This window comes from Callospermophilus lateralis, chromosome 17 (genome assembly GCF_048772815.1).
Source record: "Callospermophilus lateralis isolate mCalLat2 chromosome 17, mCalLat2.hap1, whole genome shotgun sequence".
Classification (NCBI taxonomy): Eukaryota; Metazoa; Chordata; class Mammalia; order Rodentia; family Sciuridae; genus Callospermophilus; species Callospermophilus lateralis.
In genome coordinates, this window is record NC_135321.1 from 58184352 (window position 1) to 58256158 (window position 71807).

The following is a 71807-nucleotide window of genomic DNA, read 5'->3' on the forward strand; positions in this document are numbered from 1 at the left end:
CATTGAGTCCAGTCAGTCTTAAAGTGGAAAAAAAGCAAACACTTAATGGATCCATTGATCTGTTGTATTCCTCAGAGAGAGGTTGAAGCTGAGCTTGACCAACATTCCTACTTTAGTGACAAAAGATATTGAACAAGCCTCCTCCAGTAAGTCTGACACTTGTGGCTTCAGACTAGCGGGTGCTCTACTGAATTTTAGATGGGTGACAGACATTAATTATTTTTGAAAGAGAGAGTTATTTCTAAAAGGAGTATAGAACTCCAGAAATGAAGGAGACAGTTTGTTGCTCCATTTCAGTCACCCTCCATAGAAGCCCCAATTTGGGCACAGAAAGAAGAATCTTGATTTTCTACCCCTGTTAGCAGGTGAAACTGGGTTTTTTCTGCTTCCGCTGGCAGGTTAAGTCTCTGTGAAGTGCAGTTTTCTGCAGCTAAGAATTTGTGCTCCTCTCAAAGGTGTGTTATACACTTCTATGTAAATGCAGAACCCAGTGGCTCGCCATCAATTCCTTTTCCTGGCATCTTTCTTGCAAATTCAAAGAATGAACTCTGCAGACCAGGAAGAGTGAGTGTAACAGTAGGATTTATTGAAGAACATGTATCGAACTCCTGCAGTGCAAGAGGGGACCTGATAGCTGGCTTTCTCTGACCAAGTGTGCTAGTCTAGGGGTTTATATTGCCCTTGCATCACTGTGATGTGTCCAAGCTTATGCTGGTAAGGCTCTGGAAAAAGACAAATGCTATTGGTCCCAATTTATGCTAACTGGCATTTGGAAAAGCACTAACACTATGAGTTAGCCCCAATCTCACTCTGTATTTCTTCACTTTCATTTACTGTATGCTTTGGGAAAAAAGAATTTGAGTCATTGAATTGTGCATGCTTAGTGGTGTGTCAGGAACTTCAGGGCCTGTGTACAGTGTGCTTCTGCAGTGGCCATCACCCATGTGTGTAGGTGGGGATCTTGCAGGGTGATGGATCAGCTTGCCCCAGCTCACCTCAGTTCTTGAATGATGCTCCAACGTAGGTGGTCCATCACTCCCCTGTTTTCTAAAATTGTTATCAGTGATCTGTAGGATGCCTGTCTGGCTTGCCATCTGGGGAGTAATGACAACAGGCAGAATGTATCTTGACTGTGTTGTTAGCTGAAGTTTCAAAGGGGGCCATGACTTCTTTCCCTGGAAACCAAGCCTTGTCCACCTATGCAGGAAGCCCTTTGTGATGCTGAATATTTGTTCAGCCTGGATATCTAGCGTCTTCCAAAGGATCAGAAATAAGCTATCTAAGTAAAATGCCATCCCCATTGCCAATTCTAGAAAATTCTACGATGGTTTAAAAGACGGAAGGCTCCAAACATCTCTCTTACATGAGACAGAAGAGAAAGGGCCAACACTTTCCAAGAGGCATTTAAAGAAAACTTTTGGGGCTTGGGTTGTGTCACAGTGATAAAATACTTGCCTAGCATGTGTGAGGTCCAGAGTTCAATAACCTGTACCACCAAAAATACAAAAAGGAAAGAAAAACATTGGTTTCCCTGTCTTTGACATTCATGGCTGACCCAATTATGTCACTGTGACCTAGAATTATATTTGGTCAAAGTATATTTGAGATCACTCCATCCTTCAATCTCTTTCAATGATACCACCATTTTGAATCTCGTTATCCTTTTTCGGTCTGCTGTATGAGGAGCCTCTTCCTACCCATACCTCAGGGAAGTCCCATGGTTTCCTGGAAGGATACTGTGTGTGCTTGAGCCCACCTTGTTTTTCTTTTTAAGTAAATGAGCTTCCTTCCCAATCTCCTTATGCAAAAAGTGCCTGTAACACTTACCCTTGTGGTGCAGCATAACTCCTACTGAGGCCTCAAGTACATTGTTATATTCAACCTATGCATGCCTTTTATCTCAAGTAGAGCAGGTAGAGCTGATTTTACTAAGAACTGGTTACAGGAAAGGCTGCTGGCACTGAAAGCAGACCTGGAAGGTCACCCTGAGGACAGTTATGAAAGAGAATGACAGAGAGCAATGGAGAGCTGCTAAGAGCTACTGGGTCTGGTTGTTGAAAGAGTTCCAGGGAACTCTCAGTAGCTACTCGCTCCTCCTGTCAGGAACACAATGGCAGAGCTGCTCTCACTGGACACTGAGGGTCACTGTCATTCACTCTTAGGGCTGTGAATGCTAAGATCTGGGATATGTTGGCCCTGGAAACTCAGAACGGATAATATTAAGGGAGGTGCACTTTTCCTATTTGTGGATGCTCTCAAGATGGATGTTTGAATCCTCAGCCAATTGGTAACAGAGATGGTTATGGGACACAGTTCATGAAGGGATGTACAGAGAAGGCCCCTTAAAGTAACTGAGGCTATGTAAACAACATAATGACTGGGTTTCTGTTAAGCTTTTGTTCTGTTTTTCTTCCAGCATCAGTGGAAGGTGCAGCCTAAATATGGAGGCAAGGGCTTGGCCCTGCATCTGTGCACCCTGAGGAATGGAATCTGCAGATACCTCCTCCTTTCAGTCCTCACCCCACAGAGTAGCACAGACACCACAGCAGAAGGCAGCAGCCATGAGAACATTTCTCTACTAAATGCTTTTTCTTCACTCTTGACAGTCAACTCCCGCCATGTATAGCTTTGCCCCAGGTATGCACCTCTCTCCTTCTCCCTTCCCAGTTCCCACCTTTGGCCTTCCTCCTACATTCCCAGGGCCCTCTCCTTGCCCTCCCTTTCCTGAGGACTAGCAGGATCAGTTCTGAATGACAAGGATCTTTGCCCCTTGTGTTGCAGGATGTAGTGAAGGTGAGATCTCACCAAGACCCTGCCTGAGAGGTTGGCTCACCCGATACCTATCCTACCTACTGTCTTCAATGCCTCTTCTTCTTTCTCTGGGGTCTGATGACTGACATTCCTCTCAGATGCTGGGCAATAGGAATCAGCCCCAGAGCCATATGTTTCTTTCCAGAGACCTGGAGATGAGACCCAGAGTAGGGTGTCTTTCCTGCATGCATTGGGTGTCAATCTGTAGTTCACTTCATAGATTGGCATCAGGAGGGGGATAGAGATGAGGACTCTTCTTTTGGGCAGAGGAGCCTGTAGTGCTCAGCCTCCAGGGATGAAGGGGCCTTTGTGAAGTCCTGGGTCTGGGACAGTTGCAGCACAGCAGAAGGTGCTGGGAAGCCAGGAGGATGTTCGGGGTATGGAGGGTCATGGTTGTCCTCACTAAACACATCTGCTTTCTCATGTGGCTCCTGTAGGAGAAGTTCTGCTGGGACTCACTTCCCTTCACTGGCCCAGGCTTAGAGAAGAGATTCTGTGGTCCAGGGTAGAGTTGAGGACTGGATGGGACCCATTGAGGAAGACTCACAACAGTGCAGGAAGATACCAGTGTGCTTTCATTATAGGACCTAGGGTTATGTGACACCTGGTGGGCCAGATCTCGATATAGGACTCATGTTCAGTGCTATCACTATGTCCCTCTATACCTTGGCTGGCAGTTGATTTCGAAGCACTATAGTCGGGGTACAACATAACTTTCAGGCACCTACACTGATCATTTCTACTTTGAGGGCAATAGTTGCATTTTCACCAGCTACAGAACAGAAATGGCCCATGCTCAGTCTGTATTGGGTATCAGGGTAGACAGAGGGACGTGGGGGATGTGTAAAAATGAACGGGAGGTATCACCTGTCTTGGTGTCAGACTGAAGTTCTGATGGCCATTCTGCTGGGTGAGTCCTTCCCCCTGGTCCAGCTCTTTGGTTAAGGTCAAGATATCCATGTGTAGTCCTATGAAAAGCAACACTTCCAAGAAATGGGGGTGTGGAAATTGAAGCCTGCGCCTGGAGAAGAAGAAATTGTGTGTGGCCTTGGTAGGAAGGGTCCCCAAGCCCAAGACACCTCTGGGACTTGTAGGAAGCATGGATGGTGTCTTCTGGTTCACACCATGGAGTTGCTAAGTCAAGACCATGAGCTACCCCACCCACCAGACAAACAGTGCTGAGAATGTAAAGAATAAAACATAATTCCATGAGTCCAGGCTGACATTCCCAAAGTCTTGTAGACACCTGGTTTCCCAGCCCAGCCCACCTTGGTGAAAAAGTCCTCTTGGAGCACAGCTCATCAGTCTAGGGCAGGAGATTTAGATCTTGATACAAATTGTCCCCTTTTAGATGTCACTCCATTTCATTGTCTTCCAGGTTTCCCATGGACTTGTCTATGGCCAAATGTGGGCCTATCCACATGGTGAAGTTGGGAAACCCCACCAGATGTTCATGATGTCCATCTATACAGTTATGACTTCAAGTGTGATCTAGTCAGGAATTTTGGTCTCTGGATACCTGCAGTATTAGACTTCTGGTGGGTGAGCCTCAGGGCCAGTCTTTCTGGAGGTTCACACTAGGACAGAGGGTAAGAGGCTGATGCGTACATGGTTGTTCTAGCTGTGCTCCATCCATTCAGTGAAAGAAAGTGTTTAAGGGATCTACTCTGGTCCAGGATGGCCCTGCACATTCTGACATCAGGAACCATTAGAGGAGACTCTGCACCAGTGGGACAATGTATGTCATGTGGGAGGACATTTTGAGATACCCATATTCGATATACTTGGGCCACATGGACTCATGTCCTAGGCAGACGGTGTGTTGACTCTTTACATAGGCAGGGGGAGAGAAGATAGCACCTTGGAATAGGCTATATCCACTTCAAATCCAAGGGCATCTGGAATCCCAAATGCTCAGGGGCTGTTCCACTGGCAAGAGAAGTGCCCTATTCTGAAAAAATGTTCACATGTGTGCTATCACACCCCATTATCACCACTTTTTTAATCATAAATTTTTATGGGAATGTGTTTAGCTCTCTCTTGCTGCACAATCTCAAAGACTGGAGAATGTGGAAGATTGAGCCTCTATGGGATTGGATGTGTCTGACACTGGAATCTATCATCAACTGAAGCTTTGGGTCCTCTATCTCTTCAGCCTCAAAATCCACAAACCTGACAGGTATGCAAGACATAGGATTATTTTAAAAAAAGATTTCTTTTTGGAAAACTCAAGCTGTAGCTTCATAGCAATGAGGAGCTGGTAGCAGGCATGGGGAGTAGTGCTCAGACCATGGGATGGGCTGGTCCCAGGAGGGATTATTTCCCAATGCAGAAACCATTCTGAGTGCTCCTGACATCACTTAGCACCTGAAGAGAACCATGTGGTCCTTAGTGAACCAGGAACATTCCTTTAAGATCCTCCCACACTTATTCCAGGCTTCTCATGTCCCTGCCCTGAACCACGCAGAAAAGTCAAGCATCAGCATCTGGTCAAAGATATGATTTATGGAAGACAACTCTCTCTCTATTAATGGTGGGGTTAGGACTATATACCAAGAACCCAAGACTCAGGAAAGGTCATGTGAAAGTCCAAGCTGTGCTGAATGTAGTGGAACACCTGGGTTCCCACCCCAACCCACCTTCCAAAGAGGGCTGTATTTCATTTGTTTGAATAGTGAGAATTACATGAATTATGATGCCAGAGGTGTGTGCTTGGGGCATCTGAGACACTGGCATTCCATGATCATGTCTTTCGAACTCTAAATCTTTCTGAAACATCAGGGTGTTATTGTGGCATTGTTCATGAGCAGGGGTGATCCATATGCTAGAAGATGGTTTATTTTCCAGGTGGTTGGCCAACCCCAAGGTAGTGAAACTTGTACCCTGTGAACAGACCTCACTGATGGTGGACACCCCCTGAGCTTGCCTGGTTACTGCCCTCCACCCTAACCCTGAACATCCAGGCAGTGGTGGAACTAAGAACATTGAGGCCAGAGCTTCTGGAACTATTAGAGAGTGTCTAGCACTCCAGGTAGAGGGAAGTAATGCTTGGAGATGTAAGCAATCAGTGGTTTTCTCTGTGGTGGCAGATGCCCTTCCTGGCTGGGTGATAAGCTCCAACAGAGCCAGCTGTTCAACGCACGTTCCCTAGCACTTAGGCCTAGCCCCAGAGATCTGACACACTTTTCTGCCCTTTCAAAAATCATCTGATCAAAGGTATGCATTGACATTCCTGAAGAGCCCTCCACAATCCCTCCTCCAGATTCATGGTAGGCTCCAGTCCAGATAGGGGCCAAAGCACTGGCCTGGGTTCATCAGGATCAGTCACAATCCAAAACCCACACTTCACTGCAAGTTGACCTGACCCAAAACAGGCCTTGCCTTTGCCTCTTCTGTTCAGTCACTTTGACCACCCCATGTGGGCTCCCTGCATCCAGGACATGCTCTATATACTAGAGAGAACATCAAGTACTATACTGGAATCTGATTTCTCTTGAGTTCTTGATGTTTTTGTGTATTGTGACCTGAAAGTTTTGGCCTGCAGAATGCATGAGTGAATGCCCTAACCTCCATGAGATGGTGGCTTCAGTGGCTCTTAAGATTTTAATGATGTCATCAGGGTAGATTTCCTATGATAGTACTAGTGCCCTTCTAGAAAAAGGAAGGGATGCTAAAGCTCTCTTAGCCCTAGGAGGTCACAGGCAAGGTAGCCATTTTCTCAAGCCTGGAGGGGAAAACTCACTGGACATTAAATCTCACACCATCTTTCTGGGGTTTCCCAAATTCAGAACTGTGAGAGATGAATGCCTGTGGTTTCAACTTCCCATTCTCTAGCAGTACATATGGCAGCCTTATTTGAGTGAGACAGAGTACAGAGTGCCCTGGGAGCAGGGTTAAAGCCTGAGACAATGATGTACATGTCCACGGAGGATTCAAATGGAATGAGTACTCACTCATGTATTCTGCACCACCTCAATATCCTAAACAGAAATTCCTCGGAACAATGTGTTTGGGTGTCCAGAGAGATCTATACAGGTGCCTCCCCCCGTATCTCCGACACTAGCTGTGGTGTTGTCTGCCATGAACAATCAGATCAATGCAAGAAGGTGAAAATACTGAGTGAGGGACAATCATATGGAGTCAGAGAACCAATTCTAAATCCTGGCTCACATTACTTCCAGGAACCTCCTGTGACCTTACATCCCCTGAGTGATGGTGATGCTCATTGAGCACCAAGGTTGCTGCACTCACAGGATTGTGATGGGCACCTGAGATAAGGCCCATTTCCTCCCCTGGTGTGATGAACTGGGCTGGGAATGTAGGTCTCTCAGCTTATCCCTCCACCCTCAGGATGTTCCCTCTAGTTTTCCTACATCCCAGCCTCCTTTCTCCATGCCACACTTTTCCATCCATCCCCACTCTCCAGCATCACTCAGTAGAGGAGAACGAAGCTGTCTTCAGAAACACTATTTCCAGGCTTACTTCTAGAAACCTGATTAATGTCAGAGGGGCCTGAAGGCTCAAAAGCAGGTCTCTATCCAACTGAGACAGGGGGGCTCAAAGTTGTCAATAGGTACTTGATAAAAATTTGTGACCCTGATTCTGATGGCATGAAACCTGGGCCCTATGAAGAACCATGGAGTTTGATTGCACATGACAGACCACAAACGACTTCACTTCCAATCACTTTTGTGCATGTCTGAAGTCACCCCATTTCTTCATCTCACAAATGGCACTAAAATTTGGGCTCCTTGCTATTTAAGTATTCTCCTTGGTAAACTTCCACATTTTGTTGATTGGCAAACCATGTGATGTGTAGCCTTCTTTTTTCCTCATTGATTTGTAGGAGAACTGGATTACATTATATTTGGGCCAGTCACACTCAGTATTGGTCAGGCTGGGGTCAGGGTGGGGCCAATACTACATATGGGAGGGTCAGAGCACTGCATGAGTGGGGGGTGGGTCTGTCTTGGGATGAAGTCAGGACTTGCAGCCTGCTGGGTCCCTAGTGAGTTGCGGTCAGAACTGTAGGGGGGAGAGGTATAAAGGTCGGCCTTGTCTTCTCATCAGGAAGCCTACACAGGAAGACCACAGCCATATTGGGGATCAGTTGAATAATATTATCCATCATCATTCTTGAGTGGAGAAAGAAGATGTCTAGAAAAAAATTGTTTCCAGGCTTATTTCTAGAATTTATTTAATTGCACAGGGGCTTGAAGGCTCAAAAGCAGCTCTCCATCTAAATGAGACAGAAGGGCCCAATGTTCTCAATAAATTGATAAAAAATTGTGCCCCTGTCTGTGGTGGCCTTGGCTGCCACAAATGCCTCACAGTCACTCAGAGTGTTTTGCTTCCATAGCAGGTCCTCCCCAGATGACTCCAATCTGCAGTGCTCAACAGGACTCAACCCTTTGGGACCCTTCAATGGTCCTTAGTGTGGAGTGCAAGGAGCCCCTGCCCTAACCATGCCTAAGCAGACATACTATGGGTATCTTGGAAGGACACTGTGCATGCCTGAGTTCACCTTTTAAATCAAAAGCAGTGGAGAACTGCAAGCACTGCTAGGTGCAGTTGTCAGATGATCTCCAGGGAACTGATGGAAGTGGCTGGCTACTGATCCCATGAAGGCAACATGGCAGTTTCGATCATTAGGAGCTGAGGGTCCCTGACATTCAATCTCAGAACTAGTACCACTAAGATCTGAGAGCCACCAGTTCCTCCTCAGACCTCAGAACTGTGAATACCAAGGGAGATGTGCTTTGCCTCATTGTTATTTCTCTTCATAGCAGGCCCTCAGATGATTGGTAAGGGAGATGTTTAACAGCCAAAGATCATGGAGGGATACACAGAGAAGATCCCCTAAACCAAGAGAGGCATTTCCCATGGGGTGATGAGTTGGGTTTTGGAATCTTGTCTGTTTTCTCCCAGGATTAGGGGGAGGACTCATCTAAATCTGGAAACAAGACCCAATAAATGGACACCTGTGCACCCTGGGTCCTAGCAACCCCAGTTATCACCTCTCAGTTCTCACTGCATGGAGGTGCACAGAAAACATGGCAGAAGGCAGAAGCTGGAGATTTTTTTTTTCCTACCAAAGTGCCTTTATTCCCAGTTACAGTCAAACAAGGTACAGCTTCCCACCCAGGATTGAACATTGTGACCCTCCCCTCTCAGTACCTCCCCCTACCCTCTTTCTACATTTACTATACCCTCCCACTCCCTTCATTTTTCTGAGAACCCACAGGAACTGTCCTATGTGATGAAGAACCTTTGGACCTTCCAAAACAGAATGAAGCAAGGTGAGATCTTGCCTGAGGGGCAGACACCCCAGAGGCCACTGGTCAACAGGACTGTCCTCAGGGCCTCTTCTTCTTTAGGTTGCCTGATGATGTGCACTTCCTCTTCAGAGGCTGTGAGGTTTTAGCCAGCTCCAGATCCACATCTTGCCCTCCAGTGACCTGGAGGGGAGGCCCAGTGCAGGGTGTGTTTTTCATGAAGCATGTGCCTCCAGTGAGAGCACTCTTCATGGCCATGGCACCTGGAGGAGGGTGGGAGCTGAGGAGACCTCTCTGGGGAGGTGGGGCCTGGATTGCTTGATCTCCTGAGCACAGGGTTTCTATTGGAGGGGCCTGGCTCTGGGACAGTTCCCAGGGCAGCAGGCGGTGCTGGGAGATAAGGAGGAAATCCAGGCTTTGGAGGTCCTCGTCCACACTGCAGCTATTGGCTGTCTTAAGTGGCTGCCCAGAAGAAGTGGCTTTTCTGGGACCCACTACACTTTTGTTCCCCAGGTTTGAGGAGGAGGATCTGCGGTTTGGGGGAGGATGGTTGGAGTGAATGGTCCCCAATGAAGAAGACCCGTGACAGCCTTGGAGGATAGCAGTGTCCTTTGAACCCAGCAACTCTGGCTCGATGGTCCTGCTCCTCTTCATGACCTGGGAAGCCACCTCTGTGGACCATTCCTCCATGCTGGCCCCTTGATCAGTGTGATGTTTCCGCTTCTCTGCACCTTGTTTTGCAGCTGCCTCGGAAGCTCTTGTGTCCTGTTGGGACATATCATGACCTTGAGGCACCTGCAAAAGTGCTTCTTCACAAGCTGAAGGAGGATATGGGCACTGGCCAACTCTTCTTCATGCATGAAATGGGCCACAGGGATCAGGACAATCATATTTCAGTGGGAAGTGGATCTGTTACTCATCTTGGTCTCATAAAAACACACTGAGTGTCTGCTGGCCACACTCCTGGGCTTCCTTTCTGCTTGATATCCTGAACCCTTTCATGGCTCTCATGTCTCTTTCCTTTTTTTTTTTTTTTCCCATCCTACATCCTGTATCCTGGAACAGACTCACTCAGGGAGCCATCACAGACAGCATAATGATAACATCCTGTGGGCCACATGAGTAAGGTAATGTGCCTTCCTCATCTACCTGCTATCCCTTGCTCCCCTCTCCACCTGTGGTAACTCCCTTTCCTGTATACTTGTGTCCCTTTGTCTCATAGTCTGCCATGTATTGCTCTGTGCCTTGGTGTCTGTTCTGAAACCCTGGTAACCCTCGTGTCTCTATCTCCTTGTTCTACCTGGTGCCCTTTTCTTCTTGTCTACCTCTTGTTTCTTCCCAACCCCTGTTATTCCTGGTGTCCCTGCACTTCTTTATCAGGTGTCCTTGCCTCTCTTCTGTATCACCTACCCCTGGTCTACTGGGAGACCTTCCTTCTGCTTTCTACCTGGTCAGTAGTGAGTCCTTCCTGCTGCTCCAGTTCTTTTGTTAGGGCCAAGATATTTACATATGGTTTGGAGGAAAGCATTTCTTGCAGGAAGCGAGGATGAATTATATTCTCTGCCTGGGATGAGAAGGAAGAGAGTGTGAGTGACCTTGGGAGGAAATGGCCCCAAGTCAGGAGGACTTCTAGGAGAAAGAGGAAGCAATAATAATCCCATGCTCATTTGCACCATGGGGTTGTTATATCCCAAGTACCGGCTACACCCATGTATGAGTGCACACGTGTGCATGCACATTCTCTCTCTCTCTCTCTGTCTCTTTCTCTTTTTCTCCCTCTCTCTCTCTCTCTCTCTCTCTCTCTCTCTCTCTCTCTCTCTCACACACACACACACACACACACACACATGCACAATAAATCTGAGATTCTAAGCCAGGAAACTCAATTCCATGAGTGCCAAAACCTTGTATACACCAAGATTGTAGGCCCAGCTCACCTTGTTGACAAAGTTCTCATCAACATAGCTCATGAGACTTGGATCTGGGTATAAATCATCCTTTTGCTCTAGTTCTTCCTCTCCCAAGTTTGCAGCAAGCTCTTCTGTAGACAAGTAGGAGGGCTCCCACGTGGCAAAGTTCGTAGGCCCGAATAGCTCATCCATGATGTCCATGTACTCTTGGATGGCTTCAGGTGGGATCTCCTCGGGCGCCTTGTTCTCAGGCCCTTTGGTCTTGGCCACCTTGTTCCTGCATGCCTTGGACTTGCGTGCCTTTGTCTCAGGCACCTTGGTCTCTGGTGCCTTGGTTTTGGCCGCTAATGAGCGGGCAGACCATACCTTAGTGTTGGTCTTTCTGGAGGTGCACACTAGGACAGGGAGGACCAGAGTGGTGTGTGAGTGAGGATTCCATGTTCATCCCAAACACTTGGTAGTAGGCAGGGTTCAGGGGTTCAGGGGACCTAACCTGGTATGCCATGCATGAGGACAACCTGACCCAGGAACCGAGGGATATAATAGTGCACCAGATGCAACATCTAGGAGAGTCAAGTGGGAGGACATTTGTAGTGACTGGTATTGCATGCACTCTACCCTACCGGGACCCAAGTCCCAGGCAGATCTTGTGTTGTTTCTTTGGATAGACAAGGAGAGAAAGGAGATCTGTACTTGGCCCAGTCAATACACAGTTCATAGCTGGGTGGCAGGGACCTCAGGTGTTAGGGGCTTTTTTTTCTTGTAAGAGGGAATCTCCAATACTGAAGGAAAAGTTCTTATTTGGGACAACAACTTGCCTTGGCCTTTTTCACTGTTTGGACACTATCATGGACTACTGTGTGAATGTGGGTACCCTACCTGGCTGTTGGACAGCCTCAGGGACTGGAGGCCTTCGGATTTCCAGCCTCGGAGTTGCAGGAGGAGGTCGGCACTGGAAGACCCCTGACAACTGCATCCTTGGATCCTCCATCTCCTCTGCAGCCTCAAACTCCATGAACCTTGATGGGATTTGGGTAAGGCAGGCACAGGCTGAGCTGAGAATCAGGTTAGCCATACCAGGCAGGTGCTGGTGTGGGATTCTAGGCGATGGAGTATTCTAAGCTACCAGTCAGGAGCTAGTGGCAGGAATGTGGAGTTGCGTCCTGGAGTAGGTCCGGCCAGTGACAGGAGGGAGCTGCTACAGAGGAAGAACTACAGTTCTCGGGAAACACTACATCAACTAGCACCTTAAGGGAATCAGATCTGAGGGACCCAGGCAGGGCCCCTAGCTGATCCTTGTTCTGGCTCTCTCCTGTTTCTGCCAGGAGGAACGACATCATCAGTTTAGTTGTAGAAACTGGTCAGGGATGTGATTTATATCAGGGAACACCAGAGGTCCTGACCCAATTCAGGGGTACCGAGGCTGGGACCTTGGGCCCTGAAAGGATCACCTGGGAGACCAAATTACAGGCAGGGTCATGTGGAAGTGAAAGCTAAGCTGAGAACATTGGGTTTCTTCCAAGGAGGGTGGGTTCTTCCCTTCCCTTGTTAGAAAGGCTGGGATTACATAGAGCAAAGGCAGTAAGGACCAGAGACATGTCCTGGGGCCACCTGAGGTGGTGGCTGGCCCTGACAATGCACTCCCCACCACCACCCTCTTCTGGAACATCAGGTTGAAGTAGTGGCCACTTTGATGAGTTATAATGGACCTCACCCTAGAAAGAGGTACCAGTTCCCAGGCAGGTGGCCCGAGTGAATCTAGTGCAACTTTTCCCCTCTGCAGAGCCAGCAAAGCAGCAGCAGACCCTCTGGCTGGGCTGGTACCTCCTCCCCATCCTGACCCTGAACCTCAAGGCAGAGTTGGAATCAAGAGTATGGAGCCTGGAGTTTCTGGGATTGTTGCCGAGAGAATGCCCAGGCCTCAAGGTAGAAGGAGCCACTATTTGGAGAGCTAGATGCCTCGGAGCCAAAACATAGGTAGGTGACAGTCTGTACCAGACCTTGCTGTGCAAACCATGATCCCCCATCAGTAGGCTCTGGGCCTTGAAAACTGGCTCACTTTTCTGCAGTCTCATAGAAGACCATCCGATCAAAGTTGCTGGTGCGCTGCCATTCCTGCAAACCCTTCCTCAGGCCCTCTTCCATGGCCATGGTGGGCTCTCGTCGGGACAGAGACCGAAGCACTGGGCTGGAATTCATCAGGATCAGTGTCCACAAGGTCACCCTCCTTTATCAGTAGACCAACAACCTAATTTCCTACCTTTGTTTTATTTGCCCCATGATGTTCAACTCAAAGTATTGACATTGGGACTCCAGGATACTTATACAAAAGTTTAACACCAAGGGCTGCATTGACCAGCATGATTGTGATTGGATTCCTCAAATATGATTGAGGTGTACTATGTGATGAATGTTTTTATCCCCCAACATTCACCTGTTGAAGCCCTAACCCCCAATGGAATGGTATCTGGACACTGCATTTAGTGCTTAGAAGGTTAGATGAGATCCTGAGGGTGGCGCCTCATGAGGGCATTAGTGTTCTTCTGGGAGAAGGAGGAGACACTGTGAGGACACAGGTGAGCCAGCTGTCTTTTCAAGCAAGGAGAAGAGAGAGCAATCATGGGATTTTAGGTCAGTTACCCTTTACCTGGGAATCCTGACTAACGAACTGTGAGAAAGGAATGCCTTTTTGTTTTTTCACAAATTTTCCATAGCATCATGGTGGCCCAGCTGACTGAAGACAGGGCACAGAATGGCCCGGGAGCAGTTACAAACTGGGGCAAAGTTGAACATGCCCATGCAGTATCCAAAGACAGCTTCCCCTCGAGTGTGACATCACCAGAGGGTCCTGATCAGGAGTTCATGACAATGTGTATGGGTAGCCATAGATTTCTGTGTTGGAGCCAGCACCACTAAACCCACTTGTGGTTGGGATGTCCCTGGTGCTGAGAACAATCAGGTCTATGGTGGAAGGTGAAATGACTGGGGGAGGCATGGAGTCAGACAGCCAACTTCGATTCCTGGCCCACATTACCCCCAGGAACCTCCTCTGACCTTGAGTCCTCCATGTGATGGTGATGATCATTGGAGACAAAGATTGCCTGCACTCACAGGGCTGTGATAGGCACCGGACATAAGGCACGTTTCATTCCCTGGTCTCAGCTTGTCCCCTCACCCTCAGGACCTTTCGTCCAGTTCCCCTACATCCCAGCCTCCTCTTTCCAACCCATGCTTTTCCTCCTGACAGAGCTCAAGGGGGAGCCTGAGGAGAACACTCACATGAGGAAGCAGGAAAGTGCTTCCACATCAGGAGTCTGAGGAAGGTGCCTGCGGACCAGGGTCTTGAAGCGCTGCCAGCGCCGGAAGTTCTCATACACGCTGGGAGGTCTGCTGGAGTCATCTAGTGGCACTGCAGCTGGGAAGGTGGGTAGTGTGCCCTCCCCGTACACTGTACCTGGCCATTGGCGTGCATTCATTGGGAACATGATGGGGGCCATCTGGGCAAATGGTCGTGGTGCTGGAGGGCGAAGGCCCAGGTGCCAGTGGATCCCATAGTTTTGAATCCCTCCACTGTCTGAGGCAGGTACAGTGGTCCTCAGGGCAGAAGGTGCTGTGAGGAATGGAGCAGGATGTTCCACACCCCCACAGAAGGCCCCTGGGGCCCTCCAGTTGAGGGGTGTCTGAGTGTGGATAATGTTCTGAATATGAGGAGGCCCCACTGGCCTCAGTTGTGGCCCATGTTTTCCAAAGGTGGACAGCCCTGGCACATATGACTGTCCAGGGTAAGTGGACAGCACTAGAGGGTTACCCTGGGAGATAGGTGCAGTCACCCTTGGTGCCAGGGGCAACTCCCAGAATGGCTGGTGTGTTGGCACAGGGGCAGCTGGAAGAAAGGGTAGGCCCCTGAATGCAGACATGTGGGCACCAGGATTGAAGTTCATGCCTGGTCTCCGTGATGCAGATGCTGTGGAGGCAAAGCAAAGCGGAGAATGGGGGAGGGAAAATGACAGCAGGATTGAGGACCCCCAGTTTCTTACTCAGTGGAAATCTGCGAACAAATGCTCACAGCTCAGGGCCCTTGGGCAGGGAAATTGTGCAGTTTGCAAAAGTCCCTGAGTGAATTTCATGTTCCGTTCCTTTAGTCGTAGTTCTACCCAGAGAAATCTCATTTTCAGTACACCAGGATTCCCAGTTGACTGTGACACCTCAGCTTTTTCTGATTCTGAGAGGCCCCTTGTGCATCCTTTTCAGACACTCCATTGGCCTCCTAGGTGACTCCCTAGAAATGGATCAACTTGACTCTATTCAGTGGCACCATGCTCCTCCTCATTCTCACCAACAGGAAAGGGACCTTCTCCAGGGCAGATGCCGGGACTTTAGGGTCACTTGTGAAGGTGACAGCTTCTAAACCTATTCCCCCATCACCTCCTCAGCCTTCCTTTTGCTAATACTCCTTATATACCCCTCCACTTTATTCCTAGGCATCCACACACAAACAAGAAACACCTGATTTAGATCTCTGCCTAGCTAGAGGCTGAGGAATTCTGTAGTTCACCCAGGAGCACATCCTGCCCAGCATGTGGGTGCTTCTCCCAGCACTTCCCACACCAAACACGAATGGGGGACAGATCCTGGCCATCTGTGATCCTAGTGCTCACTGGTTGCTGCCATAATGCAGGGAGCTCCTTTCCCAGGGAAGAGGTCTATGTGATAGACACTGAGTCCCGGAGATCCTCTCCTGGGCTGACCAGCAAAGGTTACTGAGGTTTATGAAGTTGATGGGATGGTGAGGATTGGGGTTTTCCAGAGGTTTTCACAGACACTGGTCATTTTTTTATTGGGCCTGGGAATTAGAGCCATTCTGATGTCCTTTTCTTTTGCACTCCTAATAATGGGAAGGAAAGTGTCCCAGAGACTCAGGCCTGCACCAGCTGCTACCTGTAGCAAGGTTGTTGGGAGCACATTCCTGTTCACCAGGACATTATGCTGAGTGAGGTCAAAGAATGGGAGGTGTACCACACTTCAACACTTGCATGTATCAATCAGGACAGCTGCCTAAGTTCCAATGACAATATGAGTAGAGCCCCTTCCTAACTGTGTGCTATTCTCCTTCCTGTCTTCAAAAGAACCCAGTCATCTTCAAACGTGATCCTGGAAAATGAAGAACACCCCACATGTGCTCCCTTATCATGGAGTACCAACCAAACCATGAAGATAAGCAAAAGTCTTCTGTGTTGTCTTGAAAACAATGAGCTGAGGCTACACACACAGAGTGTGAAAGTGATAACGATTCAGAAGATCCCCCAGAGGCCCAAATCTATGTTGGCTAAGGTTTTCTGGGTTCCCTGCCCTTCTGGAATCAATGACACCTGCTGTCTGAAAGGAAGGAGAAGTTTTCCTGGGCAGGAAGTCTGTGAGGGACCCTGGACTATGGCAGTTGGAGTGCCCTGCAGCCTCACCCACAGAGACTATATCACACTGCATCTGTGGTCATTGAGATCCCCATTGGGCAGTTTTCTAGCTAAGAACACTTCTGACCCCTGCCCACTTATGATCTGAGACTCCCAGTCAGTCCCCTCGGAATGATATCCCAGGCAGCTTCCATGTGTCTGAAGAATGGACACAGGGCTCAGCATCTTGACTCCAGGAAGGCCTCACTGGGACCCCATCTGTGACTGCCTAAAAAACCATGCAGTGACCTGTGTCCATTCTACAAGGAATCAATCCCGTGGCCTCTCTCCTTTCTGCTGACCCAGTGTACTTCCCCGGATTAGTCTGGACCTGGGTCTTAGGAGCCCTCCTCCCCATGAGCAGTATCAGTCTTCCCAGGGCTTCCTGGGCCATGTCAAGTGTATTGTCTAAGGCTCTTTCCTTCCCTTACTTCTGTTCAATCAGTTGACCACAGGGTAAGTGCTCCATTCTTACTCCCAAGGGTTTTTGGAGTGACTGCCCTCAGATAACAGACCCCTGACTGTCCAGGCTCACCTCCTTCTGAAGGCCAGGCAGGACACCTGACACAGTGTCTCACAGTCTCCACAGTGGGAAACGTCAGTACAGGACCCAGAGAGTGACCTGTCTGTAACAGATGCTCAGGGTCCAACTGAGCCAAACTGGCCAAAGTTTAAATGTAAACCACAGTGGAATGTTGGATCCAGACATTCTGTAGCGGGGGAGGGGCCAAGGAGAGCTGGCCTGGGTGGAGGGGGGGCTGGGCAGACATTCCAGGAAGAGCTCTAATAGGTATAGAAGAACTTTGAGTTCCCTTCAGGCAATTCAGGGGTGACACAAGTGGTGTGTGCCTCCGGGTCATTTTGAAGTAGTTTCTAAAATCCACAGGAGAGGGGTGTGACAGGTGACCCTCTCTTTCAACAACCAAATTGTCTTTGCTTCCAATGATGGGCAGGACCAGTGAAGCATGGCTCTCCTGAGCCACAAAATCACCGGTATACACAGTCAATACTCTAAAAAACTGTGGGGTATGGATTGTGTTTTATGTATAAAGTGTTTTTTTCTTGTTGTTTATGTTGGTGATGATTTTTTTTTTCTCCCATCCCTGGCTTGCAAAACACACACTTTGGTGTTCATGAAATATTAACACCTTATTATAAGTCTTTTCAATAAATGGCAGGAGGGGTGCAAACCATGATATTCAGGCACTAAAAAGAAGCTTCTTTCATTCTTTCTTCCCTTGTTATTTCTTTTGAAGCAGTGATATAAAATATGCAGTGCAGAAAAACTCTGTTCTCATTCCACAGGTTTTTTGAATTTTTTAAAAAATAATCCTACGCTGTAATGAATGCTGGAGACCAGATTTTCAAAGCAAATTTTATTTGCTAAACCAAGGTCGAATTCAGGGCCTTGTATACTCTTGGTCAGTGCTTTGCCACTGAGCTTCAGCCCTTACCCATGCAATCAGTTTGCACTGCTTCAAACTGCTAGACCACAGGTGCTCATATGATAACACTAGTCAAATTCAATTTGTGCAAACTGGCCATGGGAAGGAGCACAGGGTAGAGCGCTTCCTTAGCTTCCAAGGACTGCAGCAGGGTGGCCTCTACTGTAGGCATGAGCAGTTTGTAACTGCGAAGATCACTTTGTCATTTCAGGCGCTCCCACTGAAAGAAGGACCAGCCCAGACGCTCTTTTTGGGGAGCCTTCTTGCCAGAGACACCTTGCAGGCTTCCCTACCCATTTCTTCCTCCTGCAGGGCCACGGGTGTCCCTCCTGCATCCCTGGCGCCTGAGCACATGCTTGGATGGAAGGGCGCGCGCACAGGCTGCCATGCAAAGGCTCCAACGTCCATTGGGGCTCCTGCTGGGAAAGGCACAGGCGCGAGCACAGACAGCAGGTTTCCAAGGCCAGCGGGGCTCCCATGGCGGCATCCAGACTCAGTCCCATAAGCCTCTAGGTACTGGACCCGCGAACCTCTTCTGTTCCCACTATGTCCCTGCCCGTTCCTCTGGCCCCTGTGCCTCGCCAGGCAGCCCAGGCCCGGCCTTGCCTCCCCAGGGATGCAGGCCCCTCACAGCAGGCCTGGCAGTGAGGGGTGAGATGGCCAGTGCGGCGCCCACGTGGAAGCATCCTCCATCCATGTCCCTTGCAGCCTGTGTGAAACCCGGCTCCAGGGCACCTGTTTGGTGCCTGAGAAGCGCGGTCCTGGTCAGCAGGTCTGAGGCTCCTGTAGGTGTCTGACAAAGTGGTGACTGTCATCTTCTTGTTCCGCCTGAAACCTGTGAATGTTGGGGACACTGTCACCTGGCATCCGGGTTGTTAGCTGAAGGATGCTTATTTCCCTGTCCTTAGCAACTTTGCAGAAGGGAACACACTGAGCCAAGTGTGCTGAGTCTGCTGTAGTCACCCCGTGATTGAAGGGCCATCGTAGGTGGGCTGTTGGGGGGCTCGTCTGGACAGAGCACCTAAATGATGATGGGAGAACCGGGTGACCACAAGTCGTGTGCAATAAAGAGAGTCATGTTGTCTTATTAATTTGTGGTGCTTGTATATGGCGGCAGTGAAGTTGATGATATGGTCTCACCAATGCGTTGGTGGGCTGTTGGGGGCCCCTGTGGATATTTCTGGGTGCCAGGAAGTTTTCCATCCGTTTTGATAGGCGTGAGATCACGGGGTGGTTATTTGGGTGAGAACATGAGACGCTGCACTGGTCCTGGAGGGTTAGTAGGGGTTCAGAGGGCTCTGGTTGTTTTTGCTGTTCCTTTGATGGGGTGGTGGGGTCTCTAATGTGTTGATGTGCATTCGTTATTTGGATCTTGCTCTGTTTCGACTGCCTGACGAGAATGTGGTATGTGTTCAGAAGTGTGGGTCAGATGAAGTGGTGATGGTCATCTTCTTGTTCTGTGTGGATATCGGAGATCAAGGGAAAGACAGCTCTGGTTTTTCTAATATTTTACTTGTGGTGGTCTTGTATATATATATATAGTTTTTCCACTCACACACCCTGGGGAGTTTGGATATACATGTGTTTGCATATGGGCTATGTTAAGGAAGGCATTTGGGTAGTTTTCTCTGCACTTGCAATGTGATTATTATAGTTGGGAAATGGAGGAGGGATATTTGTACATTCTGGACATCATGTTTTGGTACAAGGGATTTTGAATAAATTTCATTTTTATTACCCATGCACATGTACTTGAGTGTGTGAAGGCTGGTCAGTTACTAATTTTGTGGAGCAGTAGGATGAATATATTCATTGTGTGGTGTGCAGATGGCAGGCTTCTGCATTTGGGAAGACAGAGTTATTTCTTCATATTTGGGGTGTGTGAGCTTGTATATGAAGATGAGATACCTATGGAGAGTTACTTGCGTATTGAGTTTGTATTAACTACCCCACCTCAGGTGTGTGTGTGTGTGTGTGTGTGTGTGTGTGTATTTGTCTTGAAGTAGTAGCAATAGTTGTGAAGAGGAAAAATATTTAGGTGTCTGTTAGTAGATATACTTAAGGGACATGGCAATTGATGTCTGATTCCTGGGGCCTTATATGTATGATGTAGATGAGACCCCTCCGACAGTGAAAGGTAATCTGTTTTAATCAAAGTCCACTGAGTGGATATAGGAATTCCCACCCCATGCCCAAAACAAAAACTGTCACAGTAACATTTAACTGCTGTTTGGCCCAAACTGCTGGGTATTTGTGCCTAGCCAAATCAGTACATGGAATTAACTATTACAGTAACATTGAATAATCTTTTTTATAGAATCCAACATGTCTCAAGGTGGACAAGCAGAAAATTAAGTTTGGCTGAAACAATTTTCAGAGAAGTTCAGGAAAGACAGTTATGATATGTGCCTGAGAAGCAGAGAACCGACTGATAAACTGAACTACTACCGCTTGGAGTTGGCTCTCTCTTCCACCCTCTCATGAAATGTGCTTACCCCTCCCAAAGAGATAACAACCAAAGTGTTCATTCACTGCCAGAGTGTAGTCAGAATCCCATATCTCTGTATGATTCACACCAGTCCACATGTGAGACCCAGTTTGACCTTGCTTAAGTCACAGCTGTGAATTCCAAATACCAGCATACAGTGTTAGGCATATGCATCCTGATGTAGGAAGTATAGAATGAGGTATGTGTTGTGATTTGGATCTTAAATATCCACGAAAGGTCTACAAACATTTCCTCATAAGCTTCTGGCAATATTGAGAGGTGATGAAACAGTAGGCGGTGGGTCCTACTGGAAGGAGGTTGCATGGTCGTGGACATGCCCTTGAGGGGGATATTGGGACCCTGGCCTCATGCTGTCTACTTCCCAGCTGCCATGAGGTGAGCAGCATTACTCCAATATGTGATCTCTGCCATGATGTTCTTCCTCCAGGCAGTCTCCAGAACCATGAAGCTGACCAAGTATACATAGAAAGAAATCTCTGAAATGTTCAGTCAAAATAAAGTTTTCTTCCTTGTAATTGGTTTACCTTACATATGCTTTCAAAGCCACAGAAAGATGACTAATGTAATGAGATAGATTAAAGATCAAAATGCCTGCTCTATAACACTCCTTACATATTGCAGGGCAGATAATTTAATGGTATCCTTTAGGAAGTGGAGTTTATTACTCAATTTGACAAGAGTTCTTTCACATTGTTGTTTATCTCAATTTTTGTAGGGCTCTTGGGTCTTTTGTCTGAGAAAACTTTCTGTTGTCATCTTGGATTTTCCTTTTTTTAAGTTTTTTTTTTTTTTCCTGTAGATGCCGATGGACATGATTTATTTGTTTGTTTGTTTGTTTGATTTACACTTATCTCTCAAACCCAGGGCCTCACACATCCTAGACAAGCACCCTGGCACTGAGCTACAACCCCAGCCCCTTGGCCTTTTCTTAAGTAGACATTGAACAATATGCCCTTATCTTTCTTAGAGTAATTAGGTTTCTCATCCAGAGTCTTGCATCTAGAAAATTGGGAATACAAGTGTTGTTTTAAGGCTCAAAGATATTTGAACCCAGACTGGGCACTATTTTGATAAATATTTTCTCACAAACAATTTTCTTAATTCCTACAGTTATTCCTTAATCACTCTCCCTGATTCCATGTCATGCCCATGGTAACCAGAAATAAATTCCACCCCAGAAAGGCACTATTCTATTGAGCAAGTCATTCATGATACAGCCAGTAAACAATATTCACCCTTGTAATTTGAATTAAAACACATATATGTGTATAAGTAGACATATGAATCTATACATACATATGTATATATGTATGTGTGGTATCATATGTGAAGTACAGGTAACACTGAAAGTGTAAACAAGAACCACAAGATGTAATAGAGCTTTGTTTCAAGGAATAAGGGAAAGTAAATAAGGAAGAATTGTCAATATACAGAAGAGGGCCCTGAGGCCTAGATTCAGAAGTAAGCACAAAGTGCACTGCTGCAAGAAAATGTGGCCTTCTCCAGGTAGATGTAGGCTGATGTGGTGATGTGCAGAGGGGACATTATTTGGAAGAACTGAAGAACTCTCAGATGAGTAAACCTGCATGAACACTTGTTTGGACTGCTTACAGAGGAAGTTGTTCTCTTAGTGCCCTTTCTGCATGTTGTTCACCCACTAAGCATTAAAACCTACATATCCTGGTATATATGGGGCAGGAATGAAATTCAGAATTAGCATCAGGAGAGAAGACGTTCTCAAACATCTTAGGCTTCTTTGGATTAAATTAGATGCAATCACAAATAGGCAGAGTACAACTAGCTCCCTTAGTATTAGCAGTTCTGTGGTTGGAGTACCAGTGGCTCTCAGATTGTAGCATTAGCAGGCCTCCCCATATGTTCCTGGCACCCTGAGACAGCAACTTTCTATCATGGAAAGCCATCACCAAAGTGCTTCAAAACTTCATACATCTTTAAACCTCTTGAATTCAGTAAAGAGAGAAAAGTATTTATGCACTGTTTTATGATATCTTAATGTGTCATTTCCGTATTACACCATGTGAAATGCAACACTAGACAACCTTTCTCACACTGCACAATTGTCTTTAGAATTCATGGAAATGCAGGGTTGTGAGTTGAAGTTTTATCTCAGAGGTGTGTAGAGCACTCACCTAGCATGCATGAGGCACTGGGTTTGATCCTCAGTACCACATGAAAATAAAATGAAGATATTGTGTCCATCTGTAATTAAAAAATAAATATTCTAAAAAACGCATGTAGCTAGTCAGAAATTGTTTTGCACTTGGGAATTCCATTGGTTCAATTTCACTTTTTATTGAGTAAAAAATATTTATTGTCTTTATTAATTGGAAGGAGAACCAATACTATTGGTCAAGTTTATGCTAATTGGGGTTTGGAAAAGTTGTGCAGTGGGCATCCCCACTGTGGGCAGGATTTGTTGCAGAAGGATAGCAGATCGGCCTGCCTCAGCTCACTTTGGTTTTGGCCTGCCAGGCTCAGGTCTTCCTGAGGCAGGGGTAGAAGAGTCAAGGTCAATTAGATGGACTTATCAGAGGTTTGAGAGGCATTAGAAAAAATGGTACCAGTGTCAAGAAAGAAATTAATTTTCCGTTCCTTGACAGTCAAGGTCATCCTGGGCTCCTGTACAGAAATAAAACAGTCTGAATAGTTGGAACCTAAGAAGGATTCCCTAGGACCCATCATTCCTATTGTTGGACTGTTTGAAGTGAGGGATTTGTCCACTGGTCCTTGCCTGTGTGCGTATTCTAACCACCTGTGATCCACTTCAGTGACAGGTTAGGGTGTTGGTGGCATTGCTCTGTTTCATGGGCAGTCTTTCTTGTAATGTCCCTCTTGGCCTCAGTTCTAGCCAGCTATGTTTGGAGCAATACCACTCTGGGGACCTTGTCTACTGGACTTAGCCATCTGTAGGGCTGTCATAAGGGCAGTTGCCTTTCTTTTGTTCTCTCTCTCTCTCTCTCTCTCTCTCTTTCTCTCTCTCTCTCCCTCTTTCCTCTCTCTCTCCTCATCTTCTTCCTCCTCCTCCTCTTGGTCATGATTGTAAAACACCCAAGTGGCATTTTTTAAGAGACTATCTAAAGTGTTGTCTCCGTTTTGCAGTTGATTTTGTAATTTTTTCCTAATGATTGAGTTATGAATTTGTTTTTCAGGTTGTTATGCTGGGGAAACAGGGGACATTGTGGTATATTTCATTAATGCTTCCCTGAGGTTTTCTGAAATGTTTGTGGAAGTTTCTGCATTCTCCAGATTGTTTGGAATAATTTGGAGATTTAGTATGGGTTTTCCTAAAGCCCTGTACCACACAATTCTGAAAGTACTTTCCCTTCCATTGCCCCATGTGACCATCTGTATCCCATTTTTGATCCTCCTAGAGAACTGCCTATTGCTTTGTTGGCTATGTTTCTTCTGAGTCCATTTCGGTTAGAAGGAGAAGGCCTCCTGGGACTTGCACTATATATCATTCATCCCCAGAGGATTCAGCCACCCATAAAGCATCCTAGTGTTCAGTGCTAGAGAGAATTTGGTTCATTAACATCATTATGTCTTTCCAAGGTAGGTCCAAATTTGGTTAATGCCATAAAATATCTCTGTATATTTATCAAGGTCATCCTGGAATCTTTCTACGTCACTCTTAATTTTTCTCAAGTCTTGCAGAGAAAAGTGACGTGTATTATAATGAGTCTTTTGGGACTCTTTCCTATGACTTGTAGGTATAGGAAGGAGCTGAAGTGCATTCCTCCTGATTTTCTATTTCCTCAGGATGTTGGGGCTCTGTTGGCAAACCCTGAGTAAGGAGGGTATAAGTGCTTAGAAAAAGGCTTTTCTGTATTTGATCCTTCTCTAAGAGAAACTGCTTTCCATTTTAGCCTTTCCTGTTATATTTGCCATTATACTCATACTTAGAGCCAGTAAAGTTCTATTCTATTTGCTGAAAACATTGGTGCTAATATAGCTTGAGAATCTTTGGATTGCATTTTTTTAGTGTAGCCAAAGGTGAAGAATCTAATTTACATTGGTTGCATAATTTTGGGTTGTGTCTTCAGGAAGAAGGAAAAAAAGCTTGTTATGTATAGGGTACCTGGCCACTTTTTTCTCCCTTTTACAATTTATGTTTAAGTGTAAACTGGATTACAGTTTATACTTGCCTCAGGAGGCTATTTTTTCCACATCCTCCAGGTGGTATTCAGGCCAAGATTGGGCTCAGAAAAATACCAGACACTTCATTAGGGTCTGAGTGTCAAAGAAATACCAATGTTTCAAAATACTTCTTCAGGAGTCGGGTGCCAGGTGGAGTATAACCCATCTAAAAGACAAAGGGGAAGAAGACCTCCTTGGGCATCCCTCCATTGTCATATTGAGGTATCCCTCAGTGCCATGTGGACCTGAAAGCCATGGATGACCACCCTTTGAATCCTGCTAGGTGGAGTAGTTTCTCTTAGCACCACAAAGTACTATGATCCTCAAGACATGTGTGACCACATTCTGAGGCCTTCATAACATATTAGTTGTGCTGACCAATGCATTATTCAAAATTCCTTTCCTGTGTCATTTCCCTCTTAAAAGGAGTGATCTTCTGTTTTTCTGTACTGTTTTGCCATACAATGTGGAGGCAGTATACACAGAGTTACATGTCCTTGAGGAACCTAGTTATTATGCTAAAAGAGAGCCATGTCCCTCTAGGTTAAGTGCCCTAAAGGAGATTCTAGTCTTTCCTAATATATTTGTTATCATACTCATTCTTATGGCCCTTAAATTCCTGTTGTATTAGCACAAACATGAAATCTAATATTGTTTAAGAGACTTTGAATTGTGGATTGTCATGCTGTGTCTCCTTCTTCCTGGGTTCTGAGCACCAGAATCCCCTCCATGCTGTGGGGAAAAAAAAAGGTTCTTGGCTCTCTCCCCTGGTGGAGGCAAAGTTATCTGAAGTCTAGACTAGGAGAAGGATGAACTGGCAGGGTTCTTCTCTGAACAGGCAGGGTTTGGAAACCCAGAGAATGGGACCTTGCTCCTGAGTGAAGCTCACCAAAGACAGCATGGGATTTGGGTCCTAACAGGTGCACTAAGGATTGAAAATTCCTCAAAACCTCATTCATGTGTTCTATTGAAACAATTGGGGTTGAAATGAGTATAAGAAATCAGAATCTACATGATGTTTACAGCGCATGTGTGAGAGAGACACAGAAAGGAAAAGAAGGGAAGAAAACTGGAGCAATAGACAATGTGGCTCACCCTCTGGGGATTAGTGTCTTACTGTTTTTCAAAGACCTTGGATCAGACTAAGACATTGTGTTAGGATCCAAGATACACCAGGTAAGGGACCCCTTCCCACCATTGAGTCCAGTCAGTCTTAAAGTGGAAAAAAAAGCAAACACTTAATGGATCCATTGATCTGTTGTATTCCTCAGAGAGAGGTTGAAGCTGAGCTTGACCAACATTCCTACTTTAGTGACAAAAGATATTGAACAAGCCTCCTCCAGTAAGTCTGACACTTGTGGCTTCAGACTAGCGGGTGCTCTACTGAATTTTAGATGGTTGACAGACATTAATTATTTTTGAAAGAGAGAGTTATTTCTAAAAGGAGTATAGAACTCCAGAAATGAAGGAGACAGTTTGTTGCTCCATTTCAGTCACCCTCCATAGAAGCCCCAATTTGGGCACAGAAAGAAGAATCTTGATTTTCTACCCCTGTTAGCAGGTGAAACTGGGTTTTTTCTGCTTCCGCTGGCAGGTTAAGTCTCTGTGAAGTGCAGTTTTCTGCAGCTAAGAATTTGTGCTCCTCTCAAAGGTGGGTTATACACTTCTATGTAAATGCAGAACCCAGTGGCTCACCATCAATTCCTTTTCCTGGCATCTTTCTTGCAAATTCAAAGAATGAACTCTGCAGACCAGGAAGAGTGAGTGTAACAGTAGGATTTATTGAAGAACATGTATCGAACTCCTGCAGTGCAAGAGGGGACCTGATAGCTGGCTTTCTCTGACCAAGTGTGCTAGTCTAGGGGTTTATATTGCCCTTGCATCACTGTGATGTGTCCAAGCTTATGCTGGTAAGGCTCTGGAAAAAGACAAATGCTATTGGTCCCAATTTATGCTAACTGGCCTTTTGAAAAGTACTAACACTATGAGTTAGCCCCAATCTCACTCTGTATTTCTTCACTTTCATTTACTGTATGCTTTGGGAAAAAAGAATTTGAGTCATTGAATTGTGCATGCTTAGTGGTGTGTCAGGAACTTCAGGGCCTGTGTACAGTGTGCTTCTGCAGTGGCCATCACCCATGTGTGTAGGTGGGGATCTTGCAGGGTGATGGATCAGCTTGCCCCAGCTCACCTCAGTTCTTGAATGATGCTCCAACGTAGGTGGTCCATCACTTCCCTGTTTTCTAAAATTGTTATCAGTGATCTGTAGGATGCCTGTCTGGCTTGCCATCTGGGGAGTAATGACAACAGGCAGAATGTATCTTGACTGTGTTGTTAGCTGAAGTTTCAAAGGGGGCCATGACTTCTTTCCCTGGAAACCAAGCCTTGTCCACCTATGCAGGAAGCCCTTTGTGATGCTGAATATTTGTTCAGCCTGGATATCTAGCGTCTTCCAAAGGATCAGAAATAAGCTATCTAAGTAAAATGCCATCCCCATTGCCAATTCTAGAAAATTCTACGATGGTTTAAAAGACGGAAGACTCCAAACATCTCTCTTACATGAGACAGAAGAGAAAGGGCCAACACTTTCCAAGAGGCATTTAAAGAAAACTTTTGGGGCTTGGGTTGTGTCACAGTGATAAAATACTTGCCTAGCATGTGTGAGGTCCAGAGTTCAATAACCTGTACCACCAAAAATACAAAAAGGAAAGAAAAACATTGGTTTCCCTGTCTTTGACATTCATGGCTGACCCAATTATGTCACTGTGACCTAGAATTATATTTGGTCAAAGTATATTTGAGATCACTCCATCCTTCAATCTCTTTCAATGATACCACCATTTTGAATCTCGTTATCCTTTTTCGGTCTGCTGTATGAGGAGCCTCTTCCTACCCATACCTCAGGGAAGTCCCATGGTTTCCTGGAAGGATACTGTGTGTGCTTGAGCCCACCTTGTTTTTCTTTTTAAGTAAATGAGCTTCCTTCCCAATCTCCTTATGCAAAAAGTGCCTGTAACACTTACCCTTGTGGTGCAGCATAACTCCTACTGAGGCCTCAAGTACATTGTTATATTCAACCTATGCATGCCTTTTATCTCAAGTAGAGCAGGTAGAGCTGATTTTACTAAGAACTGGTTACAGGAAAGGCTGCTGGCACTGAAAGCAGACCTGGAAGGTCACCCTGAGGACAGTTATGAAAGAGAATGACAGAGAGCAATGGAGAGCTGCTAAGAGCTACTGGGTCTGGTTGTTGAAAGAGTTCCAGGGAACTCTCAGTAGCTACTTGCTCCTCCTGTCAGGAACACAATGGCAGAGCTGCTCTCACTGGACACTGAGGGTCACTGTCATTCACTCTTAGGGCTGTGAATGCTAAGATCTGGGATATGTTGGCCCTGGAAACTCAGAACGGATAATATTAAGGGAGGTGCACTTTTCCTATTTGTGGATGCTCTCAAGATGGATGTTTGAATCCTCAGCCAATTGGTAACAGAGATGGTTATGGGACACAGTTCATGAAGGGATGTACAGAGAAGGCCCCTTAAAGTAACTGAGGCTATGTAAACAACATAATGACTGGGTTTCTGTTAAGCTTTTGTTCTGTTTTTCTTCCAGCATCAGTGGAAGGTGCAGCCTAAATATGGAGGCAAGGGCTTGGCCCTGCATCTGTGCACCCTGAGGAATGGAATCTGCAGATACCTCCTCCTTTCAGTCCTCACCCCACAGAGTAGCACAGACACCACAGCAGAAGGCAGCAGCCATGAGAACATTTCTCTACTAAATGCTTTTTCTTCACTCTTGACAGTCAACTCCCGCCATGTATAGCTTTGCCCCAGGTATGCACCTCTCTCCTTCTCCCTTCCTAGTTCCCACCTTTGGCCTTCCTCCTACATTCCCAGGGCCCTCTCCTTGCCCTCCCTTTCCTGAGGACTAGCAGGATCAGTTCTGAATGACAAGGATCTTTGCCCCTTGTGTTGCAGGATGTAGTGAAGGTGAGATCTCACCAAGACCCTGCCTGAGAGGTTGGCTCACCCGATACCTATCCTACCTACTGTCTTCAATGCCTCTTCTTCTTTCTCTGGGGTCTGATGACTGACATTCCTCTCAGATGCTGGGCAATAGGAATCAGCCCCAGAGCCATATGTTTCTTTCCAGAGACCTGGAGATGAGACCCAGAGTAGGGTGTCTTTCCTGCATGCATTGGGTGTCAATCTGTAGTTCACTTCATAGATTGGCATCAGGAGGGGGATAGAGATGAGGACTCTTCTTTTGGGCAGAGGAGCCTGTAGTGCTCAGCCTCCAGGGATGAAGGGGCCTTTGTGAAGTCCTGGGTCTGGGACAGTTGCAGCACAGCAGAAGGTGCTGGGAAGCCAGGAGGATGTTCGGGGTATGGAGGGTCATGGTTGTCCTCACTAAACACATCTGCTTTCTCATGTGGCTCCTGTAGGAGAAGTTCTGCTGGGACTCACTGCCCTTCACTGGCCCAGGCTTAGAGAAGAGATTCTGTGGTCCAGGGTAGAGTTGAGGACTGGATGGGACCCATTGAGGAAGACTCACAACAGTGCAGGAAGATACCAGTGTGCTTTCATTATAGGACCTAGGCTTATGTGACACCTGGTGGGCCAGATCTCGATATAGGACTCATGTTCAGTGCTATCACTATGTCCCTCTATACCTTGGCTGGCAGTTGATTTCGAAGCACTATAGTCGGGGTACAACATAACTTTCAGGCACCTACACTGATCATTTCTACTTTGAGGGCAATAGTTGCATTTTCACCAGCTACAGAACAGAAATGGCCCATGCTCAGTCTGTATTGGGTATCAGGGTAGACAGAGGGACGTGGGGGATGTGTAAAAATGAACGGGAGGTATCACCTGTCTTGGTGTCAGACTGAAGTTCTGATGGCCATTCTGCTGGGTGAGTCCTTCCCCCTGGTCCAGCTCTTTGGTTAAGGTCAAGATATCCATGTGTAGTCCTATGAAAAGCAACACTTCCAAGAAATGGGGGTGTGGAAATTGAAGCCTGCGCCTGGAGAAGAAGAAATTGTGTGTGGCCTTGGTAGGAAGGGTCCCCAAGCCCAAGACACCTCTGGGACTTGTAGGAAGCATGGATGGTGTCTTCTGGTTCACACCATGGAGTTGCTAAGTCAAGACCATGAGCTACCCCACCCACCAGACAAACAGTGCTGAGAATGTAAAGAATAAAACATAATTCCATGAGTCCAGGCTGACATTCCCAAAGTCTTGTAGACACCTGGTTTCCCAGCCCAGCCCACCTTGGTGAAAAAGTCCTCTTGGAGCACAGCTCATCAGTCTAGGGCAGGAGATTTAGATCTTGATACAAATTGTCCCCTTTTAGATGTCACTCCATTTCATTGTCTTCCAGGTTTCCCATGGACTTGTCTATGGCCAAATGTGGGCCTATCCACATGGTGAAGTTGGGAAACCCCACCAGATGTTCATGATGTCCATCTATACAGTTATGACTTCAAGTGTGATCTAGTCAGGAATTTTGGTCTCTGGATACCTGCAGTATTAGACTTCTGGTGGGTGAGCCTCAGGGCCAGTCTTTCTGGAGGTTCACACTAGGACAGAGGGTAAGAGGCTGATGCGTACATGGTTGTTCTAGCTGTGCTCCATCCATTCAGTGAAAGAAAGTGTTTAAGGGATCTACTCTGGTCCAGGATGGCCCTGCACATTCTGACATCAGGAACCATTAGAGGAGACTCTGCACCAGTGGGACAATGTATGTCATGTGGGAGGACATTTTGAGATACCCATATTCGATATACTTGGGCCACATGGACTCATGTCCTAGGCAGACGGTGTGTTGACTCTTTACATAGGCAGGGGGAGAGAAGATAGCACCTTGGAATAGGCTATATCCACTTCAAATCCAAGGGCATCTGGAATCCCAAATGCTCAGGGGCTGTTCCACTGGCAAGAGAAGTGCCCTATTCTGAAAAAATGTTCACATGTGTGCTATCACACCCCATTATCACCACTTTTTTAATCATAAATTTTTATGGGAATGTGTTTAGCTCTCTCTTGCTGCACAATCTCAAAGACTGGAGAATGTGGAAGATTGAGCCTCTATGGGATTGGATGTGTCTGACACTGGAATCTATCATCAACTGAAGCTTTGGGTCCTCTATCTCTTCAGCCTCAAAATCCACAAACCTGACAGGTATGCAAGACATAGGATTATTTTAAAAAAAGATTTCTTTTTGGAAAACTCAAGCTGTAGCTTCATAGCAATGAGGAGCTGGTAGCAGGCATGGGGAGTAGTGCTCAGACCATGGGATGGGCTGGTCCCAGGAGGGATTATTTCCCAATGCAGAAACCATTCTGAGTGCTCCTGACATCACTTAGCACCTGAAGAGAACCATGTGGTCCTTAGTGAACCAGGAACATTCCTTTAAGATCCTCCCACACTTATTCCAGGCTTCTCATGTCCCTGCCCTGAACCACGCAGAAAAGTCAAGCATCAGCATCTGGTCAAAGATATGATTTATGGAAGACAACTCTCTCTCTATTAATGGTGGGGTTAGGACTATATACCAAGAACCCAAGACTCAGGAAAGGTCATGTGAAAGTCCAAGCTGTGCTGAATGTAGTGGAACACCTGGGTTCCCACCCCAACCCACCTTCCAAAGAGGGCTGTATTTCATTTGTTTGAATAGTGAGAATTACATGAATTATGATGCCAGAGGTGTGTGCTTGGGGCATCTGAGACACTGGCATTCCATGATCATGTCTTTCGAACTCTAAATCTTTCTGAAACATCAGGGTGTTATTGTGGCATTGTTCATGAGCAGGGGTGATCCATATGCTAGAAGATGGTTTATTTTCCAGGTGGTTGGCCAACCCCAAGGTAGTGAAACTTGTACCCTGTGAACAGACCTCACTGATGGTGGACACCCCCTGAGCTTGCCTGGTTACTGCCCTCCACCCTAACCCTGAACATCCAGGCAGTGGTGGAACTAAGAACATTGAGGCCAGAGCTTCTGGAACTATTAGAGAGTGTCTAGCACTCCAGGTAGAGGGAAGTAATGCTTGGAGATGTAAGCAATCAGTGGTTTTCTCTGTGGTGGCAGATGCCCTTCCTGGCTGGGTGATAAGCTCCAACAGAGCCAGCTGTTCAACGCACGTTCCCTAGCACTTAGGCCTAGCCCCAGAGATCTGACACACTTTTCTGCCCTTTCAAAAATCATCTGATCAAAGGTATGCATTGACATTCCTGAAGAGCCCTCCACAATCCCTCCTCCAGATTCATGGTAGGCTCCAGTCCAGATAGGGGCCAAAGCACTGGCCTGGGTTCATCAGGATCAGTCACAATCCAAAACCCACACTTCACTGCAAGTTGACCTGACCCAAAACAGGCCTTGCCTTTGCCTCTTCTGTTCAGTCACTTTGACCACCCCATGTGGGCTCCCTGCATCCAGGACATGCTCTATATACTAGAGAGAACATCAAGTACTATACTGGAATCTGATTTCTCTTGAGTTCTTGATGTTTTTGTGTATTGTGACCTGAAAGTTTTGGCCTGCAGAATGCATGAGTGAATGCCCTAACCTCCATGAGATGGTGGCTTCAGTGGCTCTTAAGATTTTAATGATGTCATCAGGGTAGATTTCCTATGATAGTACTAGTGCCCTTCTAGAAAAAGGAAGGGATGCTAAAGCTCTCTTAGCCCTAGGAGGTCACAGGCAAGGTAGCCATTTTCTCAAGCCTGGAGGGGAAAACTCACTGGACATTAAATCTCACACCATCTTTCTGGGGTTTCCCAAATTCAGAACTGTGAGAGATGAATGCCTGTGGTTTCAACTTCCCATTCTCTAGCAGTACATATGGCAGCCTTATTTGAGTGAGACAGAGTACAGAGTGCCCTGGGAGCAGGGTTAAAGCCTGAGACAATGATGTACATGTCCACGGAGGATTCAAATGGAATGAGTACTCACTCATGTATTCTGCACCACCTCAATATCCTAAACAGAAATTCCTCGGAACAATGTGTTTGGGTGTCCAGAGAGATCTATACAGGTGCCTCCCCCCGTATCTCCGACACTAGCTGTGGTGTTGTCTGCCATGAACAATCAGATCAATGCAAGAAGGTGAAAATACTGAGTGAGGGACAATCATATGGAGTCAGAGAACCAATTCTAAATCCTGGCTCACATTACTTCCAGGAACCTCCTGTGACCTTACATCCCCTGAGTGATGGTGATGCTCATTGAGCACCAAGATTGCTGCACTCACAGGATTGTGATGGGCACCTGAGATAAGGCCCATTTCCTCCCCTGGTGTGATGAACTGGGCTGAAAATGTAGGTCTCTCAGCTTATTCCTCCACCCTCAGGATGTTCCCTCTAGTTTTCCTACATCCCAGCCTCCTTTCTCCATGCCACACTTTTCCATCCATCCCCACTCTCCAGCATCACTCAGTAGAGGAGAACGAAGCTGTCTTCAGAAACACTATTTTCAGGCTTACTTCTAGAAACCTGATTAATGTCAGAGGGGCCTGAAGGCTCAAAAGCAGGTCTCTATCCAACTGAGACAGGGGGGCTCAAAGTTGTCAATAGGTACTTGATAAAAATTTGTGACCCTGATTCTGATGGCATAAAACCTGGGCCCTATGAAGAACCATGGAGTTTGATTGCACATGACAGACCACAAACGACTTCACTTCCAATCACTTTTGTGCATGTCTGAAGTCACCCCATTTCTTCATCTCACAAATGGCACTAAAATTTGGGCTCCTTGCTATTTAAGTATTCTCCTTGGTAAACTTCCACATTTTGTTGATTGGCAAACCATGTGATGTGTAGCCTTCTTTTTTCCTCATTGATTTGTAGGAGAACTGGATTACATTACATTTGGGCCAGTCACACTCAGTATTGGTCAGGCTGGGGTCAGGGCGGGGCCAATACTACATATGGGAGGGTCAGAGCACTGCATGAGTGGGGGGTGGGTCTGTCTTGGGATGAAGTCAGGACTTGCAGCCTGCTGGGTCCCTAGTGAGTTGCGGTCAGAACTGTAGGGGGGAGAGGTATAAAGGTCGGCCTTGTCTTCTCATCAGGAAGCCTACACAGGAAGACCACAGCCATATTGGGGATCAGTTGAATAATATTATCCATCATCATTCTTGAGTGGAGAAAGAAGCTGTCTAGAAAAAAATTGTTTCCAGGCTTATTTCTAGAATTTATTTAATTGCACAGGGGCTTGAAGGCTCAAAAGAAGCTCTCCATCTAAATGAGACAGAAGGGCCCAATGTTCTCAATAAATTGATAAAACATTGTGCCCCTGTCTGTGGTGGCATTGGCTGCCACAAATGCCTCACAGTCACTCAGAGTGTTTTGTTTCCATAGCAGGTCCTCCCCAGATGACTCCAATCTGCAGTGCTCAACAGGACTCAACCCTTTGGGACCCTTCAATGGTCCTTAGTGTGGAGTGCAAGGAGCCCCTGCCCTAACCATGCCTAAGCAGACATACTATGGGTATCTTGGAAGGACACTGTGCATGCCTGAGTTCACCTTTTAAATCAAAAGCAGTGGAGAACTGCAGGCACTGCTAGGTGCAGTTGTCAGATGATCTCCAGGGAACTGATGGAAGTGGCTGGCTACTGATCCCATGAAGGCAACATGGCAGTTTCGATCATTAGGAGCTGTGGGTCCCTGACATTCAATCTCAGAACTAGTACCACTAAGATCTGAGAGCCACCAGTTCCTCCTCAGACCTCAGAACTGTGAATACCAAGGGAGATGTGCTTTGCCTCATTGTTATTTCTCTTCATAGCAGGCCCTCAGATGATTGGTAAGGGAGATGTTTAACAGCCAAAGATCATGGAGGGATACACAGAGAAGATCCCCTAAACCAAGAGAGGCATTTCCCATGGGGTGATGAGTTGGGTTTTGGAATCTTGTCTGTTTTCTCCCAGGATTAGGGGGAGGACTCATCTAAATCTGGAAACAAGACCCAATAAATGGACACCTGTGCACCCTGGGTCCTAGCAACCCCAGTTATCACCTCTCAGTTCTCACTGCATGGAGGTGCACAGAAAACATGGCAGAAGGCAGAAGCTGGAGATTTTTTTTTTCCTACCAAAGTGCCTTTATTCCCAGTTACAGTCAAACAAGGTACAGCTTCCCACCCAGGATTGAACATTGTGACCCTCCCCTCTCAGTACCTCCCCCTACCCTCTTTCTACATTTACTATACCCTCCCACTCCCTTCATTTTTCTGAGAACCCACAGGAACTGTCCTATGTGATGAAGAACCTTTGGACCTTCCAAAACAGAATGAAGCAAGGTGAGATCTTGCCTGAGGGGCAGACACCCCAGAGGCCACTGGTCAACAGGACTGTCCTCAGGGCCTCTTCTTCTTTAGGTTGCCTGATGATGTGCACTTCCTCTTCAGAGGCTGTGAGGTTTTAGCCAGCTCCAGATCCACATCTTGCCCTCCAGTGACCTGGAGGGGAGGCCCAGTGCAGGGTGTGTTTTTCATGAAGCATGTGCGTCCAGTGAGAGCACTCTTCATGGCCATGGCACCTGGAGGAGGGTGGGAGCTGAGGAGACCTCTCTGGGGAGGTGGGGCCTGGATTGCTTGATCTCCTGAGCACAGGGTTTCTATTGGAGGGGCCTGGCTCTGGGACAGTTCCCAGGGCAGCAGGTGGTGCTGGGAGATAAGGAGGAAATCCAGGCTTTGGAGGTCCTCGTCCACACTGCAGCTATTGGCTGACTTAAGTGGCTGCCCAGAAGAAGTGGCTTTTCTGGGACCCACTGCACTTTTGTTCCCCAGGTTTGAGGAGGAGGATCTGCGGTTTGGGGGAGGATGGTTGAAGTGAATGGTCCCCAATGAAGAAGACCCGTGACAGCCTTGGAGGATAGCAGTGTCCTTTGAACCCAGCAACTCTGGCTCGATGGTCCTGCTCCTCTTCATGACCTGGGAAGCCACCTCTGTGGACCATTCCTCCATGCTGGCCCCTTGATCAGTGTGATGTTTCCGCTTCTCTGCACCTTGTTTTGCAGCTGCCTCGGAAGCTCTTGTGTCCTGTTGGGACATATCATGACCTTGAGGCACCTGCAAAAGTGCTTCTTCACAAGCTGAAGGAGGATATGGGCACTGGCCAACTCTTCTTCATGCATGAAATGGGCCACAGGGATCAGGACAATCATATTTCAGTGGGAAGTGGATCTGTTACTCATCTTGGTCTCATAAAAACACACTGAGTGTCTGCTGGCCACACTCCTGGGCTTCCTTTCTGCTTGATATCCTGAACCCTTTCATGGCTCTCATGTCTCTTTCCTTTTTTTTTTTTCCCATCCTACATCCTGTATCCTGGAACAGACTCACTCAGGGAGCCATCACAGACAGCATAATGATAACATCCTGTGGGCCACATGAGTAAGGTAATGTGCCTTCCTCATCTACCTGCTATCCCTTGCTCCCCTCTCCACCTGTGGTAACTCCCTTTCCTGTATACTTGTGTCCCTTTGTCTCATAGTCTGCCATGTATTGCTCTGTGCCTTGGTGTCTGTTCTGAAACCCTGGTAACCCTCGTGTCTCTATCTCCTTGTTCTACCTGGTGCCCTTTTCTTCTTGTCTACCTCTTGTTTCTTCCCAACCCCTGTTATTCCTGGTGTCCCTGCACTTCTTTATCAGGTGTCCTTGCCTCTCTTCTGTATCACCTACCCCTGGTCTACTGGGAGACCTTCCTTCTGCTTTCTACCTGGTCAGTAGTGAGTCCTTCCTGCTGCTCCAGTTCTTTTGTTAGGGCCAAGATATTTACATATGGTTTGGAGGAAAGCATTTCTTGCAGGAAGCGAGGATGAATTATATTCTCTGCCTGGGATGAGAAGGAAGAGAGTGTGAGTGACCTTGGGAGGAAATGGCCCCAAGTCAGGAGGACTTCTAGGAGAAAGAGGAAGCAATAATAATCCCATGCTCATTTGCACCATGGGGTTGTTATATCCCAAGTACCAGCTACACCCATGTATGAGTGCACACGTGTGCATGCACATTCTCTCTCTCTCTCTCTGTCTCTTTCTCTTTTTCTCCCTCTCTCTCTCTCTCTCTCTCTCTCTCTCTCTCTCACACACACACACACACACACATGCACAATAAATCTGAGATTCTAAGCCAGGAAACTCAATTCCATGAGTGCCAAAACCTTGTATACACCAAGATTGTAGGCCCAGCTCACCTTGTTGACAAAGTTCTCATCAACATAGCTCATGAGACTTGGATCTGGGTATAAATCATCCTGTTGCTCTAGTTCTTCCTCTCCCAAGTTTGCAGCAAGCTCTTCTGTAGACAAGTAGGAGGGCTCCCACGTGGCAAAATTTGTAGGCCCGAATAGCTCATCCATGATGTCCATGTACTCTTGGATGGCTTCAGGTGGGATCTCCTCGGGCGCCTTGTTCTCAGGCCCTTTGGTCTTGGCCACCTTGTTCCTGCGTGCCTTGGACTTGCGTGCCTTTGTCTCAGGCACCTTGGTCTCTGGTGCCTTGGTTTTGGCCGCTAATGAGCGGGCAGACCATACCTTAGTGTTGGTCTTTCTGGAGGTGCACACTAGGACAGGGAGGACCAGAGTGGTGTGTGAGTGAGGATTCCATGTTCATCCCAAACACTTGGTAGTAGGCAGGGTTCAGGGGCTCAGGGGACCTAACCTGGTATGCCATGCATGAGGACAACCTGACCCAGGAACCGAGGGATATAATAGTGCACCAGATGCAACATCTAGGAGAGTCAAGTGGGAGGACATTTGTAGTGACTGGTATTGCATGCACTCTACCCTACCGGGACCCAAGTCCCAGGCAGATCTTGTGTTGTTTCTTTGGATAGACAAGGAGAGAAAGGAGATCTGTACTTGGCCCAGTCAATACACAGTTCATAGCTGGGTGGCAGGGACCTCAGGTGTTAGGGGCTTTTTTTTCTTGTAAGAGGGAATCTCCAATACTGAAGGAAAAGTTCTTATTTGGGACAACAACTTGCCTTGGCCTTTTTCACTGCTTGGACACTATCATGGACTACTGTGTGAATGTGGGTACCCTACCTGGCTGTTGGACAGCCTCAGGGACTGGAGGCCTTCGGATTTCCAGCCTCGGAGTTGCAGGAGGAGGTCGGCACTGGAAGACCCCTGACAACTGCATCCTTGGATCCTCCATCTCCTCTGCAGCCTCAAACTCCATGAACCTTGATGGGATTTGGGTAAGGCAGGCACAGGCTGAGCTGAGAATCAGGTTAGCCATACCAGGCAGGTGCTGGTGTGGGATTCTAGGCGATGGAGTATTCTAAGCTACCAATCAGGAGCTAGTGGCAGGAATGTGGAGTTGCGTCCTGGAGTAGGTCCGGCCAGTGACAGGAGGGAGCTGCTACAGAGGAAGAACTACAGTTCTCGGGGAAACACTACATCAACTAGCACCTTAAGGGAATCAGATCTGAGGGACCCAGGCAGGGCCCCTAGCTGATCCTTGTTCTGGCTCTCTCCTGTTTCTGCCAGGAGGAACGACATCATCAGTTTAGTTGTAGAAACTGGTCAGGGATGTGATTTATATCAGGGAACACCAGAGGTCCTGACCCAATTCAGGGGTACCGAGGCTGGGACCTTGGGCCCTGAAAGGATCACCTGGGAGACCAAATTACAGGCAGGGTCATGTGGAAGTGAAAGCTAAGCTGAGAACATTGGGTTTCTTCCAAGGAGGGTGGGTTCTTCCCTTCCCTTGTTAGAAAGGCTGGGATTACATAGAGCAAAGGCAGTAAGGACAAGAGACATGTCCTGGGGCCACCTGAGGTGGTGGCTGGCCCTGACAATGCACTCCCCACCACCACCCTCTTCTGGAACATCAGGTTGAAGTAGTGGCCACTTTGATGAGTTATAATGGACCTCACCCTAGAAAGAGGTACCAGTTCCCAGGCAGGTGGCCCGAGTGAATCTAGTGCAACTTTTCCCCTCTGCAGAGCCAGCAAAGCAGCAGCAGACCCTCTGGCTGGGCTGGTACCTCCTCCCCATCCTGACCCTGAACCTCAAGGCAGAGTTGGAATCAAGAGTATGGAGCCTGGAGTTTCTGGGATTGTTGCCGAGAGAATGCCCAGGCCTCAAGGTAGAAGGAGCCACTATTTGGAGAGCTAGATGCCTCGGAGCCAAAACATAGGTAGGTGACAGTCTGTACCAGACCTTGCTGTGCAAACCATGATCCCCCATCAGTAGGCTCTGGGCCTTGAAAACTGGCTCACTTTTCTGCAGTCTCATAGAAGACCATCCGATCAAAGTTGCTGGTGCGCTGCCATTCCTGCAAACCCTTCCTCAGGCCCTCTTCCATGGTCATGGTGGGCTCTCGTCGGGACAGAGACCGAAGCACTGGGCTGGAATTCATCAGGATCAGTGTCCACAAGGTCACCCTCCTTTATCAGTAGACCAACAACCTAATTTCCTACCTTTGTTTTATTTGCCCCATGATGTTCAACTCAAAGTATTGACATTGGGACTCCAGGATACTTATACAAAAGTTTAACACCAAGGGCTGCATTGACCAGCATGATTGTGATTGGATTCCTCAAATATGATTGAGGTGTACTATGTGATGAATGTTTTTATCCCCCAACATTCACCTGTTGAAGCCCTAACCCCCAATGGAATGGTATCTGGACACTGCATTTAGTGCTTAGAAGGTTAGATGAGATCCTGAGGGTGGCGCCTCATGAGGGCATTAGTGTTCTTCTGGGAGAAGGAGGAGACACTGTGAGGACACAGGTGAGCCAGCTGTCTTTTCAAGCAAGGAGAAGAGAGAGCAATCATGGGATTTTAGGTCAGTTACCCTTTACCTGGGAATCCTGACTAACGAACTGTGAGAAAGGAATGCCTTTTTGTTTTTTCACAAATTTTCCATAGCATCATGGTGGCCCAGCTGACTGAAGACAGGGCACAGAATGGCCCGGGAGCAGTTACAAACTGGGGCAAAGTTGAACATGCCCATGCAGTATCCAAAGACAGCTTCCCCTCGAGTGTGACATCACCAGAGGGTCCTGATCAGGAGTTCATGACAATGTGTATGGGTAGCCATAGATTTCTGTGTTGGAGCCAGCACCACTAAACCCACTTGTGGTTGGGATGTCCCTGGTGCTGAGAACAATCAGGTCTATGGTGGAAGGTGAAATGACTGGGGGAGGCATGGAGTCAGACAGCCAACTTCGATTCCTGGCCCACATTACCCCCAGGAACCTCCTCTGACCTTGAGTCCTCCATGTGATGGTGATGATCATTGGAGACAAAGATTGCCTGCACTCACAGGGCTGTGATAGGCACCGGACATAAGGCACGTTTCATTCCCTGGTCTCAGCTTGTCCCCTCACCCTCAGGACCTTTCGTCCAGTTCCCCTACATCCCAGCCTCCTCTTTCCAACCCATGCTTTTCCTCCTGACAGAGCTCAAGGGGGAGCCTGAGGAGAACACTCACATGAGGAAGCAGGAAAGTGCTTCCACATCAGGAGTCTGAGGAAGGTGCCTGCGGACCAGGGTCTTGAAGCGCTGCCAGCGCCGGAAGTTCTCATACACGCTGGGAGGTCTGCTGGAGTCATCTAGTGGCACTGCAGCTGGGAAGGTGGGTAGTGTGCCCTCCCCGTACACTGTACCTGGCCATTGGCGTGCATTCATTGGGAACATGATGGGGGCCATCTGGGCAAATGGTCGTGGTGCTGGAGGGCGAAGGCCCAGGTGCCAGTGGATCCCATAGTTTTGAATCCCTCCACTGTCTGAGGCAGGTACAGTGGTCCTCAGGGCAGAAGGTGCTGTGAGGAATGGAGCAGGATGTTCCACACCCCCACAGAAGGCCCCTGGGGCCCTCCAGTTGAGGGGTGTCTGAGTGTGGATAATGTTCTGAATATGAGGAGGCCCCACTGGCCTCAGTTGTGGCCCATGTTTTCCAAAGGTGGACAGCCCTGGCACATATGACTGTCCAGGGTAAGTGGACAGCACTAGAGGGTTACCCTGGGAGATAGGTGCAGTCACCCTTGGTGCCAGGGGCAACTCCCAGAATGGCTGGTGTGTTGGCACAGGGGCAGCTGGAAGAAAGGGTAGGCCCCTGAATGCAGACATGTGGGCACCAGGATTGAAGTTCATGCCTGGTCTCCGTGATGCAGATGCTGTGGAGGCAAAGCAAAGCGGAGAATGGGGGAGGGAAAATGACAGCAGGATTGAGGACCCCCAGTTTCTTACTCAGTGGAAATCTGCGAACAAATGCTCACAGCTCAGGGCCCTTGGGCAGGGAAATTGTGCAGTTTGCAAAAGTCCCTGAGTGAATTTCATGTTCCGTTCCTTTAGTCGTAGTTCTACCCAGAGAAATCTCATTTTCAGTACACCAGGATTCCCAGTTGACTGTGACACCTCAGCTTTTTCTGATTCTGAGAGGCCCCTTGTGCATCCTTTTCAGACACTCCATTGGCCTCCTAGGTGACTCCCTAGAAATGGATCAACTTGACTCTATTCAGTGGCACCATGCTCCTCCTCATTCTCACCAACAGGAAAGGGACCTTCTCCAGGGCAGATGCCGGGACTTTAGGGTCACTTGTGAAGGTGACAGCTTCTAAACCTATTCCCCCATCACCTCCTCAGCCTTCCTTTTGCTAATACTCCTTATATACCCCTCCACTTTATTCCTAGGCATCCACACACAAACAAGAAACACCTGATTTAGATCTCTGCCTAGCTAGAGGCTGAGGAATTCTGTAGTTCACCCAGGAGCACATCCTGCCCAGCATGTGGGTGCTTCTCCCAGCACTTCCCACACCAAACACGAATGGGGGACAGATCCTGGCCATCTGTGATCCTAGTGCTCACTGGTTGCTGCCATAATGCAGGGAGCTCCTTTCCCAGGGAAGAGGTCTATGTGATAGACACTGAGTCCCGGAGATCCTCTCCTGGGCTGACCAGCAAAGGTTACTGAGGTTTATGAAGTTGATGGGATGGTGAGGATTGGGGTTTTCCAGAGGTTTTCACAGACACTGGTCATTTTTTTATTGGGCCTGGGAATTAGAGCCATTCTGATGTCCTTTTCTTTTGCACTCCTAATAATGGGAAGGAAAGTGTCCCAGAGACTCAGGCCTGCACCAGCTGCTACCTGTAGCAAGGTTGTTGGGAGCACATTCCTGTTCACCAGGACATTATGCTGAGTGAGGTCAAAGAATGGGAGGTGTACCACACTTCAACACTTGCATGTATCAATCAGGACAGCTGCCTAAGTTCCAATGACAATATGAGTAGAGCCCCTTCCTAACTGTGTGCTATTCTCCTTCCTGTCTTCAAAAGAACCCAGTCATCTTCAAACGTGATCCTGGAAAATGAAGAACACCCCACATGTGCTCCCTTATCATGGAGTACCAACCAAACCATGAAGATAAGCAAAAGTCTTCTGTGTTGTCTTGAAAACAATGAGCTGAGGCTACACACACAGAGTGTGAAAGTGATAACGATTCAGAAGATCCCCCAGAGGCCCAAATCTATGTTGGCTAAGGTTTTCTGGGTTCCCTGCCCTTCTGGAATCAATGACACCTGCTGTCTGAAAGGAAGGAGAAGTTTTCCTGGGCAGGAAGTCTGTGAGGGACCCTGGACTATGGCAGTTGGAGTGCCCTGCAGCCTCACCCACAGAGACTATATCGCACTGCATCTGTGGTCATTGAGATCCCCATTGGGCAGTTTTCTAGCTAAGAACACTTCTGACCCCTGCCCACTTATGATCTGAGACTCCCAGTCAGTCCCCTCAGAATGATATCCCAGGCAGCTTCCATGTGTCTGAAGAATGGACACAGGGCTCAGCATCTTGACTCCAGGAAGGCCTCACTGGGACCCCATCTGTGACTGCCTAAAAAACCATGCAGTGACCTGTGTCCATTCTACAAGGAATCAATCCCGTGGCCTCTCTCCTTTCTGCTGACCCAGTGTACTTCCCCGGATTAGTCTGGACCTGGGTCTTAGGAGCCCTCCTCCCCATGAGCAGTATCAGTCTTCCCAGGGCTTCCTGGGCCATGTCAAGTGTATTGTCTAAGGCTCTTTCCTTCCCTTACTTCTGTTCAATCAGTTGACCACAGGGTAAGTGCTCCATTCTTACTCCCAAGGGTTTTTGGAGTGACTGCCCTCAGATAACAGACCCCTGACTGTCCAGGCTCACCTCCTTCTGAAGGCCAGGCAGGACACCTGACACAGTGTCTCACAGTCTCCACAGTGGGAAACGTCAGTACAGGACCCAGAGAGTGACCTGTCTGTAACAGATGCTCAGGGTCCAACTGAGCCAAACTGGCCAAAGTTTAAATGTAAACCACAGTGGAATGTTGGATCCAGACATTCTGTAGCGGGGGAGGGGCCAAGGAGAGCTGGCCTGGGTGGAGGGGGGGCTGGGCAGACATTCCAGGAAGAGCTCTAATAGGTATAGAAGAACTTTGAGTTCCCTTCAGGCAATTCAGGGGTGACACAAGTGGTGTGTGCCTCCGGGTCATTTTGAAGTAGTTTCTAAAATCCACAGGAGAGGGGTGTGACAGGTGACCCTCTCTTTCAACAACCAAATTGTCTTTGCTTCCAATGATGGGCAGGACCAGTGAAGCATGGCTCTCATGAGCCACAAAATCACCGGTATACACAGTCAATACTCTAAAAAACTGTGGGGTATGGATTGTGTTTTATGTATAAAGTGTTTTTTTTCTTGTTGTTTTTGTTGGTGATGATTTTTTTTTCTCCCATCCCTGGCTTGCAAAACACACACTTTGGTGTTCATGAAATATTAACACCTTATTATAAGTCTTTTCAATAAATGGCAGGAGGGGGGCAAACCATGATATTCAGGCACTAAAAAGAAGCTTCTTTCATTCTTTCTTCCCTTGTTATTTCTTTTGAAGCAGTGATATAAAATATGCAGTGCAGAAAAACTCTGTTCTCATTCCACAGGTTTTTTAAATTTTTTAAAAAATAATCCTACGCTGTAATGAATGCTGGAGACCAGATTTTCAAAGCAAATTTTATTTGCTAAACCAAGGTCGAATTCAGGGCCTTGTATACTCTTGGTCAGTGCTTTGCCACTGAGCTTCAGCCCTTACCCATGCAATCAGTTTGCACTGCTTCAAACTGCTAGACCACAGGTGCTCATATGATAACACTAGTCAAATTCAATTTGTGCAAACTGGCCATGGGAAGGAGCACAGGGTAGAGCGCTTCCTTAGCTTCCAAGGACTGCAGCAGGGTGGTCTCTACTGTAGGCATGAGCAGTTTGTAACTGCGAAGATCACTTTGTCATTTCAGGCGCTCCCACTGAAAGAAGGACCAGCCCAGACGCTCTTTTTGGGGAGCCTTCTTGCCAGAGACACCTTGCAGGCTTCCCTACCCATTTCTTCCTCCTGCAGGGCCACGGGTGTCCCTCCTGCATCCCTGGCGCCTGAGCACATGCTTGGATGGAAGGGCGCGCGCACAGGCTGCCATGCAAAGGCTCCAATGTCCATTGGGGCTCCTGCTGGGAAAGGCACAGGCGCGAGCGCAGACAGCAGGTTCCCAAGGCCAGCAGGGCTCCCATGGCGGCATCCAGACTCAGTCCCATAAGCCTCTAGGTACTGGACCCGCGAACCTCTTCTGTTCCCACTATGTCCCTGCCCGTTCCTCTGGCCCCTGTGCCTCGCCAGGCAGCCCAGGCCCGGCCTTGCCTCCCCAGGTATGCAGGCCGCTCACAGCAGGCCTGGCAGTGAGGGGTGAGATGGCCAGTGCGGCGCCCACGTGGAAGCATCCTCCATCCATGTCCCTTGCAGCCTGTGTGAAACCCGGCTCCAGGGCACCTGTTTGGTGCCTGAGAAGTGTGGTCCTGGTCAGCAGGTCTGAGGCTCCTGTAGGTGTCTGACAAAGTGGTGACTGTCATCTTCTTGTTCCGCCTGAAACCTGTGAATGTTGGGGACACTGTCACCTGGCATCCGGGTTGTTAGCTGAAGGATGCTTATTTCCCTGTCCTTAGCAACTTTGCAGAAGGGAACACACTGAGCCAAGTGTGCTGAGTCTGCTGTAGTCACCCCGTGATTGAAGGGCCATCGTAGGTGGGCTGTTGGGGGGCTCGTCTGGACAGAGCACCTAAATGATGATGGGAGAACCGGGTGACCACAAGTCGTGTGCAATAAAGAGAGTCATGTTGTCTTATTAATTTGTGGTGCTTGTATATGGCGGCAGTGAAGTTGATGATATGGTCTCACCTATGCGTTGGTGGACTGTTGGGGGCCCCTGTGGATATTTCTGGGTGCCAGGAAGTTTTCCATCCATTTTGATAGGCGTGAGATCAGGGGGTGGTTATTTGGGTGAGAACATGAGACGCTGCGCTGGTCCTGGAGGGTTAGTAGGGGTTCAGAGGGCTCTGGTTGTTTTCGCTGTTCCTTTGATGGGGTGATGGGGTCCCTAATGTGTTGATGTGCATTCGTAATTTGAATCTTGCTCTGTTTCGACTGCCTGACGAGAATGTGGTATGTGTTCAGAAGTGTGGGTCAGATGAAGTGGTAATGGTCATCTTCTTGTTCTGTGTGGATATCGGAGATCAAGGGAAAGTCAGCTCTGGTTTTTGTAATATTTTGCTTGTGGTGGTCTTGTATATATATATAGTTTTCCCACGAACACACCCTGGGGAGTTTGGATACATATGTGTTTGCATATGGGCTATGTTAAGGAAGGCATTTGGGTAGTTTTCTCTGCACTTGCAATGTGATTATTATAGTTGGGAAATGGAGGAGGGATATTTGTACATTCTGGACATCATGTTTTGGTACAAGGGATTTTGAATAAATTTCATTTTTATTACCCATGCACATGTACTTGAGTGTGTGAAGGCTGGTCAGTTACTAATTTTGTGGAGCAGTAGGATGAATATATTCATTGTGTGGTGTGCAGATGGCAGGCTTCTGCATTTGGGAAGACAGAGTTATTTCTTCATATTTGGGGTGTGTGAGCTTGTATATGAAGATGAGATACCTATGGAGAGTTACTTGCGTATTGAGTTTGTATTAACTACCCCACCTCAGGTGTGTGTGTGTGTGTGTGTGTGTGTGTATTTGTCTTGAAGTAGTAGCAATAGTTGTGAAGAGGAAAAATATTTAGGTGTCTGTTAGTAGATATACTTAAGGGACATGGCAATTGATGTCTGATTCCTGGGGCCTTATATGTATGAAGTAGATGAGACCCCCCCGACAGTGAAAGGTAATCTGTTTTAATCAAAGTCCACTGAGTGGATATAGGAATTCCCACCCCATGCCCAAAACAAAAACTTTCACAGTAACATTTAACTGGTGTTTGGCCCAAACTGCTGGGTATTTGTGCCTAGCCAAATCAGTACATGGAATTAACTATTACAGTAACATTGAATAATCTTTTTTATAGAATCCAACATGTCTCAAGGTGGACAAGCAGAAAATTAAGTTTGGCTGAAACAATTTTCAGAGAAGTTCAGGAAAGACAGTTATGATATGTGCCTGAGAAGCAGAGAACCGACTGATAAACTGAACTACTACCACTTGGAGTTGGCTCTCTCTTCCACCCTCTCATGAAATGTGCTTACCCCTCCCAAAGAGATAACAACCAAAGTGTTCATTCACTGCCAGAGTATAGTCAGAATCCCATATCTCTGTATGATTCACACCAGTCCACATGTGAGACCCAGTTTGACCTTGCTTAAGTCACAGCTGTGAATTCCAAATACCAGCATACAGTGTTAGGCATATGCATCCTGATGTAGGAAGTATAGAATGAGGTATGTGTTGTGATTTGGATCTTAAATATCCACGAAAGGTCTACAAACATTTCCTCATAAGCTTCTGGCAATATTGAGAGGTGATGAAACAGTAGGCGGTGGGTCCTACTGGAAGGAGGTTGCATGGTCGTGGACATGCCCTTGAGGGGGATATTGGGACCCTGGCCTCATGCTGTCTACTTCCCAGCTGCCATGAGGTGAGCAGCATTACTCCAATATGTGATCTCTGCCATGATGTTCTTCCTCCAGGCAGTCTCCAGAACCATGAAGCTGACCAAGTATACATAGAAAGAAATCTCTGAAATGTTCAGTCAAAATAAAGTTTTCTTCCTTGTAATTGGTTTACCTTACATATGCTTTCAAAGCCACAGAAAGATGACTAATGTAATGAGATAGATTAAAGATCAAAATGCCTGCTCTATAACACTCCTTACATATTGCAGGGCAGATAATTTAATGGTATCCTTTAGGAAGTGGAGTTTATTACTCAATTTGACAAGAGTTCTTTCACATTGTTGTTTATCTCAATTTTTGTAGGGCTCTTGGGTCTTTTGTCTGAGAAAACTTTCTGTTGTCATCTTGGATTTTCCTTTTTTTAAGTTTTTTTTTTTTTTTCCTGTAGATGCCGATGGACATGATTTATTTGTTTGTTTGTTTGTTTGATTTACACTTATCTCTCAAACCCAGGGCCTCACACATCCTAGACAAGCACCCTGGCACTGAGCTACAACCCCAGCCCCTTGGCCTTTTCTTAAGTAGACATTGAACAATATGCCCTTATCTTTCTTAGAGTAATTAGGTTTCTCATCCAGAGTCTTGCATCTAGAAAATTGGGAATACAAGTGTTGTTTTAAGGCTCAAAGATATTTGAACCCAGACTGGGCACTATTTTGATAAATATTTTCTCACAAACAATTTTCTTAATTCCTACAGTTATTCCTTAATCACTCTCCCTGATTCCATGTCATGCCCATGGTAACCAGAAATAAATTCCACCCCAGAAAGGCACTATTCTATTGAGCAAGTCATTCATGATACAGCCAGTAAACAATATTCACCCTTGTAATTTGAATTAAAACACATATATGTGTATAAGTAGACATATGAATCTATACATACATATGTATATATGTATGTGTGGTATCATATGTGAAGTACAGGTAACACTGAAAGTGTAAACAAGAACCACAAGATGTAATAGAGCTTTGTTTCAAGGAATAAGGGAAAGTAAATAAGGAAGAATTGTCAATATACAGAAGAGGGCCCTGAGGCCTAGATTCAGAAGTAAGCACAAAGTGCACTGCTGCAAGAAAATGTGGCCTTCTCCAGGTAGATGTAGGCTGATGTGGTGATGTGCAGAGGGGACATTATTTGGAAGAACTGAAGAACTCTCAGATGAGTAAACCTGCATGAACACTTGTTTGGACTGCTTACAGAGGAAGTTGTTCTCTTAGTGCCCTTTCTGCATGTTGTTCACCCACTAAGCATTAAAACCTACATATCCTGGTATATATGGGGCAGGAATGAAATTCAGAATTAGCATCAGGAGAGAAGACGTTCTCAAACATCTTAGGCTTCTTTGGATTAAATTAGATGCAATCACAAATAGGCAGAGTACAACTAGCTCCCTTAGTATTAGCAGTTCTGTGGTTGGAGTACCAGTGGCTCTCAGATTGTAGCATTAGCAGGCCTCCCCATATGTTCCTGGCACCCTGAGACAGCAACTTTCTATCATGGAAAGCCATCACCAAAGTGCTTCAAAACTTCATACATCTTTAAACCTCTTGAATTCAGTAAAGAGAGAAAAGTATTTATGCACTGTTTTATGATATCTTAATGTGTCATTTCCGTATTACACCATGTGAAATGCAACACTAGACAACCTTTCTCACACTGCACAATTGTCTTTAGAATTCATGGAAATGCAGGGTTGTGAGTTGAAGTTTTATCTCAGAGGTGTGTAGAGCACTCACCTAGCATGCATGAGGCACTGGGTTTGATCCTCAGTACCACATGAAAATAAAATGAAGATATTGTGTCCATCTGTAATTAAAAAATAAATATTCTAAAAAACGCATGTAGCTAGTCAGAAATTGTTTTGCACTTGGGAATTCCATTGGTTCAATTTCACTTTTTATTGAGTAAAAAATATTTATTGTCTTTATTAATTGGAAGGAGAACCAATACTATTGGTCAAGTTTATGCTAATTGGGGTTTGGAAAAGTTGTGCAGTGGGCATCCCCACTGTGGGCAGGATTTGTTGCAGAAGGATAGCAGATCGGCCTGCCTCAGCTCACTTTGGTTTTGGCCTGCCAGGCTCAGGTCTTCCTGAGGCAGGGGTAGAAGAGTCAAGGTCAATTAGATGGACTTATCAGAGGTTTGAGAGGCATTAGAAAAAATGGTACCAGTGTCAAGAAAGAAATTAATTTTCCGTTCCTTGACAGTCAAGGTCATCCTGGGCTCCTGTACAGAAATAAAACAGTCTGAATAGTTGGAACCTAAGAAGGATTCCCTAGGACCCATCATTCCTATTGTTGGACTGTTTGAAGTGAGGGATTTGTCCACTGGTCCTTGCCTGTGTGCGTATTCTAACCACCTGTGATCCACTTCAGTGACAGGTTAGGGTGTTGGTGGCATTGCTCTGTTTCATGGGCAGTCTTTCTTGTAATGTCCCTCTTGGCCTCAGTTCTAGCCAGCTATGTTTGGAGCAATACCACTCTGGGGACCTTGTCTACTGGACTTAGCCATCTGTAGGGCTGTCATAAGGGCAGTTGCCTTTCTTTTGTTCTCTCTCTCTCTCTCTCTCTCTCTCTTTCTCTCTCTCTCTCCCTCTTTCCTCTCTCTCTCCTCATCTTCTTCCTCCTCCTCCTCTTGGTCATGATTGTAAAACACCCAAGTGGCATTTTTTAAGAGACTATCTAAAGTGTTGTCTCCGTTTTGCAGTTGATTTTGTAATTTTTTCCTAATGATTGAGTTATGAATTTGTTTTTCAGGTTGTTATGCTGGGGAAACAGGGGACATTGTGGTATATTTCATTAATGCTTCCCTGAGGTTTTCTGAAATGTTTGTGGAAGTTTCTGCATTCTCCAGATTGTTTGGAATAATTTGGAGATTTAGTATGGGTTTTCCTAAAGCCCTGTACCACACAATTCTGAAAGTACTTTCCCTTCCATTGCCCCATGTGACCATCTGTATCCCATTTTTGATCCTCCTAGAGAACTGCCTATTGCTTTGTTGGCTATGTTTCTTCTGAGTCCATTTCGGTTAGAAGGAGAAGGCCTCCTGGGACTTGCACTATATATCATTCATCCCCAGAGGATTCAGCCACCCATAAAGCATCCTAGTGTTCAGTGCTAGAGAGAATTTGGTTCATTAACATCATTATGTCTTTCCAAGGTAGGTCCAAATTTGGTTAATGCCATAAAATATCTCTGTAGATTTATCAAGGTCATCCTGGAATCTTTCTACGTCACTCTTAATTTTTCTCAAGTCTTGCAGAGAAAAGTGACGTGTATTATAATGAGTCTTTTGGGACTCTTTCCTATGACTTGTAGGTATAGGAAGGAGCTGAAGTGCATTCCTCCTGATTTTCTATTTCCTCAGGATGTTGGGGCTCTGTTGGCAAACCCTGAGTAAGGAGGGTATAAGTGCTTAGAAAAAGGCTTTTCTGTATTTGATCCTTCTCTAAGAGAAACTGCTTTCCATTTTAGCCTTTCCTGTTATATTTGCCATTATACTCATACTTAGAGCCAGTAAAGTTCTATTCTATTTGCTGAAAACATTGGTGCTAATATAGCTTGAGAATCTTTGGATTGCATTTTTTTAGTGTAGCCAAAGGTGAAGAATCTAATTTACATTGGTTGCATAATTTTGGGTTGTGTCTTCAGGAAGAAGGAAAAAAAGCTTGTTATGTATAGGGTACCTGGCCACTTTTTTCTCCCTTTTACAATTTATGTTTAAGTGTAAACTGGATTACAGTTTATACTTGCCTCAGGAGGCTATTTTTTCCACATCCTCCAGGTGGTATTCAGGCCAAGATTGGGCTCAGAAAAATACCAGACACTTCATTAGGGTCTGAGTGTCAAAGAAATACCAATGTTTCAAAATACTTCTTCAGGAGTCGGGTGCCAGGTGGAGTATAACCCATCTAAAAGACAAAGGGGAAGAAGACCTCCTTGGGCATCCCTCCATTGTCATATTGAGGTATCCCTCAGTGCCATGTGGACCTGAAAGCCATGGATGACCACCCTTTGAATCCTGCTAGGTGGAGTAGTTTCTCTTAGCACCACAAAGTACTATGATCCTCAAGACATGTGTGACCACATTCTGAGGCCTTCATAACATATTAGTTGTGCTGACCAATGCATTATTCAAAATTCCTTTCCTGTGTCATTTCCCTCTTAAAAGGAGTGATCTTCTGTTTTTCTGTACTGTTTTGCCATACAATGTGGAGGCAGTATACACAGAGTTACATGTCCTTGAGGAACCTAGTTATTATGCTAAAAGAGAGCCATGTCCCTCTAGGTTAAGTGCCCTAAAGGAGATTCTAGTCTTTCCTAATATATTTGTTATCATACTCATTCTTATGGCCCTTAAATTCCTGTTGTATTAGCACAAACATGAAATCTAATATTGTTTAAGAGACTTTGAATTGTGGATTGTCATGCTGTGTCTCCTTCTTCCTGGGTTCTGAGCACCAGAATCCCCTCCATGCTGTGGGGAAAAAAAAAGGTTCTTGGCTCTCTCCCCTGGTGGAGGCAAAGTTATCTGAAGTCTAGACTAGGAGAAGGATGAACTGGCAGGGTTCTTCTCTGAACAGGCAGGGTTTGGAAACCCAGAGAATGGGACCTTGCTCCTGAGTGAAGCTCACCAAAGACAGCATGGGATTTGGGTCCTAACAGGTGCACTAAGGATTGAAAATTCCTCAAAACCTCATTCATGTGTTCTATTGAAACAATTGGGGTTGAAATGAGTATAAGAAATCAGAATCTACATGATGTTTACAGCGCATGTGTGAGAGAGACACAGAAAGGAAAAGAAGGGAAGAAAACTGGAGCAATAGACAATGTGGCTCACCCTCTGGGGATTAGTGTCTTACTGTTTTTCAAAGACCTTGGATCAGACTAAGACATTGTGTTAGGATCCAAGATACACCAGGTAAGGGACCCCTTCCCACCATTGAGTCCAGTCAGTCTTAAAGTGGAAAAAAAAGCAAACACTTAATGGATCCATTGATCTGTTGTATTCCTCAGAGAGAGGTTGAAGCTGAGCTTGACCAACATTCCTACTTTAGTGACAAAAGATATTGAACAAGCCTCCTCCAGTAAGTCTGACACTTGTGGCTTCAGACTAGCGGGTGCTCTACTGAATTTTAGATGGTTGACAGACATTAATTATTTTTGAAAGAGAGAGTTATTTCTAAAAGGAGTATAGAACTCCAGAAATGAAGGAGACAGTTTGTTGCTCCATTTCAGTCACCCTCCATAGAAGCCCCAATTTGGGCACAGAAAGAAGAATCTTGATTTTCTACCCCTGTTAGCAGGTGAAACTGGGTTTTTTCTGCTTCCGCTGGCAGGTTAAGTCTCTGTGAAGTGCAGTTTTCTGCAGCTAAGAATTTGTGCTCCTCTCAAAGGTGGGTTATACACTTCTATGTAAATGCAGAACCCAGTGGCTCACCATCAATTCCTTTTCCTGGCATCTTTCTTGCAAATTCAAAGAATGAACTCTGCAGACCAGGAAGAGTGAGTGTAACAGTAGGATTTATTGAAGAACATGTATCGAACTCCTGCAGTGCAAGAGGGGACCTGATAGCTGGCTTTCTCTGACCAAGTGTGCTAGTCTAGGGGTTTATATTGCCCTTGCATCACTGTGATGTGTCCAAGCTTATGCTGGTAAGGCTCTGGAAAAAGACAAATGCTATTGGTCCCAATTTATGCTAACTGGCCTTTTGAAAAGTACTAACACTATGAGTTAGCCCCAATCTCACTCTGTATTTCTTCACTTTCATTTACTGTATGCTTTGGGAAAAAAGAATTTGAGTCATTGAATTGTGCATGCTTAGTGGTGTGTCAGGAACTTCAGGGCCTGTGTACAGTGTGCTTCTGCAGTGGCCATCACCCATGTGTGTAGGTGGGGATCTTGCAGGGTGATGGATCAGCTTGCCCCAGCTCACCTCAGTTCTTGAATGATGCTCCAACGTAGGTGGTCCATCACTTCCCTGTTTTCTAAAATTGTTATCAGTGATCTGTAGGATGCCTGTCTGGCTTGCCATCTGGGGAGTAATGACAACAGGCAGAATGTATCTTGACTGTGTTGTTAGCTGAAGTTTCAAAGGGGGCCATGACTTCTTTCCCTGGAAACCAAGCCTTGTCCACCTATGCAGGAAGCCCTTTGTGATGCTGAATATTTGTTCAGCCTGGATATCTAGCGTCTTCCAAAGGATCAGAAATAAGCTATCTAAGTAAAATGCCATCCCCATTGCCAATTCTAGAAAATTCTACGATGGTTTAAAAGACGGAAGACTCCAAACATCTCTCTTACATGAGACAGAAGAGAAAGGGCCAACACTTTCCAAGAGGCATTTAAAGAAAACTTTTGGGGCTTGGGTTGTGTCACAGTGATAAAATACTTGCCTAGCATGTGTGAGGTCCAGAGTTCAATAACCTGTACCACCAAAAATACAAAAAGGAAAGAAAAACATTGGTTTCCCTGTCTTTGACATTCATGGCTGACCCAATTATGTCACTGTGACCTAGAATTATATTTGGTCAAAGTATATTTGAGATCACTCCATCCTTCAATCTCTTTCAATGATACCACCATTTTGAATCTCGTTATCCTTTTTCGGTCTGCTGTATGAGGAGCCTCTTCCTACCCATACCTCAGGGAAGTCCCATGGTTTCCTGGAAGGATACTGTGTGTGCTTGAGCCCACCTTGTTTTTCTTTTTAAGTAAATGAGCTTCCTTCCCAATCTCCTTATGCAAAAAGTGCCTGTAACACTTACCCTTGTGGTGCAGCATAACTCCTACTGAGGCCTCAAGTACATTGTTATATTCAACCTATGCATGCCTTTTATCTCAAGTAGAGCAGGTAGAGCTGATTTTACTAAGAACTGGTTACAGGAAAGGCTGCTGGCACTGAAAGCAGACCTGGAAGGTCACCCTGAGGACAGTTATGAAAGAGAATGACAGAGAGCAATGGAGAGCTGCTAAGAGCTACTGGGTCTGGTTGTTGAAAGAGTTCCAGGGAACTCTCAGTAGCTACTTGCTCCTCCTGTCAGGAACACAATGGCAGAGCTGCTCTCACTGGACACTGAGGGTCACTGTCATTCACTCTTAGGGCTGTGAATGCTAAGATCTGGGATATGTTGGCCCTGGAAACTCAGAACGGATAATATTAAGGGAGGTGCACTTTTCCTATTTGTGGATGCTCTCAAGATGGATGTTTGAATCCTCAGCCAATTGGTAACAGAGATGGTTATGGGACACAGTTCATGAAGGGATGTACAGAGAAGGCCCCTTAAAGTAACTGAGGCTATGTAAACAACATAATGACTGGGTTTCTGTTAAGCTTTTGTTCTGTTTTTCTTCCAGCATCAGTGGAAGGTGCAGCCTAAATATGGAGGCAAGGGCTTGGCCCTGCATCTGTGCACCCTGAGGAATGGAATCTGCAGATACCTCCTCCTTTCAGTCCTCACCCCACAGAGTAGCACAGACACCACAGCAGAAGGCAGCAGCCATGAGAACATTTCTCTACTAAATGCTTTTTCTTCACTCTTGACAGTCAACTCCCGCCATGTATAGCTTTGCCCCAGGTATGCACCTCTCTCCTTCTCCCTTCCTAGTTCCCACCTTTGGCCTTCCTCCTACATTCCCAGGGCCCTCTCCTTGCCCTCCCTTTCCTGAGGACTAGCAGGATCAGTTCTGAATGACAAGGATCTTTGCCCCTTGTGTTGCAGGATGTAGTGAAGGTGAGATCTCACCAAGACCCTGCCTGAGAGGTTGGCTCACCCGATACCTATCCTACCTACTGTCTTCAATGCCTCTTCTTCTTTCTCTGGGGTCTGATGACTGACATTCCTCTCAGATGCTGGGCAATAGGAATCAGCCCCAGAGCCATATGTTTCTTTCCAGAGACCTGGAGATGAGACCCAGAGTAGGGTGTCTTTCCTGCATGCATTGGGTGTCAATCTGTAGTTCACTTCATAGATTGGCATCAGGAGGGGGATAGAGATGAGGACTCTTCTTTTGGGCAGAGGAGCCTGTAGTGCTCAGCCTCCAGGGATGAAGGGGCCTTTGTGAAGTCCTGGGTCTGGGACAGTTGCAGCACAGCAGAAGGTGCTGGGAAGCCAGGAGGATGTTCGGGGTATGGAGGGTCATGGTTGTCCTCACTAAACACATCTGCTTTCTCATGTGGCTCCTGTAGGAGAAGTTCTGCTGGGACTCACTGCCCTTCACTGGCCCAGGCTTAGAGAAGAGATTCTGTGGTCCAGGGTAGAGTTGAGGACTGGATGGGACCCATTGAGGAAGACTCACAACAGTGCAGGAAGATACCAGTGTGCTTTCATTATAGGACCTAGGGTTATGTGACACCTGGTGGGCCAGATCTCGATATAGGACTCATGTTCAGTGCTATCACTATGTCCCTCTATACCTTGGCTGGCAGTTGATTTCGAAGCACTATAGTCGGGGTACAACATAACTTTCAGGCACCTACACTGATCATTTCTACTTTGAGGGCAATAGTTGCATTTTCACCAGCTACAGAACAGAAATGGCCCATGCTCAGTCTGTATTGGGTATCAGGGTAGACAGAGGGACGTGGGGGATGTGTAAAAATGAACGGGAGGTATCACCTGTCTTGGTGTCAGACTGAAGTTCTGATGGCCATTCTGCTGGGTGAGTCCTTCCCCCTGGTCCAGCTCTTTGGTTAAGGTCAAGATATCCATGTGTAGTCCTATGAAAAGCAACACTTCCAAGAAATGGGGGTGTGGAAATTGAAGCCTGCGCCTGGAGAAGAAGAAATTGTGTGTGGCCTTGGTAGGAAGGGTCCCCAAGCCCAAGACACCTCTGGGACTTGTAGGAAGCATGGATGGTGTCTTCTGGTTCACACCATGGAGTTGCTAAGTCAAGACCATGAGCTACCCCACCCACCAGACAAACAGTGCTGAGAATGTAAAGAATAAAACATAATTCCATGAGTCCAGGCTGACATTCCCAAAGTCTTGTAGACACCTGGTTTCCCAGCCCAGCCCACCTTGGTGAAAAAGTCCTCTTGGAGCACAGCTCATCAGTCTAGGGCAGGAGATTTAGATCTTGATACAAATTGTCCCCTTTTAGATGTCACTCCATTTCATTGTCTTCCAGGTTTCCCATGGACTTGTCTATGGCCAAATGTGGGCCTATCCACATGGTGAAGTTGGGAAACCCCACCAGATGTTCATGATGTCCATCTATACAGTTATGACTTCAAGTGTGATCTAGTCAGGAATTTTGGTCTCTGGATACCTGCAGTATTAGACTTCTGGTGGGTGAGCCTCAGGGCCAGTCTTTCTGGAGGTTCACACTAGGACAGAGGGTAAGAGGCTGATGCGTACATGGTTGTTCTAGCTGTGCTCCATCCATTCAGTGAAAGAAAGTGTTTAAGGGATCTACTCTGGTCCAGGATGGCCCTGCACATTCTGACATCAGGAACCATTAGAGGAGACTCTGCACCAGTGGGACAATGTATGTCATGTGGGAGGACATTTTGAGATACCCATATTCGATATACTTGGGCCACATGGACTCATGTCCTAGGCAGACGGTGTGTTGACTCTTTACATAGGCAGGGGGAGAGAAGATAGCACCTTGGAATAGGCTATATCCACTTCAAATCCAAGGGCATCTGGAATCCCAAATGCTCAGGGGCTGTTCCACTGGCAAGAGAAGTGCCCTATTCTGAAAAAATGTTCACATGTGTGCTATCACACCCCATTATCACCACTTTTTTAATCATAAATTTTTATGGGAATGTGTTTAGCTCTCTCTTGCTGCACAATCTCAAAGACTGGAGAATGTGGAAGATTGAGCCTCTATGGGATTGGATGTGTCTGACACTGGAATCTATCATCAACTGAAGCTTTGGGTCCTCTATCTCTTCAGCCTCAAAATCCACAAACCTGACAGGTATGCAAGACATAGGATTATTTTAAAAAAAGATTTCTTTTTGGAAAACTCAAGCTGTAGCTTCATAGCAATGAGGAGCTGGTAGCAGGCATGGGGAGTAGTGCTCAGACCATGGGATGGGCTGGTCCCAGGAGGGATTATTTCCCAATGCAGAAACCATTCTGAGTGCTCCTGACATCACTTAGCACCTGAAGAGAACCATGTGGTCCTTAGTGAACCAGGAACATTCCTTTAAGATCCTCCCACACTTATTCCAGGCTTCTCATGTCCCTGCCCTGAACCACGCAGAAAAGTCAAGCATCAGCATCTGGTCAAAGATATGATTTATGGAAGACAACTCTCTCTCTATTAATGGTGGGGTTAGGACTATATACCAAGAACCCAAGACTCAGGAAAGGTCATGTGAAAGTCCAAGCTGTGCTGAATGTAGTGGAACACCTGGGTTCCCACCCCAACCCACCTTCCAAAGAGGGCTGTATTTCATTTGTTTGAATAGTGAGAATTACATGAATTATGATGCCAGAGGTGTGTGCTTGGGGCATCTGAGACACTGGCATTCCATGATCATGTCTTTCGAACTCTAAATCTTTCTGAAACATCAGGGTGTTATTGTGGCATTGTTCATGAGCAGGGGTGATCCATATGCTAGAAGATGGTTTATTTTCCAGGTGGTTGGCCAACCCCAAGGTAGTGAAACTTGTACCCTGTGAACAGACCTCACTGATGGTGGACACCCCCTGAGCTTGCCTGGTTACTGCCCTCCACCCTAACCCTGAACATCCAGGCAGTGGTGGAACTAAGAACATTGAGGCCAGAGCTTCTGGAACTATTAGAGAGTGTCTAGCACTCCAGGTAGAGGGAAGTAATGCTTGGAGATGTAAGCAATCAGTGGTTTTCTCTGTGGTGGCAGATGCCCTTCCTGGCTGGGTGATAAGCTCCAACAGAGCCAGCTGTTCAACGCACGTTCCCTAGCACTTAGGCCTAGCCCCAGAGATCTGACACACTTTTCTGCCCTTTCAAAAATCATCTGATCAAAGGTATGCATTGACATTCCTGAAGAGCCCTCCACAATCCCTCCTCCAGATTCATTGTAGGCTCCAGTTCAGATAGGGGCCAAAGCACTGGCCTGGGTTCATCAGGATCAGTCACAATCCAAAACCCACACTTCACTGCAAGTTGACCTGACCCAACACAGGCCTTGCCTTTGCCTCTTCTGTTCAGTCACTTTGACCACCCCATGTGGGCTCCCTGCATCCAGGACATGCTCTATATACTAGAGAGAACATCAAGTACTATATTGGAATCTGATTTCTCTTGAGTTCTTGATGTTTTTGTGTATTGTGACCTGAAAGTTTTGGCCTGCAGAATGCATGAGTGAATGCCCTAACCTCCATGAGATGGTGGCTTCAGTGGCTCTTAAGATTTTAATGATGTCATCAGGGTAGATTTCCTATGATAGTACTAGTGCCCTTCTAGAAAAAGGAAGGGATGCTAAAGCTCTCTTAGCCCTAGGAGGTCACAGGCAAGGTAGCCATTTTCTCAAGCCTGGAGGGGAAAACTCACTGGACATTAAATCTCACACCATCTTTCTGGGGTTTCCCAAATTCAGAACTGTGAGAGATGAATGCCTGTGGTTTCAACTTCCCATTCTCTAGCAGTACATATGGCAGCCTTATTTGAGTGAGACAGAGTACAGAGTGCCCTGGGAGCAGGGTTAAAGCCTGAGACAATGATGTACATGTCCACGGAGGATTCAAATGGAATGAGTACTCACTCATGTATTCTGCACCACCTCAATATCCTAAACAGAAATTCCTCGGAACAATGTGTTTGGGTGTCCAGAGAGATCTATACAGGTGCCTCCCCCCGTATCTCCGACACTAGCTGTGGTGTTGTCTGCCATGAACAATCAGATCAATGCAAGAAGGTGAAAATACTGAGTGAGGGACAATCATATGGAGTCAGAGAACCAATTCTAAATCCTGGCTCACATTACTTCCAGGAACCTCCTGTGACCTTACATCCCCTGAGTGATGGTGATGCTCATTGAGCACCAAGGTTGCTGCACTCACAGGATTGTGATGGGCACCTGAGATAAGGCCCATTTCCTCCCCTGGTGTGATGAACTGGGCTGGGAATGTAGGTCTCTCAGCTTATCCCTCCACCCTCAGGATGTTCCCTCTAGTTTTCCTACATCCCAGCCTCCTTTCTCCATGCCACACTTTTCCATCCATCCCCACTCTCCAGCATCACTCAGTAGAGGAGAACGAAGCTGTCTTCAGAAACACTATTTCCAGGCTTACTTCTAGAAACCTGATTAATGTCAGAGGGGCCTGAAGGCTCAAAAGTAGGTCTCTATCCAACTGAGACAGGGGGGCTCAAAGTTGTCAATAGGTACTTGATAAAAATTTGTGACCCTGATTCTGATGGCATGAAACCTGGGCCCTATGAAGAACCATGGAGTTTGATTGCACATGACAGACCACAAACGACTTCACTTCCAATCACTTTTGTGCATGTCTGAAGTCACCCCATTTCTTCATCTCACAAATGGCACTAAAATTTGGGCTCCTTGCTATTTAAGTATTCTCCTTGGTAAACTTCCACATTTTGTTGATTGGCAAACCATGTGATGTGTAGCCTTCTTTTTTCCTCATTGATTTGTAGGAGAACTGGATTACATTACATTTGGGCCAGTCACACTCAGTATTGGTCAGGCTGGGGTCAGGGCGGGGCCAATACTACATATGGGAGGGTCAGAGCACTGCATGAGTGGGGGGTGGGTCTGTCTTGGGATGAAGTCAGGACTTGCAGCCTGCTGGGTCCCTAGTGAGTTGCATTCAGAACTGTAGGGGGGAGAGGTATAAAGGTCGGCCTTGTCTTCTCATCAGGAAGCCTACACAGGAAGACCACAGCCATATTGGGGATCAGTTGAATAATATTATCCATCATCATTCTTGAGTGGAGAAAGAAGATGTCTAGAAAAAAATTGTTCCCAGGCTTATTTCTAGAATTTATTTAATTGCACAGGGGCTTGAAGGCTCAAAAACAGCTCTCCATCTAAATGAGACAGAAGGGCACAATGTACTCAATAAATTGATAAAACATTGTGCCCCTGTCTGTGGTGGCCTTGGCTGCCACAAATGCCTCACAGTCACTCAGAGTGTTTTGCTTCCATAGCAGGTCCTCCCCAGATGACTCCAATCTGCAGTGCTCAACAGGACTCAACCCTTTGGGACCCTTCAATGGTCCTTAGTGTGGAGTGCAAGGAGCCCCTGCCCTAACCATGCCTAAGCAGACATACTATGGGTATCTTGGAAGGACACTGTGCATGCCTGAGTTCACCTTTTAAATCAAAAGCAGTGGAGAACTGCAGGCACTGCTAGGTGCAGTTGTCAGATGATCTCCAGGGAACTGATGGAAGTGGCTGGCTACTGATCCCATGAAGGCAACATGGCAGTTTCGATCATTAGGAGCTGAGGGTCCCTGACATTCAATCTCAGAACTAGTACCACTAAGATCTGAGAGCCACCAGTTCCTCCTCAGACCTCAGAACTGTGAATACCAAGGGAGATGTGCTTTGCCTCATTGTTATTTCTCTTCATAGCAGGCCCTCAGATGATTGGTAAGGGAGATGTTTAACAGCCAAAGATCATGGAGGGATACACAGAGAAGATCCCCTAAACCAAGAGAGGCATTTCCCATGGGGTGATGAGTTGGGTTTTGGAATCTTGTCTGTTTTCTCCCAGGATTAGGGGGAGGACTCATCTAAATCTGGAAACAAGACCCAATAAATGGACACCTGTGCACCCTGGGTCCTAGCAACCCCAGTTATCACCTCTCAGTTCTCACTGCATGGAGGTGCACAGAAAACATGGCAGAAGGCAGAAGCTGGAGATTTTTTTTTTTTCCTACCAAAGTGCCTTTATTCCCAGTTACAGTCAAACAAGGTACAGCTTCCCACCCAGGATTGAACATTGTGACCCTCCCCTCTCAGTACCTCCCCCTACCCTCTTTCTACATTTACTATACCCTCCCACTCCCTTCATTTTTCTGAGAACCCACAGGAACTGTCCTATGTGATGAAGAACCTTTGGACCTTCCAAAACAGAATGAAGCAAGGTGAGATCTTGCCTGAGGGGCAGACACCCCAGAGGCCACTGGTCAACAGGACTGTCCTCAGGGCCTCTTCTTCTTTAGGTTGCCTGATGATGTGCACTTCCTCTTCAGAGGCTGTGAGGTTTTAGCCAGCTCCAGATCCACATCTTGCCCTCCAGTGACCTGGAGGGGAGGCCCAGTGCAGGGTGTGTTTTTCATGAAGCATGTGCCTCCAGTGAGAGCACTCTTCATGGCCATGGCACCTGGAGGAGGGTGGGAGCTGAGGAGACCTCTCTGGGGAGGTGGGGCCTGGATTGCTTGATCTCCTGAGCACAGGGTTTCTATTGGAGGGGCCTGGCTCTGGGACAGTTCCCAGGGCAGCAGGCGGTGCTGGGAGATAAGGAGGAAATCCAGGCTTTGGAGGTCCTCGTCCACACTGCAGCTAGTGGCTGTCTTAAGTGGCTGCCCAGAAGAAGTGGCTTTTCTGGGACCCACTACACTTTTGTTCCCCAGGTTTGAGGAGGAGGATCTGCGGTTTGGGGGAGGATGGTTGGAGTGAATGGTCCCCAATGAAGAAGACCCGTGACAGCCTTGGAGGATAGCAGTGTCCTTTGAACCCAGCAACTCTGGCTCGATGGTCCTGCTCCTCTTCATGACCTGGGAAGCCACCTCTGTGGACCATTCCTCCATGCTGGCCCCTTGATCAGTGTGATGTTTCCGCTTCTCTGCACCTTGTTTTGCAGCTGCCTCGGAAGCTCTTGTGTCCTGTTGGGACATATCATGACCTTGAGGCACCTGCAAAAGTGCTTCTTCACAAGCTGAAGGAGGATATGGGCACTGGCCAACTCTTCTTCATGCATGAAATGGGCCACAGGGATCAGGACAATCATATTTCAGTGGGAAGTGGATCTGTTACTCATCTTGGTCTCATAAAAACACACTGAGTGTCTGCTGGCCACACTCCTGGGCTTCCTTTCTGCTTGATATCCTGAACCCTTTCATGGCTCTCATGTCTCTTTCCTTTTTTTTTTTTCCCATCCTACATCCTGTATCCTGGAACAGACTCACTCAGGGAGCCATCACAGACAGCATAATGATAACATCCTGTGGGCCACATGAGTAAGGTAATGTGCCTTCCTCATCTACCTGCTATCCCTTGCTCCCCTCTCCACCTGTGGTAACTCCCTTTCCTGTATACTTGTGTCCCTTTGTCTCATAGTCTGCCATGTATTGCTCTGTGCCTTGGTGTCTGTTCTGAAACCCTGGTAACCCTCGTGTCTCTATCTCCTTGTTCTACCTGGTGCCCTTTTCTTCTTGTCTACCTCTTGTTTCTTCCCAACCCCTGTTATTCCTGGTGTCCCTGCACTTCTTTATCAGGTGTCCTTGCCTCTCTTCTGTATCACCTACCCCTGGTCTACTGGGAGACCTTCCTTCTGCTTTCTACCTGGTCAGTAGTGAGTCCTTCCTGCTGCTCCAGTTCTTTTGTTAGGGCCAAGATATTTACATATGGTTTGGAGGAAAGCATTTCTTGCAGGAAGCGAGGATGAATTATATTCTCTGCCTGGGATGAGAAGGAAGAGAGTGTGAGTGACCTTGGGAGGAAATGGCCCCAAGTCAGGAGGACTTCTAGGAGAAAGAGGAAGCAATAATAATCCCATGCTCATTTGCACCATGGGGTTGTTATATCCCAAGTACCAGCTACACCCATGTATGAGTGCACACGTGTGCATGCACATTCTCTCTCTCTCTCTCTGTCTCTTTCTCTTTTTCTCCCTCTCTCTCTCTCTCTCTCTCTCTCTCTCTCTCTCTCTCTCTCACACACACACACACACACATGCACAATAAATCTGAGATTCTAAGCCAGGAAACTCAATTCCATGAGTGCCAAAACCTTGTATACACCAAGATTGTAGGCCCAGCTCACCTTGTTGACAAAGTTCTCATCAACATAGCTCATGAGACTTGGATCTGGGTATAAATCATCCTGTTGCTCTAGTTCTTCCTCTCCCAAGTTTGCAGCAAGCTCTTCTGTAGACAAGTAGGAGGGCTCCCACGTGGCAAAATTTGTAGGCCCGAATAGCTCATCCATGATGTCCATGTACTCTTGGATGGCTTCAGGTGGGATCTCCTCGGGCGCCTTGTTCTCAGGCCCTTTGGTCTTGGCCACCTTGTTCCTGCGTGCCTTGGACTTGCGTGCCTTTGTCTCAGGCACCTTGGTCTCTGGTGCCTTGGTTTTGGCCGCTAATGAGCGGGCAGACCATACCTTAGTGTTGGTCTTTCTGGAGGTGCACACTAGGACAGGGAGGACCAGAGTGGTGTGTGAGTGAGGATTCCATGTTCATCCCAAACACTTGGTAGTAGGCAGGGTTCAGGGGCTCAGGGGACCTAACCTGGTATGCCATGCATGAGGACAACCTGACCCAGGAACCGAGGGATATAATAGTGCACCAGATGCAACATCTAGGAGAGTCAAGTGGGAGGACATTTGTAGTGACTGGTATTGCATGCACTCTACCCTACCGGGACCCAAGTCCCAGGCAGATCTTGTGTTGTTTCTTTGGATAGACAAGGAGAGAAAGGAGATCTGTACTTGGCCCAGTCAATACACAGTTCATAGCTGGGTGGCAGGGACCTCAGGTGTTAGGGGCTTTTTTTTCTTGTAAGAGGGAATCTCCAATACTGAAGGAAAAGTTCTTATTTGGGACAACAACTTGCCTTGGCCTTTTTCACTGTTTGGACACTATCATGGACTACTGTGTGAATGTGGGTACCCTACCTGGCTGTTGGACAGCCTCAGGGACTGGAGGCCTTCGGATTTCCAGCCTCGGAGTTGCAGGAGGAGGTCGGCACTGGAAGACCCCTGACAACTGCATCCTTGGATCCTCCATCTCCTCTGCAGCCTCAAACTCCATGAACCTTGATGGGATTTGGGTAAGGCAGGCACAGGCTGAGCTGAGAATCAGGTTAGCCATACCAGGCAGGTGCTGGTGTGGGATTCTAGGCGATGGAGTATTCTAAGCTACCAGTCAGGAGCTAGTGGCAGGAATGTGGAGTTGCGTCCTGGAGTAGGTCCGGCCAGTGACAGGAGGGAGCTGCTACAGAGGAAGAACTACAGTTCTCGGGGAAACACTACATCAACTAGCACCTTAAGGGAATCAGATCTGAGGGACCCAGGCAGGGCCCCTAGCTGATCCTTGTTCTGGCTCTCTCCTGTTTCTGCCAGGAGGAACGACATCATCAGTTTAGTTGTAGAAACTGGTCAGGGATGTGATTTATATCAGGGAACACCAGAGGTCCTGACCCAATTCAGGGGTACCGAGGCTGGGACCTTGGGCCCTGAAAGGATCACCTGGGAGACCAAATTACAGGCAGGGTCATGTGGAAGTGAAAGCTAAGCTGAGAACATTGGGTTTCTTCCAAGGAGGGTGGGTTCTTCCCTTCCCTTGTTAGAAAGGCTGGGATTACATAGAGCAAAGGCAGTAAGGACCAGAGACATGTCCTGGGGCCACCTGAGGTGGTGGCTGGCCCTGACAATGCACTCCCCACCACCACCCTCTTCTGGAACATCAGGTTGAAGTAGTGGCCACTTTGATGAGTTATAATGGACCTCACCCTAGAAAGAGGTACCAGTTCCCAGGCAGGTGGCCCGAGTGAATCTAGTGCAACTTTTCCCCTCTGCAGAGCCAGCAAAGCAGCAGCAGACCCTCTGGCTGGGCTGGTACCTCCTCCCCATCCTGACCCTGAACCTCAAGGCAGAGTTGGAATCAAGAGTATGGAGCCTGGAGTTTCTGGGATTGTTGCCGAGAGAATGCCCAGGCCTCAAGCTAGAAGGAGCCACTATTTGGAGAGCTAGATGCCTCGGAGCCAAAACATAGGTAGGTGACAGTCTGTACCAGACCTTGCTGTGCAAACCATGATCCCCCATCAGTAGGCTCTGGGCCTTGAAAACTGGCTCACTTTTCTGCAGTCTCATAGAAGACCATCCGATCAAAGTTGCTGGTGCGCTGCCATTCCTGCAAACCCTTCCTCAGGCCCTCTTCCATGGTCATGGTGGGCTCTCGTCGGGACAGAGACCGAAGCACTGGGCTGGAATTCATCAGGATCAGTGTCCACAAGGTCACCCTCCTTTATCAGTAGACCAACAACCTAATTTCCTACCTTTGTTTTATTTGCCCCATGATGTTCAACTCAAAGTATTGACATTGGGACTCCAGGATACTTATACAAAAGTTTAACACCAAGGGCTGCATTGACCAGCATGATTGTGATTGGATTCCTCAAATATGATTGAGGTGTACTATGTGATGAATGTTTTTATCCCCCAACATTCACCTGTTGAAGCCCTAACCCCCAATGGAATGGTATCTGGACACTGCATTTAGTGCTTAGAAGGTTAGATGAGATCCTGAGGGTGGCGCCTCATGAGGGCATTAGTGTTCTTCTGGGAGAAGGAGGAGACACTGTGAGGACACAGGTGAGCCAGCTGTCTTTTCAAGCAAGGAGAAGAGAGAGCAATCATGGGATTTTAGGTCAGTTACCCTTTACCTGGGAATCCTGACTAACGAACTGTGAGAAAGGAATGCCTTTTTGTTTTTTCACAAATTTTCCATAGCATCATGGTGGCCCAGCTGACTGAAGACAGGGCACAGAATGGCCCGGGAGCAGTTACAAACTGGGGCAAAGTTGAACATGCCCATGCAGTATCCAAAGACAGCTTCCCCTCGAGTGTGACATCACCAGAGGGTCCTGATCAGGAGTTCATGACAATGTGTATGGGTAGCCATAGATTTCTGTGTTGGAGCCAGCACCACTAAACCCACTTGTGGTTGGGATGTCCCTGGTGCTGAGAACAATCAGGTCTATGGTGGAAGGTGAAATGACTGGGGGAGGCATGGAGTCAGACAGCCAACTTCGATTCCTGGCCCACATTACCCCCAGGAACCTCCTCTGACCTTGAGTCCTCCATGTGATGGTGATGATCATTGGAGACAAAGATTGCCTGCACTCACAGGGCTGTGATAGGCACTGGACATAAGGCACGTTTCATTCCCTGGTCTCAGCTTGTCCCCTCACCCTCAGGACCTTTCGTCCAGTTCCCCTACATCCCAGCCTCCTCTTTCCAACCCATGCTTTTCCTCCTGACAGAGCTCAAGGGGGAGCCTGAGGAGAACACTCACATGAGGAAGCAGGAAAGTGCTTCCACATCAGGAGTCTGAGGAAGGTGCCTGCGGACCAGGGTCTTGAAGCGCTGCCAGCGCCGGAAGTTCTCATACACGCTGGGAGGTCTGCTGGAGTCATCTAGTGGCACTGCAGCTGGGAAGGTGGGTAGTGTGCCCTCCCCGTACACTGTACCTGGCCATTGGCGTGCATTCATTGGGAACATGATGGGGGCCATCTGGGCAAATGGTCGTGGTGCTGGAGGGCGAAGGCCCAGGTGCCAGTGGATCCCATAGTTTTGAATCCCTCCACTGTCTGAGGCAGGTACAGTGGTCCTCAGGGCAGAAGGTGCTGTGAGGAATGGAGCAGGATGTTCCACACCCCCACAGAAGGCCCCTGGGGCCCTCCAGTTGAGGGGTGTCTGAGTGTGGATAATGTTCTGAATATGAGGAGGCCCCACTGGCCTCAGTTGTGGCCCATGTTTTCCAAAGGTGGACAGCCCTGGCACATATGACTGTCCAGGGTAAGTGGACAGCACTAGAGGGTTACCCTGGGAGATAGGTGCAGTCACCCTTGGTGCCAGGGGCAACTCCCAGAATGGCTGGTGTGTTGGCACAGGGGCAGCTGGAAGAAAGGGTAGGCCCCTGAATGCAGACATGTGGGCACCAGGATTGAAGTTCATGCCTGGTCTCCGTGATGCAGATGCTGTGGAGGCAAAGCAAAGCGGAGAATGGGGGAGGGAAAATGACAGCAGGATTGAGGACCCCCAGTTTCTTACTCAGTGGAAATCTGCGAACAAATGCTCACAGCTCAGGGCCCTTGGGCAGGGAAATTGTGCAGTTTGCAAAAGTCCCTGAGTGAATTTCATGTTCCGTTCCTTTAGTCGTAGTTCTACCCAGAGAAATCTCATTTTCAGTACACCAGGATTCCCAGTTGACTGTGACACCTCAGCTTTTTCTGATTCTGAGAGGCCCCTTGTGCATCCTTTTCAGACACTCCATTGGCCTCCTAGGTGACTCCCTAGAAATGGATCAACTTGACTCTATTCAGTGGCACCATGCTCCTCCTCATTCTCACCAACAGGAAAGGGACCTTCTCCAGGGCAGATGCCGGGACTTTAGGGTCACTTGTGAAGGTGACAGCTTCTAAACCTATTCCCCCATCACCTCCTCAGCCTTCCTTTTGCTAATACTCCTTATATACCCCTCCACTTTATTCCTAGGCATCCACACACAAACAAGAAACACCTGATTTAGATCTCTGCCTAGCTAGAGGCTGAGGAATTCTGTAGTTCACCCAGGAGCACATCCTGCCCAGCATGTGGGTGCTTCTCCCAGCACTTCCCACACCAAACACGAATGGGGGACAGATCCTGGCCATCTGTGATCCTAGTGCTCACTGGTTGCTGCCATAATGCAGGGAGCTCCTTTCCCAGGGAAGAGGTCTATGTGATAGACACTGAGTCCCGGAGATCCTCTCCTGGGCTGACCAGCAAAGGTTACTGAGGTTTATGAAGTTGATGGGATGGTGAGGATTGGGGTTTTCCAGAGGTTTTCACAGACACTGGTCATTTTTTTATTGGGCCTGGGAATTAGAGCCATTCTGATGTCCTTTTCTTTTGCACTCCTAATAATGGGAAGGAAAGTGTCCCAGAGACTCAGGCCTGCACCAGCTGCTACCTGTAGCAAGGTTGTTGGGAGCACATTCCTGTTCACCAGGACATTATGCTGAGTGAGGTCAAAGAATGGGAGGTGTACCACACTTCAACACTTGCATGTATCAATCAGGACAGCTGCCTAAGTTCCAATGACAATATGAGTAGAGCCCCTTCCTAACTGTGTGCTATTCTCCTTCCTGTCTTCAAAAGAACCCAGTCATCTTCAAACGTGATCCTGGAAAATGAAGAACACCCCACATGTGCTCCCTTATCATGGAGTACCAACCAAACCATGAAGATAAGCAAAAGTCTTCTGTGTTGTCTTGAAAACAATGAGCTGAGGCTACACACACAGAGTGTGAAAGTGATAACGATTCAGAAGATCCCCCAGAGGCCCAAATCTATGTTGGCTAAGGTTTTCTGGGTTCCCTGCCCTTCTGGAATCAATGACACCTGCTGTCTGAAAGGAAGGAGAAGTTTTCCTGGGCAGGAAGTCTGTGAGGGACCCTGGACTATGGCAGTTGGAGTGCCCTGCAGCCTCACCCACAGAGACTATATCGCACTGCATCTGTGGTCATTGAGATCCCCATTGGGCAGTTTTCTAGCTAAGAACACTTCTGACCCCTGCCCACTTATGATCTGAGACTCCCAGTCAGTCCCCTCAGAATGATATCCCAGGCAGCTTCCATGTGTCTGAAGAATGGACACAGGGCTCAGCATCTTGACTCCAGGAAGGCCTCACTGGGACCCCATCTGTGACTGCCTAAAAAACCATGCAGTGACCTGTGTCCATTCTACAAGGAATCAATCCCGTGGCCTCTCTCCTTTCTGCTGACCCAGTGTACTTCCCCGGATTAGTCTGGACCTGGGTCTTAGGAGCCCTCCTCCCCATGAGCAGTATCAGTCTTCCCAGGGCTTCCTGGGCCATGTCAAGTGTATTGTCTAAGGCTCTTTCCTTCCCTTACTTCTGTTCAATCAGTTGACCACAGGGTAAGTGCTCCATTCTTACTCCCAAGGGTTTTTGGAGTGACTGCCCTCAGATAACAGACCCCTGACTGTCCAGGCTCACCTCCTTCTGAAGGCCAGGCAGGACACCTGACACAGTGTCTCACAGTCTCCACAGTGGGAAACGTCAGTACAGGACCCAGAGAGTGACCTGTCTGTAACAGATGCTCAGGGCCCAACTGAGCCAAACTGGCCAAAGTTTAAATGTAAACCACAGTGGAATGTTGGATCCAGACATTCTGTAGCGGGGGAGGGGCCAAGGAGAGCTGGCCTGGGTGGAGGGGGGGCTGGGCAGACATTCCAGGAAGAGCTCTAATAGGTATAGAAGAACTTTGAGTTCCCTTCAGGCAATTCAGGGGTGACACAAGTGGTGTGTGCCTCCGGGTCATTTTGAAGTAGTTTCTAAAATCCACAGGAGAGGGGTGTGACAGGTGACCCTCTCTTTCAACAACCAAATTGTCTTTGCTTCCAATGATGGGCAGGACCAGTGAAGCATGGCTCTCCTGAGCCACAAAATCACCGGTATACACAGTCAATACTCTAAAAAACTGTGGGGTATGGATTGTGTTTTATGTATAAAGTGTTTTTTTCTTGTTGTTTTTGTTGGTGATGATTTTTTTTTTCTCCCATCCCTGGCTTGCAAAACACACACTTCGGTGTTCATGAAATATTAACACCTTATTATAAGTCTTTTCAATAAATGGCAGGAGGGGGGCAAACCATGATATTCAGGCACTAAAAAGAAGCTTCTTTCATTCTTTCTTCCCTTGTTATTTCTTTTGAAGCAGTGATATAAAATATGCAGTGCAGAAAAACTCTGTTCTCATTCCACAGGTTTTTTAAATTTTTTAAAAAATAATCCTACGCTGTAATGAATGCTGGAGACCAGATTTTCAAAGCAAATTTTATTTGCTAAACCAAGGTCGAATTCAGGGCCTTGTATACTCTTGGTCAGTGCTTTGCCACTGAGCTTCAGCCCTTACCCATGCAATCAGTTTGCACTGCTTCAAACTGCTAGACCACAGGTGCTCATATGATAACACTAGTCAAATTCAATTTGTGCAAACTGGCCATGGGAAGGAGCACAGGGTAGAGCGCTTCCTTAGCTTCCAAGGACTGCAGCAGGGTGGTCTCTACTGTAGGCATGAGCAGTTTGTAACTGCGAAGATCACTTTGTCATTTCAGGCGCTCCCACTGAAAGAAGGACCAGCCCAGACGCTCTTTTTGGGGAGCCTTCTTGCCAGAGACACCTTGCAGGCTTCCCTACCCATTTCTTCCTCCTGCAGGGCCACGGGTGTCCCTCCTGCATCCCTGGCGCCTGAGCACATGCTTGGATGGAAGGGCGCGCGCACAGGCTGCCATGCAAAGGCTCCAACGTCCATTGGGGCTCCTGCTGGGAAAGGCACAGGCGCAAGCACAGACAGCAGGTTCCCAAGGCCAGCGGGGCTCCCATGGCGGCATCCAGACTCAGTCCCATAAGCCTCTAGGTACTGGACCCGCGAACCTCTTCTGTTCCCACTATGTCCCTGCCCGTTCCTCTGGCCCCTGTGCCTCGCCAGGCAGCCCAGGCCCGGCCTTGCCTCCCCAGGGATGCAGGCCCCTCACAGCAGGCCTGGCAGTGAGGGGTGAGATGGCCAGTGCGGCGCCCACGTGGAAGCATCCTCCATCCATGTCCCTTGCAGCCTGTGTGAAACCCGGCTCCAGGGCACCTGTTTGGTGCCTGAGAAGCGCGGTCCTGGTCAGCAGGTCTGAGGCTCCTGTAGGTGTCTGACAAAGTGGTGACTGTCATCTTCTTGTTCCGCCTGAAACCTGTGAATGTTGGGGACACTGTCACCTGGCATCCGGGTTGTTAGCTGAAGGATGCTTATTTCCCTGTCCTTAGCAACTTTGCAGAAGGGAACACACTGAGCCAAGTGTGCTGAGTCTGCTGTAGTCACCCCGTGATTGAAGGGCCATCGTAGGTGGGCTGTTGGGGGGCTCGTCTGGACAGAGCACCTAAATGATGATGGGAGAACCGGGTGACCACAAGTCGTGTGCAATAAAGAGAGTCATGTTGTCTTATTAATTTGTGGTGCTTGTATATGGCGGCAGAGAAGTTGATGATATGGTCTCACCTATGCGTTGGTGGGCTGTTGGGGGCCCCTGTGGATATTTCTGGGTGCCAGGAAGTTTTCCATCCATTTTGGTAGGCGTGAGATCACGGGGTGGTTATTTGGGTGAGAACATGAGACGCTGCGCTGGTCCTGGAGGGTTAGTAGGGGTTCAGGGGGCTCTGGTTGTTTTCGCTGTTCCTTTGATGGGGTGGTGGGGTCCCTAATGTGTTGATGTGCATTCGTAATTTGAATCTTGCTCTGTTTCGACTGCCTGACGAGAATGTGGTATGTGTTCAGAAGTGTGGGTCAGATGAAGTGGTGATGGTCATCTTCTTGTTCTGTGTGATATCGGAGATCTAGGGAAAGTCAGCTCTGGTTTTTGTAATATTTTACTTGTGGTGGTCTTGTATATATATATAGTTTTCCCACGAACACACCCTGGGGAGTTTGGATACATATGTGTTTGCATATGGGCTATGTTAAGGAAGGCATTTGGGTAGTTTTCTCTGCACTTGCAATGTGATTATTATAGTTGGGAAATGGAGGAGGGATATTTGTACATTCTGGACATCATGTTTTGGTACAAGGGATTTTGAATAAATTTCATTTTTATTACCCATGCACATGTACTTGAGTGTGTGAAGGCTGGTCAGTTACTAATTTTGTGGAGCAGTAGGATGAATATATTCATTGTGTGGTGTGCAGATGGCAGGCTTCTGCATTTGGGAAGACAGAGTTATTTCTTCATATTTGGGGTGTGTGAGCTTGTATATGAAGATGAGATACCTATGGAGAGTTATTTGCATATTGAGTTTGTATTAACTACCTCACCTCAGGTGTGTGTGTGTGTGTGTGTGTGTGTGTGTGTGTGTATTTGTCTTGAAGTAGTAGCAATAGTTGTGAAGAGGAAAAATATTTAGGTGTCTGTTAGTAGATATACTTAAGGGACATGGCAATTGATGTCTGATTCCTGGGGCCTTATATGTATGAAGTAGATGAGACCCCCCCGACAGTGAAAGGTAATCTGTTTTAATCAAAGTCCACTGAGTGGATATAGGAATTCCCACCCCATGCCCAAAACAAAAACTTTCACAGTAACATTTAACTGGTGTTTGGCCCAAACTGCTGGGTATTTGTGCCTAGCCAAATCAGTACATGGAATTAACTATTACAGTAACATTGAATAATCTTTTTTATAGAATCCAACATGTCTCAATCTGGACAAGCAGAAAATTAAGTTTGGCTGAAACAATTTTCAGAGAAGTTCAGGAAAGACAGTTATGATATGTGCCTGAGAAGCAGAGAACCTACTGATAAACTGA

The 71807-nt window shown here is 47.2% G+C and overlaps 1 protein-coding gene across 1 annotated transcript; it reads right to left on the reverse strand.

Annotated features, from left to right (window-relative positions):
• Positions 1 to 34921: 34921 nt before the first annotated feature.
• Positions 34922 to 44324, reverse strand: LOC143382666 (NUT family member 2D-like). The gene is made up of 6 exons (XM_077105614.1): positions 44259 to 44324; positions 40012 to 40541; positions 38792 to 38920; positions 37611 to 37750; positions 36759 to 37075; positions 34922 to 35023 (listed from the first exon to the last, which is right to left on the reverse strand). The coding sequence occupies exons 1-6, from the start codon at positions 44322 to 44324 to the stop codon at positions 34922 to 34924; spliced, it is 1284 nt and encodes a 427-aa protein (XP_076961729.1).
• Positions 44325 to 71807: the final 27483 nt, after the last annotated feature.

What these genes read in the sequence shown, in the direction of transcription:
- LOC143382666 (XM_077105614.1), bottom strand. Translation starts at nt 44,324, where the DNA reads ATGGATGGAGGATGCTTCCACGTGGGCGCCGCACTGGCCATCTCACCC. An exon ending in TGAGGCTGTCCAACAGCCAG is followed by an intron (nt 37,076 to 37,610) that starts GTAGGGTACCCA and finishes CCCGCTCATTAG; the next exon opens with CGGCCAAAACCAAGGCACCA. An exon ending in ATGAGAACTTTGTCAACAAG is followed by an intron (nt 35,024 to 36,758) that starts GTGAGCTGGGCC and finishes CCTCCCCTCCAG; the next exon opens with GTCACTGGAGGGCAAGATGT.